At 40.5% G+C, this 60,948-nt stretch overlaps 3 protein-coding genes across 5 annotated transcripts in view; all 3 read right to left on the reverse strand.

Annotated features, from left to right (window-relative positions):
* Positions 1–5,681, reverse strand: part of LOC116692835 (oviduct-specific glycoprotein) — a 9,263-nt gene extending 3,582 nt beyond the window's left edge. The window contains exons 1-11 of the mRNA XM_032521387.1: positions 5,636–5,681; positions 3,583–3,614; positions 2,856–2,882; positions 2,505–2,706; positions 2,328–2,384; positions 1,367–1,532; positions 1,119–1,243; positions 904–1,027; positions 637–819; positions 416–532; positions 151–283 (exon numbers count right to left, since the gene is read on the reverse strand). Coding sequence (XP_032377278.1) covers positions 151–283; positions 416–532; positions 637–819; positions 904–1,027; positions 1,119–1,243; positions 1,367–1,532; positions 2,328–2,384; positions 2,505–2,706; positions 2,856–2,882; positions 3,583–3,607 — 1,159 coding nt within the window. The 5' untranslated portion in view covers positions 3,608–3,614; positions 5,636–5,681. The remainder of the gene's footprint in view (positions 1–150; positions 284–415; positions 533–636; positions 820–903; positions 1,028–1,118; positions 1,244–1,366; positions 1,533–2,327; positions 2,385–2,504; positions 2,707–2,855; positions 2,883–3,582; positions 3,615–5,635) is intronic.
* Positions 5,682–27,809: 22,128 nt separating this feature from the next.
* LOC116692157 (chitotriosidase-1) lies at positions 27,810–52,532 on the reverse strand. 3 transcript variants are annotated; one of them, XM_032520236.1, is made up of 13 exons: positions 52,333–52,532; positions 52,223–52,249; positions 51,912–52,116; positions 51,769–51,825; positions 51,516–51,681; positions 51,304–51,428; positions 51,092–51,215; positions 48,750–48,932; positions 48,489–48,605; positions 48,268–48,400; positions 47,882–48,149; positions 29,504–29,513; positions 27,810–27,826 (listed from the first exon to the last, which is right to left on the reverse strand). In XM_032520236.1, the coding sequence occupies exons 1-11, from the start codon at positions 52,385–52,387 to the stop codon at positions 47,884–47,886; spliced, it is 1,458 nt and encodes a 485-aa protein (XP_032376127.1). In that variant the 5' UTR covers positions 52,388–52,532; the 3' UTR covers positions 27,810–27,826; positions 29,504–29,513; positions 47,882–47,883. The 3 variants fall into 3 exon arrangements, with proteins under 3 accessions (XP_032376127.1, XP_032376128.1, XP_032376126.1); XM_032520237.1 differs by lacking the exons at positions 27,810–27,826; positions 29,504–29,513 and adding an exon at positions 47,195–47,375 and having other exon boundaries at positions 47,864–48,149; XM_032520235.1 differs by lacking the exons at positions 27,810–27,826; positions 29,504–29,513 and having other exon boundaries at positions 47,570–48,149.
* A 2,535-nt stretch (positions 52,533–55,067) lies between these two features.
* On the reverse strand, positions 55,068–60,741 carry LOC116692158 (acidic mammalian chitinase). Its single transcript, XM_032520239.1, has 12 exons — positions 60,681–60,741; positions 60,496–60,549; positions 60,381–60,410; positions 60,079–60,283; positions 58,290–58,346; positions 58,014–58,179; positions 57,724–57,848; positions 57,251–57,374; positions 56,964–57,146; positions 56,680–56,796; positions 55,452–55,584; positions 55,068–55,342 (listed from the first exon to the last, which is right to left on the reverse strand). Exons 2-12 carry the CDS (start codon positions 60,518–60,520, stop codon positions 55,068–55,070), a joined length of 1,440 nt encoding a protein of 479 aa, XP_032376130.1. The 5' UTR covers positions 60,521–60,549; positions 60,681–60,741.
* Positions 60,742–60,948: the final 207 nt, after the last annotated feature.

Here is a 60,948-nt window from a genome sequence, read left to right on the forward strand (position 1 = left end):
GCTAGTGTTTTAACTCACTATAACAGCCGTCTCGCTATACATTATCCCTTACATTATATAAATCAAAGGTGATTACATTAATGTTGATAGCAATAAATCAATTGCCAAATAAAAATTAACTGCATGACAGGATAGAAATATTTTGGTTACCTGGAACCAGGAGAGTGTGCAGGTGACTGATGAAGGGATTGATGCCAGTTTTACAGAATTGCCCCGTAATGTCATCCAAGTCCAGAGACCAGACAAAAGCTCCCCCAAAGTTGTTATTTTTTAGGTAATTGACCTGAAAGGAGGATCAACACTTAAATAGCTGATATCATGTTCACAAATATTTACTGTATTTTAAACCAGATTTGTGGTCAACCAGTCTTTTGCAAAGTTATTAAGCAATTGTTTGAATTAAACAGATTATTACCTTAGCGTCAAGGCTGTCTTTGTTGTCAAATCCAACCCACTGATTATCTGTGGTGGCATATGGAACTTTCTGATCAGTGATCAGGTTGATTGGAACCCCTTCAATATAAAGACAAGTCTGAAAAGAAGGGCCAGATGTCACATCTAATGTATTCATTTGAACAAAGATTTGTCACACTAAACACAGAGGCTATAAATGAATTGCACAGCTTGAAGTTTTACCTCATAAGCGGACCAGAGTCCTTGTTCCCCGGTGTAGCAGCCTTCCTCACCAGGACCACTGGCTGGTGCTCCAACGTCACTGGAAGTAGTGGAGAGGTTAAAAGCTCGGCCGAATGCTGCTAACCCTAAGTTTAGCTTGTCTGTAGGGACTCCCTGGTCCCGCCAGTAGCGCATGGCAAAGTCCTAAAATAGGAAGAAAATAAAACAATTAGGATAAGAGGAAATCTCTAAATAGAATGGTGTTATAATATAAAAGCCTTTACTTACAGTGTTAAAGACGGTTTTGTTTCCAATGTCTTTGGATCCCTGGAATAAGGGGCTGTGATGTCCTGTGACAGTTTCCCGGGTTTCATGAAAGTCAAATGTCAGCACATTGATGAAATCCAGCTGCCTAATAAAATGCAGAGAGGAGCAGGTTCACCAAAACATGACAACATCTAATCATGTGTATAATCTCAAGAATTACATTAAATTGGATTTACGTGGCAATCTGTGCAATTTCATAACTGGCATCAATGATTGGTTTCTCCGCAGAGACACTGGCAGTGAGGATTAATCTTTCACAATTTGTTGCTGTTCCCTCATCAACGAAGGCCTTTTTGAGCTCCTGGACAACACAGAAGCATGGTTCAGTCTCAGTCAAGTATAACAGCTTATATTTTCATACATGCTATACACAGTATGGCATATTTCTGAGTGTCTGTACCAGAAGAGAAATTCTAAATCTTACCGTGCACAGCAGTGTGAATCCATGCTTGTCCTGGGGTTGGCTTCCTGGTCCTCCGGGGTACCTCCAGTCAAGGTTTAGCCCATCAAACCCATTTGCTCTTAGTACTGTGATTACAGACTGGATGAATGTGGCTCTGTTTGGTTGCTGTGCCACCATCGTACTGAACCTGGTAAACATTTGAACAAAACGGTACTCTCAACAAGACAATCACAAAGGCTCTAATTGGACATAAACACAAAACAACACAAGGTCATGTGTTGCCTAGACAAATATACAGCCATAGGCAAATGGTCTGCTTTCAATGTTTGTCACTTTTAATTAGGAATGATGCTAAAAATGAGCCACACAATGATAAACATAACTATAATGTACAGTTAATAACTCATTATTAGTATAGTAAGTAAGTAGTACTAAGGGTAAAATTAAAGCTTGATGGACCTTAAGTGATTAATTTGATTTCATTCATTTTATATCAGATTGAATGCAAATATGCAGTGGTTTGCAACATAATATATTTATTTCATTTTATTTAATTGTATTTCTTTTTTAGGGTTGTGTTGTCACATAAACAAAATTAAATGAAAATTATGAATACGTGTACTTGTTATTTTTTATTTTAATTGTTTATTTTAATATTTATAGACACAAATCCATTTCATGTTTTGACAGATAAAAAAAGTACTGACCACTTTTATGAGGACGTATTTGCGTGATTATTTTCCAGCAACCTGCTTTTGGCTTCACATAAACAATGTATTGGGTATTTCAAATTCTGCTTGTTTTTTATTGTGTGTATTTGCATTACTATGTAGTTACTAAAATTGTCATTTAAAAACCATGCACCATGCATGCTGTGCAAAGCACAAAAATACAACATCAACTGGTTTCATGGTCAGGAAAATACCGACCTGTGTCTTTGCATTGACACCAAAAAGCTTTAATGTTCTTGGAAATAACTTACTTTTGTATGTTGAAGATCAAGCCACCCACTGCCAACAGGGTTTTGAGTTGTGGATTTCTGTGGGATCATAAAATTTTATTGATGATTATTCAAGAAAATACACACTTCAACATTCATTCATTCATTCATTAAGTCATTCAACACACTTCCACCATATGTGTAGGCTAAAGCACTGACCTGGTTTTGAGTCCATTGAAGGCCTGATAGTCTATGCTACTTGTAGTGCTCGCAGTGACCAGCTCATTGTTGTTGATGTCAGAAAAGGCGTAGATCAGATGGGTGCACTGGTTTGGATCGATATCTGAAATGGTGACCTTCCCGTACGCTGCTCTGTCTTCAGCCAAGCTGTTATAGTAACACACCAGCCTGGAGGATGAGGCTAAGACATGGAAGGAAATCCTGATGGTTTTAAAAGTCTCTGAATAAAGTCATCATATCATCCTTTGTGTACCAACAATTGCTGAGTTTTGACCTTATTTATCTACTAGTAAGACTATTGATTATGATTAATGTATGTTCTTAACTCACCCAAGCTGGCGATGATCAAACAGAGACCTTGAAAGTGACAGACTGGTTATTATTTGGTTAAAAACAAAGCTTACAGGCCAGTTCTACTGCATTACATATAGGTTTGGTTTTATTGGTCCAGATTAAAGGCATACTCTTAGATGTCTGCAGCCATAATGGAATTTTGTTTTACATTTTAAAAATTCAACTGGTTAATCAACACTGTGTCATTGGGACTGTGTTTCTGAAGACTTTCTAGTACATTTTCTAAATGCAAATTGTTTTAGCCATAAGCTCCAAAAAACAAATTCTATTTACTCCAACTCCCCATCTTAAAGACAAAACATGGGTAAATGGTTTTCTTTGATTTGGGTGAACTGATCCTTTAAGGCAGAGATATTCAACAGGGGATCTTCAGAGTTAGTGCAGAGGGTCTGCCAAATTATGACAAAAAAATAGTGTCTGAAAAATATAAATGAATGTGAATCCAACATATTAAAATAACAAAGATAAAGTGGCCTATTTGTGAGAGAAAAAAGTACACATTGAAGATAAGCTATGTGAGGTAGCCGCCATGGTCGCTATACCGTTACGCGCAAGGATTCAATGCATCTTCCACATGATGTACACAAATAAATAATATATTTATTTTCAGTCATCTGGCCCAGTTTAACATAAACTTGATTGTATACAATATTTTTAGCATATCTCTCTTTCAGCTAAGGATAACCTGCCCAGTGTGCCTTACCTGCAGATAGAGTGAGTTTGCACATGTTGTCACTATGTGGATAAGCAGAAGAAATAGAAAAGAAATGTTTATTATGCACACACAATTATCACGTCTTTCATTTATTCCATGTCAGTACCAAACCATTTGTTCTCTCAATGTCTAAGTATTTCTTCAATATTAAGTTTGTATTGTAAGAGTCAAAATCCAAACTTATGATTTTTACTAGCAGTTAAAGTTAGACATCACTCTGAAAATCATAAAGATTAAAATTAGACTACTGTAACAGGCTAAGTATAATTTTTTTCTTTCATTTTCTACTCAGCCTTTCTCACTTACAGTAATAAATATTGCATTGGGTTTTTAATGAGAAAGAACAATTTGTTGCCATACAAAGTGTATTAATGGAAAAGTCAAACTTTCAAAGCTTAAACCTCACGTTACTCAGTCAGTCTTCTTAACATGGGTCATGATTATGTGTGTTGTATCATGTCCTTTTAAGATGTGTTTCAGCATAAGTGAGGCTGGTACAACCCTTGATAAATTGTGTCACAGAGCAAGCTTTGAATTCACTTCTGAAATAAGTCACATTCCTTAACTCTCTTGTTGTCTTTGGGTCAAACTTGACCCCTTTCCAAAAAGTTTCAATATCAGAAATTTGGGTTTCTTTAAAACAAATTGTCCAAAAAAGTAACGTTGATGGTTCCCAACAACGCTCCTCACAAGTTAAGTAAATAATAAGTTCACTACTTTTATTGAATTTGTGTTTTTGTCAATTTTATAGCATTTGGAGAAAAAACATTTGGTAAAAGAACTTAAACAATGTCAAATAAAGTGCCAAAAATGTAAAAAGATGTAAAAAAAAAAAATAAAAAAAATAAAAAGTTTTAAAATTTGGGGAAAACCCCACAAAAATGTAAAACAGGCTCAGAACAAGTTGACAAACGTTGAAAAAGTGACAAAATCATTGGGGGAAGCCACAAAAGGGTCGAAAAAGATGACCATAACCAGGTCGGTGGAAAGACAACACGAGGGTTAATATTATAACTTGTATGTACAGATCATTCACAGCATTAACAGCCGGGTAAATCGGAGACACAGCAGTGTTTAAAAACAAATGTTTGGTAGTCCTATGATGGGTAATTTACAGCCACTGATTACGTGGTCTAACTCTCACCGATTGGCTGCTGAATGGTGCCCTGAGTACTTTAGCAGTTTTTAGACACTTGCCATTGTCACATGATGCAAATCTTGACACCGTGACATAAGCATTAAGTTTCATGGCGCACCCAGTCAATATTGAATTTTGCACTGAATTCAGGAGTTTTTTTGTCCATTGTTTAACCATTTCTCAGCCAAAAAGACAGGTACAGTGTGGATAACCAAAACATTTAAGTGACACTGAAGTTGTAATCCATCATCATACAAGTCAATATGATTTATGTTGTAAAAAAAATGTTGCATAGCAGGATGGTTATCACTCAGTACAGTTTAATTATCCTCTTTAGCAATGCCAATTTGCAATCAGAGTGAGAATACGGGCAGGAAATCATTCCTACAGTACTATCCCATAGTCAAACCCAAGCTCCTGCTTTAGAAACATTCAAAATATTTTCACTTTCAGATACAGTATTAACACCTGCTGCTTTGGAAATCAGTCTTTAGTCTTGTGTACAGCTCGGCATTGTGACTAAAGCTCTTGCTTGAATATCAGATCACTTTTGTTATTGTGTGTTTTGATCCCATAGAAAATCAGAGCAGATCTAGTCTGATCTGAATGAACAGGTTGGATACTCTATGCTTATAGTTTGATTAATCAAGACTTAAATGATCACATGTACAAAATTGGTACAACACAATAATATAAAAATCTGTTACAACAAAAGACAAGGTCTGTACAGTGCCTGCTGGTTTACTCTCCACATACATGTTTAGCTTGTGGGTTAATGAGAGAGACTGAGCAGTTATTGCAGTATACAGTACATAACAACAACAACAACAACAACAACAACAACAACTACTAAGAAATCATTTGAATTTGGTTCGTAAATCTCAGAGTAAAAGGGATACTTACAAAGATAATGGTGAAAGAAGCTTACACTGTCTGCTGTGACTGATGAATGACTGGCGGATGTGGATCTGTGCCGTTTTAAACTGGGTAGAAAGCTGATAGGGTGTGACAATTAATTAGGGTGGGGTAATTACTGCATTTCTGCAATGTCCTAAGAAAGCCGTGATGGAAACTGGTACAAAAGAGCAACGTCATTTGACTTTAAATTGTATTGACTGAAATAGCATATGTTCCTTTACTCTTATAGGGGGATTAATCATCAGTATTAATTCACACCGGAGATGGAGTCGGACCACTAAAAAACTGTTGATTTTGATAGATTAAGCCAATTATTTATTAAAGAATGGAAAAAAGGACAGTGGCAAACAAAGATTCCTCTTTTTTAACATAATATTTCACATTGCAAGCTGTCAGTTGCTTGCAATTACCTGCATGAAACTCAAAATCTAAATTAAGTGACCCGGAAACTAGAAATACTTACCAAATATAGTAAAATTGCACTCCGTTAATTCAATAGTACTTTTTAAAGTATGTGTTTCTGAAAATTAGCATAGAAAGCAGAGATAATATGCAGCAATGGTTTACTTTCAGACTTAAATAAGGGATTTTAGCGGTTTCATGGTCATCATCTTAAATCTCAGACCACTGTGACAGCCCACTGCTATGATATATTTTGAGCTATTGATCCAGCAAGTCTACATTTATGTTTGGCTTATTGAACTATACAGAGGAAAACAAAGTTATTACATGTCAACATGCTATCAAAGACAATTTCTGTAATCCCCAAATATGTTTGAAACAATGTCCTGATGACATAAGGTGTGTCAAATGATGATAGTTGTTTAACATTAAGTAGCAGTACACAAACAGAACAAGGATATTATTAGGTAAAACAGCTTCATTGTCAAGGAAGGAACATCTAATTACACGGTTATTTAAAAAAATCACCAACAAGAATGTATCCACACAAAAGGTTAGCCTTAACAAAGAAGGCAGTTAGTGACATCATGAGTGGCTCCATTATCAAATAAGTCATGCCCAGAACCAATTGTTCAAGCGACCAGGCAAATAGCACACACCCAATTGTGTTAGAAACGCCTACCTACCAGTTTAGCTGATAGTATTCTCTTATGACAAACACTAGTAAAGAGTACTGTATTGACAAGTATTGGCTGTAATGCAGTGCAGTTGCGGCTGATTTATATTACCTGTGTATTGTGTTTCTGTGCTGTAACTGATAGGGCAGGCTGATAAAAGTTGTCCACTCCTGTGATTCCTCTTACAAACTGGTGTGTTTTTGTGTTTACAGGGGCTCACAAAGTTTAAGATTACAGTGTGTTACTTTATATACAATGAAATAGTGTGTTCCATGAGTATAGAATGTAATAAATAGGTGAAAATGCAAGTCAATGGCGTTAGTATATATAGAGCTGCCACAGTCATAGATTTTAGTAGCTGTTTTGGATGAACCTGGTATTGTTGGGACAGCAAACTGAATAGGGAGCTGTAAACAACATAGTGCTGCTGGCTGGTGTGTTTATTCTCTAAGAATGGCAGTATCACCAGCTTTTTCACATTACATGGAGTCATTGGATTCACTGTTGAAAACCGTACTTTGGCTGGAGTAATATGATAAACAGATCATGGACATGTAGCCTCACTGAGCATAGTCCACAGAGTCTCACAACAGGGCTCCAGAGTGTGACCATTATCCTGTCAATGCAACCAGACATTTAGCAGGTCTGTTCCTGTGTGTATTTGTTTATTCGAGCGACATGAAGATAACTGTTTTTTTAAGAAAAATGCTGCACTCCCAGTTACACCTGTCCCCTGCCTTGAAAGACCCAGCCAAGGTCCAACATCATCGGCTTACGAAACTCTACTACCTGTCTTTTCTGTCCCCAGTACGATGCCTAATTCTGACCAAACGTCTTCAGTGGAGATGGCCTCATCTGACTATGAGCCTGAGAAAGAGCCTACCACATACAAAAATGCTTGAACATATGCCTTTCACAAATAATATCTTGTCCAATAACCCCTCATATATGATAAAAGGGCCAATATAAGGATTTGCATTTCTTGCGTTGAGTGTGGCCAAATCCCGGCTAGTAACAGTGCTTTGCGGGTAACAGTGCTTCTATTGTCAGCAGTGAGCAGTCCCTGAGTACAGATGAAAACACTTTTTAAGGCTTTTTACACTGCAGAGTAGTTTAATGAAGAAGGTGGCTCTGGCGTCAAGAATATTTTGACTAATAAGTTTTGCTCTTTCTCTCTTCAATGAGTGCTGGTTAGGCAACTTGTTTCCCCAGGATATAGTGCATTTTATCTGACAATAGAACAACTATGAAAAAGAACATCCAAACTATAGAGCTGAACCAACTACACAAAATGTGCCCACATTTGTCTGGGAAATGTGTGGTATTTTATGGATTTATTATAATTAACTTATTGATTTAGTAATATTTATTTGTAATGATTTACTTGTAGAATAAAGTGTGTATTATCTATGTTATTACATAGGAAACATCCAGTCACGGAATGGTTAGAAAACAACAAGAACACTCATACAATAGGGTTAAATATACCAACAAATACATAGATATGCAACAACTATATAATTAGGTAGGGCATGTCAGTTTAAATGACGCAAGGAAAAATTAAGAACATTTACACCTAACTGGTTTAAGTACACCCTCAATTAACAGACAGCAACAGGACAATTGTAAATACTAGAGTTGGGTACCGTTCACATCTCTTTGGTACCGATGCCGGTACCTCAAATACAAATCCAGTAAGCAACGGTAGCCTTCCTTTTTCAGTACTTTCCCTCTGTAATAACAAATCATTTCAGTGGTAAAAAATCATTCAAAACCTATGTATCTTATTTACTTAGAAAATGTGGTTATTTATTTATAACAGTCACATCACACAAAATACATGCATAACAGTCAAAAAGGGAATATGGAGAGACAAACACCAAAAAGACAGGACGGAACAAGGAAAAAAAAGAACAAAATATTTAACTGCCAGTTCAAATACAAATATACCAGTTTGTATCTATATAATCCAGTCCAAAACCTAAAAAGAATGTCCACAGGTTTTGAAGATTCAGAGTGCCATGGTGCTGGGAGGAAGTCAGGTCTAAGAAGGCCCGAATCAAGGGTGTGGTCCCAGCCAATCACATGAAAGCAACTCACATCGTGAGAATAGGAAAACAATTCACATCCTACAGTACAACACAATCTAATACCACTAAACCTCATCCTGAGACTGTTCTCTCTTAATATGGTCTGTGGAAGGCCCCCGGATCTTACGGACAGTGTAGCGGAGCTCCTCCAGGTACAAACAGGATACTATGTCATTCAACCATATCTTAAAGCAAGGCGGGGATGCTGATTTCCATTCCCTTAAAATAACCCTTTTGGCTATGACCATACCAAACATAAGGGCCTGTTGTAATTCTATAGAGAGAGTCACTTAATAAGGGGAGCAACTCAGTATTGCAAAGAGGCTGTCAGTTCTTAATGGGGTTTATGCGTGTGTGTTATTGACTGCAGTGATGTATGTGTGACTACAGGTAAAACTACCAAATACACAGTATATACTATATATACAGTATGCTATGTTAAATTTGACATTGTAATATACAAATGGACATGAAATAAAATTGGAAATGTGCAATAATTATCAAAATTAAGTGCAATACGGGGGGGGAGAGGATTGCTATGGTTCTTTATGTTTTTTTCTGTAAAGGGTGAGGGGGGGGGGTATTGTGTGTGGTTATTAGATGTTCATTGAAGCATTGGATGAGATTAAGTATGATTATGTTTCTAGGGTTGGTTAAACTGAATGCTTATTGTGTGTGTGTGTGTGTGGTGGGGTGTGTGTGTGTGTGTGTGTGTGTGTGTGTGTGTGTGTGTGTGTGTGTGCGCAATGTGTTGCCAATTGTTTCTCTCGAATGCCCAAGACAAATTTCACCTATTGGAGACAATAAAGGCTTGTCTTATCTTAGCTTAGCTTAGTTTAGCTTATTGATAGAACATGCCCTGATTCTCTGTAATCCCAAGTATCATAGCCCATCTGAAATCTCCTCTCCTGTGTCTTTCATTGTGTTTGTTGTTGTGGTTGTGGGAGTTGTGGTAGGGGGAGTTTTTTGTATTTGTGTCTGTAATAGGATGAATTGTTGTGGTTGTCAGAGTTGGTGTTGTGGTAGTTTGGTTATGGTTGTAGGTACAGTAATAAGAGAAGGTTTGGTTGTAGTCGGGGGAGTTGTTGTGGTGTTGGTGTTGTTGATGTAGCGGTATATGTTGTGGTTGTTGGAGGGGCTGTAGTTATGGTCGTAGTTATGGTCGTGGGTTTCAGAATGATTGTACATTGCCTCAATTGTTTTTGTTTGTTTGTTTTATTTTGGTCCTGATTAGCTTCAGCATAAGCTAAAAGCTGTTCTTCCTGTAACAGACTCTCTAAATAGATATTAGATATTGAAATTTCTTTGAAGGTAATATTTCTTAAGTGATTTTTTGAAACCATTTTGTTGTTGATAGTACTTGGGAGAGAGTTCCACTCACAAATTGCTCTGTACCTAACTAACTGAATGTTGAATTGATTTGGTTTTCACTATAGGCAAAATAAAACTACCTCCTACTGCATGCCTCTTTGGATAATGATGTGTATCACTACTAAAGGATAGTAATATCAGTACTAAAAGATAGATAAAAAAACCTTAATTCACAAATCTATTTTTAACTGTAAACCATGAGAGGCTTTTATGCATGTGATCAACATTTGATCTCAACCTACACAAGAGAGCCACACGTGCAGCTTTATTCTGAATCAATTGTAGTTTAATATTAATTGTTGAAGCCTGAAGAACTTGTTTAACAGTCTGTGGTCTTACCTGTTATGTACACCTTTTAATAACTGAAAAGGTGTTGCCCATTTTAGTTACAAGTTTCTGAACATCTTTGTCCCAACACAGTCTATTGTCAGTCATCACACCCAAAGGTTTAGCCTCTTCTCTTTGCTCTACAGAAGTTTCCTCTATACTGAGTTCAAGTTTCAGTTTGGAATATAAAAAAAAATGAGTTCCAACCACTAAACTGGTAGTTTTAGATACACTGAGAATCAGTTTGTTACTCCGGATCCAGGCCACCATCAGCAGTGGTTATATCGCAGTCTGAAGTAAAACTTAAACTTAAACTGAAGTATCACAGCATGCGCTTTTCACTGTTTGTGTTGTGATTGTCTTGATTTCTGTTTTATTTTGGTAGTCTGGTTTTCTGTCTTGTACTTCCTGTCTTATGTGTTCCCGTGAGTGTCTGTTCTGTTTTTCCGTTTTATCTCTGTTAAGTCCTGTTTTCCTCCCTAGTCTTGTCTGCTTTTACTACCTGCCTTGTGTTTTCCCAGCTCTGTGATTGTCTGCCCCACCCTGATGTCTTTCACCTGTTCCTGAACCTAGTGTCACCTGTCTCTCGCTGCCTCGTCACCCTGTGCATTTAGTCATTGTGCTTCCCTTGTCTTGTGTCAGATCATTGTTGTATGTACCTGCGTCAGCGTGCTGTGCATTTCCTCGCCTGTCTCCTAATTTTTTCCCCTTGGTCTCTGTTCATCTGGTTTCTTTGTTTTTTGACCTGCTGTTTTGTGGACACCTTCTATTTTCGGACGTTTTGTTAAATAAAGACTCCAGCTCATTACCTCACCTGTCATCTCTGCATTTGGGTCTAACCTTCTCCACCATCCATGACAGTTTGCCAAAAATGCAATGTGACATAAATAATCTGCTGGGATGTACAGAGCATGTCCACGATGGTGGATGTTAGTGATATGAGGACGGATAAGGTGATGTAGGCTACATAACTGATAAACTGGGAAGAAAAACAAAACCGCTTAAATAGGAAGTCATCTGGAAATTAAATACATCTTTAATAAAGATAGCTACCCATCGGGGAATGTTAACATTTTTTTGCGAATGTTTTAACTTTTATGAGCGCACCTCTCTCTCTCTCTCTCTCTCTCTCTCTCTCTCTCTCTCTGCACCGGTTGATCTCTAATCTCCAATTTAACCTGTTCCCGACCAGGTTAGGTGTTCACCATAAATTACCACAGTAATTAACCCGGTAACAACTGATCCACTATCGTGATACAGAAAACTCTGGGTTTAACCTGAAGTTACCTCAATAACACCACATCTTGATTCATAGTACAGGCCTCTGGCCCCGACCTTAACTTTAGGCCTTAACTGGTTTGGTGTGTGTAGTAAGCTTGTGATGCTCTTTTAAAGCTTGGTGGAAGAGTCCTTTATTACATTCTCTATTATAACTTGGTTTGGTAATCTGTTAACAGGTGACAAGAACAGATTGCAATGTACGGTCCCAGTGGCCAGTAAGATAACTGGTGTGAAACTGCCCGATCTCTGTAACGTTTTTGTAAGAGAGAAATTTCAAATTGTGCAGCATTCTCTATATCTTCTGTATGTAGAGTTAGAGCTTCTCCTCTCCAGGCAGGGATTTGGACTTTGAAAGGCCAGGCCTAACCTGGTGAATAATCTCTAAGGCCAACAAACTGATAAATGCTGATGACTCAGCTGATTATTAATTTCCCATATACTGGTTGAATTGAACGGTGATGGTATGGTTTTCAACTCACATTGTCTTGTCAAGCATTTTTTTTTTTGCATTTCTTCACTTTTAGCATTTAGCATAATCCACAGATTCTTTTTTTCTTTTTTTTTTAACACTGAAGTGTAGTTCATTCTACGATGCAGTAGGTGGCTCTAATGTCAAGTAATGTTTGCCAGTGAAGTTTTGCGCCTGTGTGGTTGAATGCGTACCTTCATTTGAATCACTTTTTTGGTAGCTGGTTTCCACACCAGACAGACAAAAAACAACCAACATAGAACATTGATTTCATTATTAACTTTATGTTGGATTATTGGTTTACATTTAGACTTTCAGCATATATATGTATGCTGTATGCCACTCCTTTATCTTGGATTATGGATTTGACCTTCACACTCTTGAGGGGATGAGCAGAGTTTACACTGAAGGAAGGAAATATCATAACTAGAACTGAAACAATCTCTTATGCATCTTAATGTAGTGAATTTCCATCTTGGTTTGAAAGAGCTGCACCCGACCACTATCTCCCTCCTCTTCCCCTCACCTCAGACTGCACTCTGATTGGCTGATTCCCGAAGCATCTCAGTGCATTTTGGAATGCATTCCATTGTGCTGTCTTAATAGAAAACTTCTGTTTTATCCCAACATGTATTCAGCAGCTTTTAGGTCATTTTATGATATATAAAGTTGATTTTGACACACCCAATCACGCAATGGTTGAATGTACAAATAAGAACACACCAATCCAATATAATGAGATACACCAATAGTTAGATATACCGTACTTAAATAAGGCAAACATATTAGTGCTGATATTTGATACGTAAATTGTGATTTTTTTCAAATGTATTCAGCTAAGCATAGATTAGTGAGGCATAAAAAAGCAAGCATTACATTACTAAGCATTTTTCCACTAGGTTGTGTAACTGTACATTTATTCATCCCAAACCGCTTTGTACAGGGCGTTTGGTTCAGCATGCAAGATTGGTTCGGTATGCCCTGTGTCCCAAAGACATGAATTTATGTCTAGAAATATTGGAACTTCACCTAGTAGGTTTTTGGCAGCGCACAAGCTGAAACAGACAATGAGATGTGTCAAACTATATGAAAACATTATTCAACTGTACAAGACAAAAACAGACTGGGACAATATATGTCAGTATTTGAGTTGAGATTATACATTTTAAATTTCTTCTTTAATTCAAATACTGTGAGTCCAATCTGCAAAATACTTTTATCACCAGCAAGAAAAGTACCAAACGCGTTGATGCCATTTTTCTGTTTGTGGTTTCAAATATATGTGACAAAGACCAGTAGTGGTGCACAATTCAGACAATGTCACGATTTGATTCAATATTGATTTTAAGGCTCAAGATTTGATTCAAAAGCATAAAATGGCACCTGTGGGATCAAAAGTTAATACTTTTTAAATCATTGTGATGGCCATCAAACCTTGATGTTAGCCCTTTTAGAGAGAACGTTATGGCATATTTTATGGGACGATGTATAACATGCTATTTAAAGCTTTCATTTAGAGAGTGATCTAAATACATATTGTCAGAATGGCGCTTTAACAGCGGTTGATGCTAGATGGGATACAGCTACGGTGACAACGGTTAAGTTCAGGAAACAAATTGTGATTTGAATTAAAACTCTAGAGGAATGAAAATTGTTTTCCTGGCTGAAAGTATAACAAAAATGTTATTATATAAGTCTAGATTTAGCAGGATTTGCATAACTTTTGGCCATAGCTTCTACCTTAAACAGCCTGTTGGGGATCTTGAACTTCATCCAAAATGAAACTGCACAAACTGCAGCTCCCCCTACTGTCTAAATGGCCTTACTGTTCAGTTATATTAAAAGGCTGAATTGGAGCTTTTGAGGAAAATTTTGAAGAGAATTGTAATCTGTAAAAAAAAAAAAAAGACTCACAACTCACATCTGCACTCGACAAATGCAAAGGCATGGGCTATTGTTGCCCGGGCAACTGCCCATTTGCCCTGCTTAGCTGAGCTGCCCCTCGGGTGAAAGTCTTTTTTTTATGTGGCTGCATCAATATGATAATACGCAATCATTACTAAAGTTAAATCAAATGAAATCGCTATATGATCCAATCTGGCCCTCAGCGATGCCCTCTGCCCCAGTCACGTGACTTTGTTTACATTCTCACACAAATGAAAGAGGGAAAGCCAAGCCCTTCTGTCTAAACATGAGTTTTTAAAGTAATGGAGATTATGACAAACGCACTGTAAATAGTAACCCCAAAACCCCACTTCAGCTTAAAATAATGTGCAGCTTCAGCTTGTAACGTTTTCATAACGTCGCGCAGCATTGCCTTACATTAAGGTAAAATGCTACTTTATCAACCAAAGCTATAATGTCAGCCTATGTTGCAGCAGCACGCAGAGCTACGCTACGTACGTTCGTTAATTCTACATGAGTGTGCGTCCTGTAGAGAAGAGAGAGGCTCAGGTGTGATGGTTTGGGCTCCTGAATCATGCTAGCTTATACGCTGTTTGCAGACAGTATGGAGCATGAGTTTTGTTTTCAACCAACAGTCAGATGTGATGTCAGTGAAAGTTAGTGACGGCGAACTGAAGCTTTCTGAACCAGTAAACCGTTCAGGTCAGTTCTCGAAGCTTTACCTCTGAGGACATCTGGTGGTGAAAGGAAGGATAGCGTTTTACAGATATTAGCCATGAATGTCTTTGAGTCAAAGATGAATACATTTTGAGAAAGAATACATGGGTAAATAAATAATGACATAAATAACTAAGCTTATTTGGGACCTTGCATAAATAAAAATGTAATTGCCTACTCAACTAAAAACAAATAAACAATAGAGTTAGGATTTTGGTTGTGAACATGTCTTGTGTTTGTAAACAAATACATCAATTTGGGAGGGAAATGAATGAAAAACACTTTGCACACACATTTCTGATTTATATTGAGTACGTAGCCGAGCAGCATTGTCGCCTTAGCCAAAGAGGTGAGCTAGGCAGATGGTGTAGGCTATATGAGCAATCTACCAGTCTGACAGAGTCTGCTGCCAGTGTGGTGTTTATAGAAATTGCGTCAGTTGATTGGGAAAGTGCTTTGACAGTGGCAAGGACTTACTTTGGGACAGTGAAAATGCTTGTGACAGTTAACAAACAGTGATGGTGCTTATATGGACAATATAGTGCTTGTGTAAAGGTCAGGGGGATATTATTGCGCTTGGTGAGAAGTGTTTGAGGAAATAGAAATTAAATGTCAGAAATAAAACTTTTCTGCTTCCAGGGCTGAGCCTATTTCTTTTCTTGCTGACCACTATACCAACTTTAGAAAAAAACGCTCACATGACACAGAAGATGCAGGTGTGGGCCAGCACATACATGAATCGCCATAAACTCTTTTATAAACTCTCTACTCGCTATAAACTTACTTGAGGGTAACAGACGTTAAGTGAACTGCGAACAGGACAGGTGCGCGTGCCAGAAGGGAGCGCGAGCGCATGGAAATATTAGCGCGAATTCTGGCCTGGCATCACCAGTTTCTTTTCTGTGAACGTAGCCTCAGGGGAATACCGTTACCAGATTGGTTTACAAGCAGTTCGCTTCGCGCGTGCTGACCAGAGCGTGCTGACCCAGAGCGTGCTGCCCAGAGCTGACCAGAGCGTGCACACCAAGGGGTGCAGCTAGACCGTCAGAAGCTGAAAGCACGCCTGGCCTGACTGAATTTGGTGAGTAATGGTTTCAGTAATTTTAATGTTTTCTGGTATATCTAAGTTACCCAAGGGCTCTGTTGACATTGGCTAACGTTAGCTACAGCTTGATGAATTGAGTCATTGAACACAGCAGGAGGGAACGCAACGTAGCCAGCTACAAGCTCCGGTGGAAAATTAATAGCTAGCTAACGCTACGTTAACGTTTATGGAGGACCAGGTCTACCATATTTAAAAATAAATACAGAAATAAATAAATGCTCAATAAATAAATAAGCATACAATTAATTGCCCCAAAAATACAATAAACAAATAAAGGTAGGTAGAAATTAAATTATACAGTGAGACATAAATGTATATGTCTTTTAATTAGCTTCTTTATTTATTCACCTTTGTAATAAGTACCTTATTTATTTATTGTCCGTTATAATCTTCAACTTTATTTATTAATTACTTATTTTTTAAATGTATTTATTTCTGTGTGTGTTTAAATTTTTTGTCTGTTTTATTCTTCCGTTGCATTTTCTACCCTATTTATTTTCACCCCTGGTATTTATTTCTGCCTGTCAATTTTACATTTCTTCATGCATTCCTGCCTCATTATGCAAATGAGAGGAGCGGGTCTTAAGGGGTCAACTTCTGCCCATTGGTTGGTTAGCATTTTACTGCATCGGTCGGATCCACGTGCCACCGGCCACAGTCACAACAAAGATGGCTACGTACGTTGAAGTTGTCAGTGAGCTGAGGCATTTAGCAACCGTTTTTGAAAACAGTGCTAACGTTATAAGTATTGACTTTATAATTTTTCCTTTAGACGCTCTGACAGAACGTGTGTTTCAGTTAGCGGCACACATGGACACAAATGTCGACAATAGTTTTCCAGAATCTGGAGGAAGCGGCCTATCTTCTTAACTCGGTCGCTGACGTTAATCACACACCTGGTATAGCTGGTCGCCCTGCTTATATGCTGCCTGTGGACGCCGTGGAAGGACTTTTGCATGCGGGTTTGCCTGTTGGTGCCATTGCAAGGCTTTTTGGAGTCAGCAAAACAACAGTTCATCGTCGGATGGCAGAGAATGACATAAGGTGGGTGTACCATTACATGTGATGCCAATAGAACCAGTGTGTGTAACGTTACCAATTCACAAGAATGACACAGGAGAAAGGCAAACCCTTGCTAGCTTTTGTTAATTTACAAAGTTATGGAACTAATCAAGAATGCATAGAAAGTAACGTTATGTCGCACACACAGTGACTTCAGACTTGACTCCGACTCCGACTCGAGGTGCGGGACTCGTGAACAATGTTTATTTTTAGGAAGCGTCGGCTGAGCTTGCCGTTATTACCTTCCTCCGTACCTATAACCTGCCTACCTTAACACGTAGTATCTGCTGCGCGCGGCCGCACGTGAGTGAGAGTTGACAACAAACACCGGCAGCTGCTCCGCCATTCATTATAAACTTTGGCTTTAAAACTTCATACAACAAGACCCAAACAAAGAAGCGCTGAACGCAAAATAGTTTAGTAACCTGTGGTGAGTAAACATGTTCAGCTCAGCATTGGCCATCTAACGTTAGCTTGCTTGTTGCTTCAGCTACGTCCTTCGGGAGGTTTACTCTGACTGTCGTTCGTTATGAGAAGATGAATGAGCGTTTGGTTACTTTCCAAACTTGTGGTAGTCAATTAATGTAGGCTAATCATTTACGTCCCGCAGGCTGCCATCACGTTAATTATTACAGATTGGCTGTTGATCATTGTAATGTTTAGCCCCATAGTGGAGAAGGAGAAATGGACTCTGGAGTTCTCCACCTAGTGACTTGATTTATTTCTTCAGCCGTCACAAGGAATTGCAGCATTGCCAGAATGAGTTATTGAAAAATAATAGAAAATAAACAAAACATGAAAACTAAATACTAACTATTGAAATTACTATCACCAACTAATATCAAACAAATAATAAAAAGGCTAAATCGGGCCCGGACTGTTGGGCCCTAGCAACTGCACTCTTACTGGCCAAAGTGTTCTCCTCCAGAGGAGCCTCAGCCTCCTTCCTTTATAGCAGAAGCCCCTCCTACAAGACAAACCAAAGTTAATTGGAAATCAATCAAACCCTATTGTGTTACTTCAGCATTCCCAAAACCTTTATGGCTACATGACTACACGCTCTATCAACGATAACATCAAAATGAAATTTACATGCTGAACAAGTTCTCACAACAAAACTCTAGACATTCTGTACACCCCCCTGGACTGGCTGACACTTGGGCCATTCCAGATCTTCCCCTCTATAAATGACTCCAGAATCTATCACTTCCTGTTTGCCAATCCAACCCCTGCTTGCAATGAGAACAGGTGAATGAAACTAAAATAAATAACTTGAACTGAATTATGTATGTGTTGCCTTTATCCAAACATGATTCCTAGCCATTTGACAAGTACTGAAATAAAATGACAAACCCATTGCTACTGCTCACACTAACCATTCCATTTACTTGACATACAAAGGTTAGCTTAGCATGATACCACATGCTACCCCAGATTTACATGAAGGCATGGGCTAGCCCATGACAATCATGTTACAGTTGTATTTAGTTATAACGTTACACTTGTTTGAGAGTCTGGTGGTGTGTTGACTGACAGTAGTTTAAGCTGTCATTGATTACATTGCACATTACATGGTTGTGCTCTGTGAAAAACAGGTTATAGTTACATTATTCCTTATACCTATGCAGTTTTATAAGCAGCCTGGATCGAATGCAGCAGGTGAGACAACAAGTGTAACGTTATAACTAAATAAAACTGTAACATGATCAACAGCCAAAAGGCAGAATTGCGACACACCCCTTCCAACTCCCAGAGTTATCCTTCCCGTCCAAATCCAGTGCTACCACATCTGTGACTTACTAGTAGTCCTTTTGGTGACTTATTCCTCTTTTGTCTGGTAAATTTAGCTAACTGTACAGACGGCTAAAAATGAAAGAGGGACCGTTACGAGTGACCGTTCTGATTTGGGTGTCTGGGTCTGTTTCCCGACGGTTCAGTAAACTGCTGTCAGCGTACTTAGCACCGGAGTTAAGGGCTGACCGGGATGGTTGCTAGCTGTCTGGGGGCTGACTGTGGATGTGTCCCTAGGCCAGGGCTATAATGAGAGTGAATGGTTGCTAGCTGGCTGGGAGCTGACTGTGGAATGGATGTGTCTGCGGACCGGGCTGTTGTCAGCTCTCATCCCGACTGAAGCCTCGCTGCGCTGGGAGACTGAGGCAGAAGACAGAGGTGTGTTAGCTAAAATACTATTAGATTAGTCATCTATCTATACAGTTAACGTTACTAATGAATTTGTGGGTTAGCTAGCCCAGAGTTGGTTAACACTACTACTAAAAATAAATGAGCGTGTTGGACGGTGTCGTAAGCTTACGTAACCCACCAAGAATTACGTTAGCATTAGCATTAGTTACTTGTCAACCAGCACCTTTACAGTAGGCACAGTACAGTACTTTTCCTCTTCGTTCCCCCTACAGGTTGGGAGGGGAATTGTATTCTTATGTCTCATTCCAGCAAGTAAATGAACCACTGAAACAATTTTGGTCACATTATTTTAAGGTACAATAGCATCTTTGGTCTTGGATCGATCAACATTGAAATCAATCAATATCAATAAATAATTTATCTGTTGTATTAATGTGTTGCAAACTGGGATGTAATCATTGGCAAAACGATGCCATGTGGCAGAAAAAAGAAAAAAAGAGTCATGCATGTAAAGATTAGGACTGTATTTAAAGCTGGATCTGGTTTCCAACTTTGCCCCAGGTGTGTCTGTTAAAACACGGAAAGAGACAACTCCTCTCTAGCTATGTTTCCATCCACTTGTCAATCGAATTATCTGAAGTTTGGGGGAAAAAAAATCTCATGCGAATAATGCTGGTGAAATTGTTTGTTGCTTCATTACAGTTTTTCTCGATTGTTTACGCACATTATTGAAAGAATGCCTCATATTCTCAGAACTCTAAACACAAATAAAAAAACACACAATGGGCAAAACCCTTCAATTCTCCTGCAAAATGAAACTTTAAATTCAAAACAATGTTATTTCTTCTCAAAATGGGAACAATTAAACATAGGAGTGTGAATACTGTAAATAATTAATTGTGTCAGGTTGGGTGTGTTACATTGGAAGTTTACGGAAGGTAACTTCAGTTGTGTCGATGGTGAATGTAAATAACTTGTTGCATGAATATTTGTGCAGTGTGGTTTTAAACAGGATAAAGCGTTCATTGACACCTATCCTGTAGTGACTGGGGCATGCAGGTTAGATTTTCATCCCTTTTAGAAAATTTTATTTTTAAACACACCAATAGATTAACTCTACATTTTTAATAAGAATTATTTTTTGAATAAGATGAAATTGAACTGTGAGAGTTCAATTTCTGATGAGATAGCGGTATGAATGTGGCATGTTGAAATGCTCCACAGAATGTCTGGCTTGATATTTTGTGAGAAACCGCTGAAAAAGTGTGAATTGTTGATGTGAAACGTTGTAAAGTGTGATTGGAGTTCCTCGGAAAATGCATGAATGAACAGCTAGCAGTTGAAAATGTATACAAATTTGTTTGTCATTTATTTTGTATTCATCTGTTTTTTCTTTTTCCCGTTTCTTTTATTCTTTTGGTTTGGTGTTTTGAGTAACATTGTGTCGGAGTGATTTGATAAAGCTCATTACAAGTCAAATTAAGCATTCCAGTAAAGTCAACTGAAAAGTGGTGGGAAAATAACTTGAGCTGCTTTCAGCAACTTGACATTAGAAGAAAATGTACCAGAGAGAAATTATAGCTTATTAGGGGTTTAAATGGATACATTGGTAGATGCATATTCAGGATTTTGACTCAAAATTGGTTTGTTTTTGACTTGAAACGATAAATAAGAGGTTTCCACATTTTTGAGTTCATTGCATTTATATTAATTCTGAACTTTCTGTTGTTTTCCATGATTTTAGTTTGGGTTTATTCTTTTTAATTTCTTTCACTCAAACTTTTGATTTTCTTTAAAAGTAAAGACACACGTTTTTAGTCAAGACAGTAGATTTTCTGCTGTTGTTTCTCTTTGGTTTGATGTTTATTTTTTCTCCCTAGTTTGTAAAATAGTTTAAAAATAAAAAAGTAAAGTTGAAGAGTTGCTAAACTTCTGTGCTGGCCACACAGATTGTTGAAACAATCTTCTTCGGAGAGTGTTGGGCACAAAATGTGATACAAGACTAACATTGACATTCATTTGCTCCAAAAAATAGCAATTTGTTGGCAAATTTGTCTAAATTTTGAAATTTGAATCAATTTAGCAGCCCAACCATCTTGAGAGATTTGGGGAATTTTATATAGTGAAGAATTGCGGTGGTTTTAGTCTTTAAATATATGTATTTTTGATTGGTGGTACGTACGTACATACACTTTCAATGGACTGATGATTTTGGACGGGTAATTTCATATTTTTTGTGTTTTGGACTGACGTTTTTTGCCCATTGTGTTAAGGACTTTGGAAAGCACAGAGACCAAAGACAACATTTCTCCCTCCATGAGAAATTAATGGACAGATCAAAGACAAACTCATATCACAGTTCTTTCCTCCCAGAATGAAACACTGATATAACTTTTGAAAAGCAAAAAGTCTGTCAAAACCATTTATTCACAGGTGAAAGCAGAGACTGGTCCACCCTGATGGCTTCAGGTGTTCAAGAAATCCAGATCCAGGTGGAACAATTTCATTCTGGGTGCTGTTGACTACCATAGCATTAGTAACACCTGTTTGAGTTACTGTATCTCAAAGTTGCTGTTTGACAAGTCCGACAAAGAGAGGACAAAATGTAATAATAATAGTAGAAGTAGTAGTAGTAGTAGCGGTAGTAGTAGTAGTAACGATAGTAGTAGTAGTAGTAGTAGTAGTAGTAAAGGCTTTAATAATGGATAATAGACTAAGAGTTAGACAAACTAAGTGGCTAGCAGTGTTTAAATTACTATTGTACATGAAATTAACGGTGATCTAAGTGATGTCAAGCGTGTTTTAGGCAACAACATTTGTTATCGCATACAGCACACATCTCCTCACTATCCGTGAGCTGCCTGTTCCCAGAACACACTGTAAAAAACACGGTCTCTGTAGACAGCCCAGGGCCTACAAACGGCAACAAAACTAAACTATGATTGGAGCTCAGTAAGGGAGTGGAGGAGGGAGTGGCAGACAACAGCTTTGACAGGTCAAGAAGTTATTTAATTGAGTTTATACATCTCAAATTCCTTCTTTAATTCAAATACTCCAACCTGCAAAATATTGCAATCATCTGAGAGAAAGTCTCTGCCAAACGTGTTGATGTGGTTTGTATGTCTGTGGTTTCAAATATATGCGACACAGACCAAGTTATAAAAATAGCACTCTCTGCCTGCTTCCAGAAATGTCTTGTCTTACTGCAGTTTGTAGAGCCAAATTGTTGTGGTTTGGGGTTTTTGTTGGGTTTGTTTTCCCGTTTCTGCCTCCCTGTGAATGTCTCAGTGTTTTCCCAGGTCCTGTGTGCTGTGTCCTGTTCCGTCCCCCGGTAAGCGTCTGTGTGTTTCACTTCCTGTTTTATTGTGAAGTCGGCTTCCTGTCTTGTCTTATCTAGTCTAGCTTTACTTTGTTTGTCTGATTGCCCTGCCCCGCCCTAATGTGATTCACCTGATGTCTCACCTGTTCCTCATTACCTAATTACCTCTTGTATTTAACCCCAGTGTTTCCTCTGCTTCTTGTTGGATCATTGTTGTATTTTCAGTCTGCCTGTGCCACATGTCTGCGTTGATGCCTCCTGATCTTCCCGTGAGTTTTTCCCCGTGTAGTCTCCTGTTTTTTTGCATTTTCCCCTGCTCCTCTGCCTGTCTGTTTGTGGATTTCGGATTTTGGATTTTCCCTCGACCTTGGTGTCTCTTGTGGATTGTTTTTTGTTAAAGACTGCAATAAAGTGTTGCGAATTCCACTTGGAGGGTCCAAACGTCGGGACTCAAGTAGCTAAGGAATCACTCTAGCTTTGATTAAGTATACCAAAACGATTTATTAATAAAAACAGAGCAATGCATTTCGGACAATAATTACGTGCACGGGTCTCTATGGAACATGACTAGCTCAGAGGTTCACAAAAAAGGCCCTGAAACAATGGCGTACCTTGCCTTATATACGGGGTTCTCTTAAGGAGCCCTATTGGTCAAAGCATCACAAGGCGGGTCATATCACCTTAACATCAGTATTTCTATGGCGGGGTGGGTGGGCACGGCTTCCTGTTTACATTCTTCGGCAATGTGTGTGCGTGTGTTTGGGGGTTGTTTCCTGTTGGGAATTCCTTGTTCCCCTCCATTTGAGTGAACACGTGGCTTTCTGGTCTTACTGCATCCGGTTCACTTGTAAATGTAATGTTCTGCCAACAGGGTATCGCCCCCACCTGGATGCTAAGCAACAGTACACTTTCTCCCTCATTCAACGTCTGATATGAGTTTTGTTTCATTAACTTATGCATAAGTTCATTCACAGTGTCTAAATATGATAACAATACCTGAGTACAATTTCTCACAATAATTCACAATACCTGAGTATAATTTCCCACAAATCCCCCTTTTTGCACCTGCTTGGTGCAAATCCTACTGTAAACAAGGAACTGTGTGAAAAACCTTTTAGAATTCATTTTAGTATAAAAACGTGCAGCAAAAGTTTAATATGGTAAAAAACGTATATACCCCTTTTCACACCTGCAAAGGTGTGAATCCTAACTCTCAATGTTGCCCTATTGGACACCTGGTCCCCCCTGGTCTTATTCACAAAGGGTGGGGTCTCTTGGCCACAGTGGTGTGTATGTGCGTGTGTGTGTGTCTATTCGTCTACAATATACAAGATAATGATCCTCCATCTCTTAGCCTAGACTAACTCTCCCTACTGTAAACATACAAACACACACGCGCACACACATATGAAACCCCAGGGGACAAGAGACAGGGGACCACCTTCTGAAACCCGTCCAGGAAGCCCCTTTTTCCTTTTTTAAATTTTGGCCAATTTTGCCCTTTTTAAACTTTTTTCGTCAGAATTTTGGGGGGGGAAAAAGGGGGCCAGTGGATGAAATATTTCTAATCGGGTTTCCTTCAACTTTTAAAATTTTTAAAAACAAAAAACAACCCCCACAAAAACCTGCTTCTGACATATTTGGAGCTGGTTTATAACAAAATGTAAACAGAGCATCTTATATCAAAAAACAGAAGTTTTGGGAAAAACCCCAATGAACAAAAAACTAAAAACCCTTAGGACAAAATTTACTAAACCCAAACCTGTCTTCTTTTTGCTGAATTGTTTTTAAACCTTTTGACAAAATGTAAAAGGGCCAAACCGCCCCAAAATTTTTAAAAGCACATACAACTTTAAAATTTTCAACCTTTCAAAACCCCACCCCCTTTTTGGGAAATCCTTTTCATGTCACAGAAATGACAGACGTCCCAGCTTTAATTATGGCCCCCCCCGGAAAAAACATGGATTTTTTTTTTTTTTTACTCCCCCCTTTCTTGCCACCCAATGTTTACCCCCCTTTGTGAACATTAAAGTTAATTTTAAAAACCCCGGGAAATTTCGCAATACTGGTAAATTTTCCTCCCAAAACCCTTTTTTAAACCCCCAATTGAAAAGGTAGGATTATTTTAACCCATCTTTTTAAACCAGTTGTCCCCGTCTGCTTGAAACTAAACAAAAATTTTAATAAAAAATGTTCAAATTTAAAAGGGCCCTACAAAATGTAATTTTCCCTACCAACATTAGACAGGGTTTTAAAAACCCTTTTTAAAAAATGTCTTTTTTCCCTTAATTTGCCTTTTTGTAGAGTATAATTTGTTTTTCCCAGTATTTTATTTGGGGTTTTTTTTAGATTGCGAGCCCTGTAATTTAAAAATCTCCTTCCTGTGTCCCATTTTAAACCCAAACCAGGACGTCCCCTCGCTCCCCCATCCTTCTCCTTATCGGGCCTCTTCTCCTTTTGGTCGGGTATCTCCAGCCCTTTTTGTTTAGGGTTTTAAAGCAGGCCACATTGTTAAACCCCCTGGAGACCCTCCCCTTAGCACAGAAAGGGCCCCCACCGAGTAGGGGCCCTCACTCCTTGCCCGTGGTCCACAAGCACCTCCCCAGATGTTGAAAATTTTTATAAAACCCTTTACCCGGGCCCATTTTCCCAAGTCATTTTTGGGCCAAAAAACGCAGCCAAAACCAAAAGCTTTAGGGCTTCATTTTGGCTGTGGTCTGGGGTTCGGTGATGGTTTTTTTTTGGTCTTCTGGCCCCGTTTGCCCTCGGGATCCCGCACGGGAGGGCAAATTCCCCCCTGGTTCGACCCCAAAGGAAACTATTGGCCCACAAAACAAACCCCCAAAAAAGGGCTTAAATCTTTTCTTTTAAAATACTCTTTCCCCTGTATTTCACTCATGCCCACTCAAAAACTTTTCTTTCCCTCTTGCGGGTTTTAACCCCTCTTAAAATCCTCACAAACTCCTAAAGGGGAAACTATTTTTGGAACTTACTCCTAAACTTCATTTACTTACTTTTAAATGTTTTTTCCCAATTAAAACAAAATTTTTAATTTAGTTTTAAACCCTTTAATGCTAGGGACCCTGTATTTTGCTACTGCACCCTCTCCCCCTGAGTTTATGTCTCCTACAGCATTCCTTTTTCCTAATTATGTTTCTTTTTTAAGCCATTCCCCCTCGCCCTTGCATCTTGTTTCTAAAAAAGAAACAAAAAAAAAGGTTTTCAAAAAGAAAAGAATCCCCCAAAATAAAATTTTTCCACATCATCAATATTTAAAAATTTTGGGCCCATGAAAAAACCTCAAATCAAACAAAATCCAAAAACAAAATTAAGCTTCCAAAAAGCCATTTTAACCCCCACTAAAAATACACATAAATGGAACCTAATCCCTAGACGGGTTTTTAAATTTTTACCCTAAACCCAAATAAATTTAGATGCTTATAACAAAAAGAATGTTTCTTTTTTTTCTTTTTTAAAAGTTGCAAAAAAAAATTTTTAACAAATCAATGTGTAATTTTTCCCTTTTAAATGACCTGTAGCCCCTATTAACATTAAAACCAACTTTTCCCCTGGGGGCAATTCTACCCAATTTGTTACCTTTTAGAAACATAAAAAATTTTTAATCTATGACATTTTTTCCAAAACTTTACTACATTAGAGTCGCATATTAAAGAAAAAATTTTCATCATTTCCCTTTTTCCCAAATTTAAAAGCCCCAAATTCCAAAACTGAAAATTTTTTTGGAAATTTCTATTATAAACCCTTTTCCCCAAAAATTTTTTCCCAAGCATAAAAGTATCCCCAAAGTCTGAAAAGGAACAAAAAAAGAACCTCTATTTTTCTTAAACGGGAACTTTATAAAACCTTTTTTTCTTTTAATAAAACAAGTAATTAAAACCCTTTCCCACTTTCATGGGATATTTTTAGATAAATGCATGGTCACACTTTTGGATTGCTACTTTTATTTTTTTTTTTTTTTTTTTTTTTTTGTTTTTAACCCAATTTTCCCCCTCTTTTAATCCCCAATTTTTTTTCAAAAAACGTACCTTTTTCCCTTTCTTTTTCCCTTTTTTTTTTTTTTGGGGGAATTTTTTTTTCTCAGCCCCCCAAGTACCACAAAATCTGCCCGGACATATTACAAAAATTTTTTGACCACTCCTAATTGCAGACTACAACAAATAAAAAAAAAGGGACATACAGACATACTTTAAACATATACCAACTTACCCAATCTGAAAAGTGACCTTTATATTTTAAATTCTCCCCGGGGTTTATGTCCCCCCAAAAAAGCACTAAATTTTCTATTTTCTTTTTTTTTAACTTTTTCCTTTGAAATCATCCCCCCGGGGGTTTCTAAAAACCCCCTTTTTCCTTTCTTTCCCCCCTTCTTAAAACACCCTCCTCTTTGTCCCCCTTTCGAAAAATTTTTTTTTTTATGAGCTCCTCTGAGCCGGGGCTGCTTTTTTTTGTTGCCCTAAATTTCCCAAAACCCCCTAAATTTTTTAAATTTTCCCCTTCGCTTTTTTTTTTCCCCTTTGGGCCAGCAGCTGTCTGTGATTGAAGAGGGCTGGGGCTCTGAAGCACGGGGACCGAAATTTTTTTCTTCTTCTTTTGAAAAAATTTTAATAAAACTTCGGGGTTATCTTTGCCCCAATAAACCGCCCCCTTTATGTATGTTTATTTTGGGTTTTTAAATCCCCTGTGTCCCAAACCCGGGAGACTTTTTTGGCAGTCTTATGTGTAGTTTTAAACTAAAACCTAACTCTTCATTCAAACCCCCCCAACCGGCCTGGTCCCCCCGACCCCGCCCCAAACCCGGGGTCTGACCGAGGTTTTTTCTCCCTATAGGAAGTTTTTCCTCCCCCTTTGGGCACTTTTTGCTTGCTCGGGAGGAAAAACTGGAACTTTTGGGGCCTTTTTGGATTCTGGAGTGTGGTTGGACCTCCCTCTATCGTAAGTGTTTTTAAAAACTCTTTTTGTATTTGATACAATAAAAAAATTGAATTGAAATTGTTGTTTTAAACGGGAAAGTGACTGATCATTTTCTGCCCCGGTTTTTTACAACCCGGGTTTTCCTTCCCTTTGTTTCCTATGCCCCCTTATGGGGTGTGCTGCTCCCTGTATGATCTTAAAGAAAGGGGAAAACCAGCATGTTTTTACTAACTTTTCCCATTATTTTATTTCCCCAATTGGCACAAAATATAAATTTCATTTTTGGGCATTGCCCTTTCTAATTCAGTTTATATCCGGAAATTTTTGTTCTTTTTTCCCAATTATCAGGCCCGCCCCTATTCCCAAAATGACAAAATTTTCACTACTTTCTTCTCCTGACCCCCCATTTTTTTTTGGCTTGTGCCCTCTGTCCAGACGGAGGACTGCCCGGGTTTCCAAAGGGCAGCGCTTAAGTAATTCCTGCATTTTTGAATAAAATTGGTTTTCCCAAAAGTGGGGGTTTTGGGAGGATCCGGGGGAAACAATGGTCGGTGTTTCCAAAGGTGCCCAAATTTACCTTTGACCTGGAGGGGTTGTGAAAAAACCCCTTTCACTTTGGACCAGCCCCCACCTGGGGTTGGCCCCTTTTCCTCTTTTGGACCTTAACCCTGACCCGCCTCCTCCCTTTAAAAGGGCCCTGCCCTGGGTTCTGAGGGGGTTGCTGGCTTCTTTCTCCCCCTTTGGTAAGGGGGCTGGCCAAATTTTTTTTTTTCCCTTCTATAGGCAAACTTTTCCCACCCTTGTTTTCATCCAATAATGGCATATGCCCTCCTCATTGGGTAAACCCCTGACTTGGTCTGCCAGGCAAGATCCGGGGGGGGGGAGGGGGCATCTCTCCCCCTTTTGCCCTCTCATGGCCAGGGTCCCAAAGGGAAAGGGGCCCCTCCCCCCCAAAACCACCTGCCCCCAGGGAAAGACCTTGGCTATCTTTAAAACCCGCAATGTTTGGTTGGCCCTTTCCCCCTAGTCCCTGGACTGTGGGGTGGTTAACCGACCCAATGAGTGTGTGATCCCCAAACAGCCCCAACTTTCTCCAAAACTGGTTTTTAAAATGGGTGCCTTATCTGACCTGATTTGTCTTTGGAATGCCAATCTTTGGTTTTGTTTCATTTTTTAAAACCGTTTTAAATACAGGCTTTTCCAAACTTCATTTCTTCTGGGAAGCTTCAACCCCCCTAGAAAAATTTTGTTACCATTACCAAATCTATACTGGGGTGCTTGGAAACAGGCTGGGTTTTTAAACCGGGGAAAAAGCCCCTCCCCGTGGTGAGGGCAAAAATGAGGGTAGGAAACCCGGGGGGGACCCGCTGGTTTGACATCGTCGAACCAAAAAACCCTGGGGCAGGGACCCGGTGGGGGGTTTGTCAGCGGCCCCTGAGGGCCACAGGGGCTTGGGGGTGTGGGGGGCGGCACTTTTTACTGAGATGTGGGGCCCCCCGGGAGTTCAGGCCATCCAAACTTGCACACTAAGTCCCCTTTCCCGAGAGCTTAAAGGGAAGGAGGGAACATCGGGAAAGGAGTGGAGAACCCCCTTTGTTGGACTGGACGGGGATTTTGGGGTTCCCCTAAAGGACGGGCTAAAGGGTTTTCCTGTGACCCCCTTTAAAGGTTGAGTCCTGTTTTGGGGAAGAAAGACCCCGAATTTACACATTTAAAGGTGGGGGCCGATCACCCAAAAGAAAAACTGTTTCCATTGTTGTCAAGTGGGTGAAGGGGGTCGGGACTCAAGGGGGAAAAGAGTTTTTGCCGTTGGTTTTCAGAGAGTCCCTTGTGGGGTGGGTGTAACCCTTCCGGGTCTCCCCTGTTCCGGGCTTGGTTTGCAAAAGTGGGCGCCCCCGGCTTTTTGCGGGTTTTTTAATTTCGGGGCCCGCCCGCCTGTGCCCCCCGTTCTGGGTCCTTTTTGGGGTGCGTTTTTGTCTGCGTCCCGGCAAAAATTTTCCGGGTTTTTTCCACTTTTTAGCATAAAATGGGTTTCCTCCTTGTACAGGTCCTCTCCCCCCCTGCCTCTAGGGGGGGGCCCCGGGCTCTTTCCCCCTCTTCCTCATTTGGCCAGGGTGTTTGCCACTGTTAAAATTGTACCCTTTTTTTGGGCCCGGGGGGTTGTGGTTGAGGGGGCCCGGGAACTTGTGGGGGGGCCCCCTCATCTTTCCTAGCATAGACGGGTTCGGGGGCCCTGGCCATTGGGGCTTTTGTCACGTGGGTGAAAGGGTTTTTTTGCTTTGTCGGGGCTTTTGATGGTTCTCTCCAAGGGTTTTATGGGGAGGTGGGGTGGTTTGTGAATTTTTTAAATTTTTGGGTAAATCATTTATTTTCCCGAGGGGGTTTCCCGGGGTGGGGGTTTTTCTGCTTTTTGGGGGACGTTTTTATTTTTACTGGTGGCCACTAGGCGGAGGGCCCCGGGCATGACACCCTCTTTCCCCAATCAAACAGCCCCCCCCCTTTCCCCCCTCTTTTAGGGTGTCTCTCCTTTTCACTTTTCACTGCCAAAAATTTCCCCTGCAAAACCCCCCCCCCTTTTTTCCCCTTTTCCTCTCTTTTTTTTCCCCCCCAAATTTTCTCTACTTTTTTAAAAACCCACAAAATTCAACAGTATTTTTTTCTTTTAATTTTAAAACCCACTTTTTCAACAGAGCCCACATTTGGACCAAAAGGGTTTGGGCAAATTTTCCAAACCCTTTACCCCGGGGGCACACAAAACACCTTTTTCCCAAAATTTTACAATTTTTTTCTCTGCCAAAAACTACCGGGTACATTACTTTTTCCCAAAACTTTGGGGACTCACCCTTTTGGATGAACCCAAACCAAAAAAGAACCTGGCTCCCTGTGCTGCGGTTTTTCCCTCATCCGTAAGGATTTCAGCGAAACCAATCTACCGACAAATTTTAATCGAAACACCCACAGACGCTGCTTTTCCCAAAAATTGGGAAACGTTCCCCCTCCCAGATGCTTTAAATCTCTTTTTCCCCTTTTCTCCATTCACTCACCCCCACCTTTTTTACCTCCCTTTTTGCCCGGGGCCCCCTCTAAGCCAAAAACTGACACGGGCGGCCCGACCCTTCCCCCCACAGTACCACTGCAGTTTTTTGTAAACCTCCACCCGTGGGTCCAAAAAATTATTGGGAAACGTCATTTTAAACATTCGCTTTAACTCAGTCTTTGGACCCCAGGTCCAAAAAGGTGAAACCCGGCTCTTAAAGGCCCCCCCACCGTCCCCCGATCAGTATTTAATCACTTCTAATGGGAAGCTTATTGCATCGCTCCCCCCAGTAGCTCCAATTTTTTAAACACCTATGAACACTGGCCCCTAAACGGGGTTTTTTGGCCTTCTCCCAGTAAATTTTAAAAACCCAAATCTCCCAACAGGGTTTTCGAACCTCAACACCACGTGGCTCCAAAACAATTATGGAAACATATTTTTTCAACCCCAGGCCCCCCCACAATCATTCAACCAAAAAAGGAATACCCCCTTTTCTCAATGGGCCCAAAGCACTTTTAATTTTGTCATATATTTTTTTTTTTTTTTTTTTTTTTTTTTTTTCATAATGTACTTTACCCGGGGAGTCGATTACTTTAATTTTTGGGTTTTTAAACCCATTTTCCAAAAAGGCCCGAATTTGGGTGAAAACGGGGTTTTGCCCTTTCCTATTTCTTTGGGAGATCTCCCTTAAACATTCCTCCGTGGTTTTTTTGGGACACCCTTTCTTTCCCTTTTTTCTTTGTTTCCGGGGAAACGTGGACGTCCGTGTAATCCCGGGCCCCGGGGTTAAAAAACGTCCTCCTGATTCCGGGAAATTCCCAAATTTAAAAACCCCTTCTCCCCCAAAAACCCCCTCTGCTTACCCAAATTTTTTGCAATTTCCCCTTGGGGGTCCCAAACTCGGGGGTCAATACTAAGGAAACACTCTAGCTTTGATTAAGTTACCAAACCCATTTTTTAATAAAAAAAAAGCAAAGCTTCCGGGCAAAATTCCGTTCACGGTCTCTAAAGAACATGACTACTCCGGGTTTTTACCCCAAAAAAAACCCCGAAAAAATGGCTTCCCTTTTCCCATATACGGTTTTTTCTTAAAGGGGCCCTATTGGTCAAAGCATCAAAAGGCGGGCATATCACCTTTAAAATCATTATTTCTATTTGGGTTTGGGGGGGGCACGGCTTCCTGTTTACCTTCTTTTGGGAATGTTTTGGGGTGTGTTTTGGGGGGTTTTTTCCCGGGGGGAAATTCCCTTTTTTTCCCCCCCATTTTTAAATGAACACGGGCTTTCCTGGGTTTTCTGGGGATCCGGGGTTTTACTTGTTTAAAATTTAAAGTTCTGCCAAAAAGGGGATCGCCCCCCACCTGGGTGCTAAACACCGTACACTTTCTTTTTCCCCCCCTCCCCAACGTCTGATATGGTTTTTTTTTTATTAAATTTTTTCTAATTCTTCCTTTTCCCCAAAAATGATAAAATACCTTAGTACAAATTTTTCACAATAATTCACAATCCTGATAAATTTTCCCCCCAAAAACCTTTTTTTGGGCCCGCTCCTGCCCCCCTCCCCCTTTTCCCCCTTTCCCCATTTGGGTTTCCCCACCTCATCCCCCCATCACGAAAGATCCAAAACCCCCCAAAAAGGCCCAGCAAAAGGGCGCCTGTTTGGGCTAAAGTGGCAAGGTTTTTACCAACTTTTCCAAAATGGTTTTGGGTCCTTCCCCATCACGGCCTCCCCTTCTTGGGGAACTCCCCCCCAAAAGCCCGGGTTGGGTTTAAAAGGGAGGCCGTGGGGGGTCCCTTTGTTTCCCTTCCCGGAGGCATCAGAATAAGACTTGGGCGCTTTTTTACAACGGCTTCCCCTGACCTTTGCTCCCCCCCGGGCACATCCGAAACCCCCAACCCCCGTTTTCTTTGGGCAGCGTTCCTGACCCAGCCCCCAGCTAACCCCCGGCCGTGCCCAACCCCCTTTTAGAGGACCCAGGGAGTTAGCTCTCTGTTTTTTAAACATTCCATGGCTGGCCCCAAACGCAAAAGGAGATGGAAAGGGGCGGTCCCTTTTTAGGGAAACCCCCCTGGGGTCTTTTTCCCTGAACCGGGTTTGGCCCCCAGACCCTGGGGGTTTGGGCAAAGGGCCCCCCTTTCCCTTCTCAGCCCCCCCCTCTGGGAAACCGTGTGGACCATTTCCCCCGGGGGGCCGCCGGCCCCCCGCCAAAAGGGGGACCCCCCGCCGGGCCTCCCCGAAGAGGCCACCCCCCCGCCGCCCCTCCCCCCCCGCCCTTAGGCGACCCCCGCCCCCTCCCGCCACGAGGCGGAAACCCCCCCCCCCCCTCCCGCCGACAGGGGGAACCCCGCCCGGGACCCTTTTTCGGTTCCCAGGGATTGTGCACTGAACCTCCTCCCTTGGGGGCCCCCCTCGGACCCCCACCGACCGGGCCCCCCCGACCCAGACCGGCCCCACCTTTTTCCCCCGCCCCCAAACCCCCGACGGTCCCCCTGACCCAACCGGCCGGGGCCGCCCCCCCCGTGGGCGTCCCTCTTTTTCCTTGTGTCTGTCCTGCTCTCGGGGGTTTTTTTTGCCCCTTTTTTTCTGCTTGTTTGTATGGGTGCTCCCCTGTTCTCCCCGTTTTCTCCAGTCCATCTCGGTCTGAGTTTTTTCGCCCTTCTCTCCGTGCTGCGCTTTTTCTGGCCCTCAGTCGGAGGTCAGTGCCCCACCGCCACCCGGGTTTTCTGGGCCTCTGCCCTCTCTAGGCACGGGCTCCCGGGCCCCCCTGGTACCGGTTTCAGGCGCCCCCCGGGATCGGTCCCCGGGCTTCCTCAGGTCCTGGCCTCAGTCCCAGGTCCTCAGGAACCCAGCCCCCCATGTCTTTGCTTCTCCTAGCCCTAGTCTCCCTGGTCTTGTGTCTGGGGCCGTCTCTGTCTTTGTCCCCGTCTTTGGTCTGTTCCTGTCCCCGTCTCTGTACCTGTTCGTATCCCTGTCCCAGTGCTTGTCCCTGTGCCTAGTCTGTCCCAATGCTTGTCTCAGTCCCTGTGTTTGTCTCTGTTCCAGTCTTTGGTCCCTGTCCCGTCACTGTCTCTGTCCCTGTCACCGTTCCTGTTCTGTCTTTCTTCCTGTCCCTGCGTCCACACCCCCAAATTGTTCCACAACCCCTGATCCTTGTAGTCTGCCTTTCTCCGTCCGTCCCATCTAAAACTGCCCCTGAACCCGACCCTCTTCTCCGTGCTGTCCGTTCCGTCCGCCCGCCATTCTGCCGGTCTACGCCTGTCCCGTTTCCCTGTGGGTCTTCCGTGGGGCCCCTCGCGGGTTTTTCCGTGAGCCTCTACGGGCTCTTCGTGAGCCTCTCGCGGGCTCTTCCGTGAGCCCCTCCGCGGGCTCTTCCTTGAGCCCTCCGCGGGCTCTTCCGGGAGCCTCTCCGCGGCTCTTCCGTGAGCCTCTCGCGGGCTCTTCCGTGAGCCCCCCCGCGGGTCTTCCGTGAGCCCTCCGCGGGCTCTTCTGGAGCACCTCCGCGAGCTTCGGGAGCTCTCCGTGACCCCCTCCGGGGGCTTTTTCGTTGTCCCTAGTGCGCCCCCGTGGGCTTCTCTGTGCTCCTAGTCGCCCCCCCTGTGGCTTCCTCGTGCCCAAATGCGCCCCCCTAGGGGTTTTGTGGTATACCCGCTCGTACATTCCCTTACGCCTCCCCTAGTGCCCTTTCTTTGTCCTTCTTTGTCCCTGTGTCGTGAGTCCCCCTTTATTCTGTATCTCGTACCTCTCTCCCTTCGGGTTTTATTTCTGTTTTTCTCTCCGCTTTCCCTGTGTTAGTATTCCCCTCCTTTGTCTCCTCGTTTGTCTCCCCCATTGCTTCTTACTCTCAATGTCTTTGTCTCCCACACACTCCCTTTTCGCTGTCCCTCGCCTGTCTCGCTCTCTTTCGTCCCGCTATCTCGGTCGCTTTGCCTTCTCTCTGTTCGTCCAGTCTGTCGGGTGTGTCCCTCTTGCTCTGTCCCTTTCGCTTTGTTTTTCTGTTGTTTTTGGGTGGGCGTCCTCTTTTTCCTGTGTCTGTCCTGCTCTCTGGGTTTTTTGTCCCTTTTTTTTCTGCTTTTTTGGTATGGGTGGCTCTCCCTGTTTCTCTCCGTTTTCCCCAGTCCATCCGGTCGGGATTTTTTTTCGCCCTTCTCTCCTGGCTGCGCTTTTTTTCTGCCCTTGTCGCTTCCCTTGCTCCCTTTCTCTGTTCCTCTCCTCCCGTTCCTTGTCTCCTCGCTCTGTCTCTTGCTTCCTTGTCTGTCTGGTATTGTTCTCTGTGTCCTGCTCTCTCTCTCTCTCTCTTTCTTTTGGTTGTCTCTCTGTTTCTCCCTATCGGTTTTGCCCCTCCGTCCTAGTGTTTTTTTCCCTCTGTCTTTTCATTCCCGGTTTTGACTGTCTGTCTGTCTGTCTTGTCCCTTTTGTCTCTCTCTCATTCGGTTTGCTGTCTATCTCTCTCTGTCGCTCTCTCTCCTTCTATGTGGTCTCTTGGTTTTACCGCTCCCGTCTGTCTTTCTTTTTTGTCTAAACCCTGGGCCCCGCCCTCTCCAATGTGGGCCCTGCCCTTTGTCCCCCTTCGGTCTTTTCTCCTCTGGTCCCTTGCTTGCCACCTGTCCCCCCGACCTTTTTTCTGGACTTCTTCCTTGTGCCTCTGTCTGTGCTCTTTCCTCGATGTTCTCTTTCTCCTTGTTTCCTCGAGCCCTCTCTCGACTCGCCTCCTTTTTCAAACCCATTACCTCCATCTTGCATTCTGTCCGTTGTCCCTTTTCCCTTCTTTCGTCTAGTCTTTTTCTTGCGTTTTGGGCCCCGTTTCTCGTTTCTTGTTTCCTCTTCCCCTTCTTGCCTTTTGTTCCCTTCTTTTTTTTTCCGTTTTAATTTCCTGCCTGTCTCCCTTTTCCCTTTGTATTGTCCCGTTTGTCTTGTATTGCCCCAGTGTCTTCTTTTTCTCCTCGATTTCTTTGCTCCTCGCCTCCTTCCTTTCCCCGCCCCCCTTCGTTGCCACTCTTTTTATCTTTCCTCCCCGTTTGGTTCCCCTTCTTTTCCCGTCCCTCCGCTCCCTCCTTCCAGTCCCCCCTCCGCTCCCTCCCTTTCCAGTCCCTCTCTTGCTCCCTCCTTCCCGTCCCTCTCTTTTCTCCCTTCTTCAGTCGTTCCCTCCTTCCCCCCCTCTCTCATCCCTCCTTCCAGTCCCTCTCTTGCTCTCTCCTCCCCTCGATCCTCTTCGCTTCCTTGTTGGTTCCCTGCCTTGTTCCTGTTCTGGTTCCTTCGTCTGTGTCCCCCGACTTGAATTTCCCCCACTCCTTGGTCCTGTCTCTAGTGCTCCTTGTGTTCTTGGTCCCGGTTTGTTACCTTGTTCCCCTGGGATTTCTCTTCTCTGTGTCCTTGTTTCCTGCTCTGGCTCCCTTTTTGCCTTTTTTTCCCTGTGCTCCTTGGTCCCGTTCCTTCCCCCCTCCTCTTTGTTTATTTTTCGGGCCTCCTTGCCTCTTCCTCTTTTGTCATGTGCCATCCGTTCCCTGTGCCTTTGCTCCCATGGTTCTTCTGTCCCTAGTGCCTTTTGCCCCCGCTTCCCTGTGTCCTAGGTCCCCTGGCCCTCGGTCCCCCTCTCTCCAGTCTGTGGTTCGCCCCCTCTGGGTTGTTTCTGTTCCGTTTTGGGTTTTTATTTGACCTCTGGATCTGTCTTTGGGGGGGGTACTGTTGTGGTTTGGGTTTTTGTTGGGTTTGTTTTCCCGTTTCTGCCCCCTGTGAATGTCTCAGTGTTTTCCCCAGGTCCTGTGTGCTGTGTCCGTTCCGTCCCCCGGGAAGCGTCTGTGTGTTTTTACTTCCTGTTTTATTGTGGAATCCCGGGTTCCTGTCTTGTCTTTCTAGTCTAGCTTTTCTTGTTTGTCTGATTGCCCTGCCCCGCCCTAATGTGATTCCCTGATGTCTCACCTGTTCCTCATACCCAATTACCTCTTGTATTTAACCCAGTGTTTCCCTGCTTCTTGTTGGATCATTGTTGTATTTTCAGTCCTGGTGCCACATGTCTGCGTTGATGCCTCCGATCTTCCCGTGAGTTTTCCCCGTGTAGTCTCCTGTTTTTTTGATTTTCCCCTGCTCCTCTGCCTGTCTGTTTGTGGATTTCGGATTTTGGATTTTCCCTCGACCTTGGTGTCTCTTGTGGATTGTTTTTTGTTAAAGACTGCAATAAAGCCTTGTTTGCCTGCTCCTGCCTCCCTCCTTCTCTCCGCATTTGGGTCCTCACCTCATCACCCCATCACACCAAATATAGTATAGTATAGGTCGATTCTATAGTAATCTCCACAGCGCTGAATCACTTTTTGTGCAGCATTTTTCCACACCTGATGTACAAAGATAACCAACACAGAACATCATAATCAAAATAATGTGCCAACATATATCTTGGAAACTTGTAGTATTTTATTGATTCATCATTTTATTTGTTTGTAGTATGTATTTACATTCAGACACACAGCATATACATGTATGAAAAATGCAACATCTGTGTCGTAATGTAAGACAAATCCAATCATGCAATTGTTAAATATAAACAAATTAGAATACACCCATACAATATAGTGAGATAGCATTAATTGTGTGTAGTGTTACACCCCTATTTCCAACATATAACTCAAAAGTTAAAAAAACAAAGAAAACAAATGACAGCTTTGAAAAAAAATATATATGATGGGCCGTATTGGAGGTGGGCTAATCCATCACCAACATTGTATAAAGAATATAAGTAATCAGGGTTAGTCTTTTGCCCATTGCTCCTTCCACTACAGGGGTTTCCAGTATCTGTCGGAGTGTTTTTGTGGGCTAGTCACAGCAGTTGCAGGGGGAAGTTCCCTTTCTTTCCATTACAGAAGTTATGTATTTTGTTTTTTGCTGGGATAGTTACAGCAGCTGCATTTTTGGTTAAAGACCAGATCTTTTGGGCACCTTTTGGAGGTAGGTTGTTCCACCCCAACAATAGTAAAAAGAATACCGGTCAGCAGGGTTAGTGTATCGTCCATTTTTCTTTCCCTTACAGAAGGTATCAACTGGTTTCGGAGTGGGGGTTGGGGAATAGACACAGCAGCTGCATTTTGTGCTGAAGACCAGATTTGATGGGCAGTTTTGGAGGTAGGCTATTCCATTAACACAATTGTAAAAATAACTTGGGTCAGCAGGGTTGGGGTATAGCCCACTGATCTTTCCTTTACAGATGTTTGATGGATCTGCAGCTGTATCCTCTTGGTGAGAATGGCCTGAAACTATCAGATCAGAGAATCATATTGTGTTAATTGTTTTTTCAGCCTGTTTGATCATAATGTAATATCTCTGCTGAGATTTCTAAACAGAAAGAGCATACATTTGCAATTCAAAGATGGAATAAAGTCAATAAGAGGTGGTTTTATTAATATGAATGACATTACATTCAAAACACACTAACAACAACCACCGCGTGAGGATAGGATATAAAATTTAAAATAAAAATTGTTTGGTAACCAAGAACCAGAAGATGATGCAGGTTGCTGATAATCAAGTTGCCCTGTTTACATAACTGTCCACCTTTATTAATCTGCTAGTGCTATTGATTATGATTAATGCATGTCATGAACTTACCCAAGCTGGCGATGATCAAACAGAGACCTTCAAAGTGACACACTGGTTATTATTTGGTTAAAAACAAAGCTTAGGAGATCAGTTTACATAATTTACAAAACAGGTTTCCCCACTTACTTCTACCGGTCTATAGTGTCACAGATAGGTTTGGTTTTATTTGTCCAGGTTTAACAAGATATTACTCTTTGAGATTTCTGCAGCCACCCCAATGAATTGAGAGTGATTGGAATTTTGTTTTAATTTCTAAAGTCAGCAGGGACTTACTTGGATAATCAACACTGTGTGTTGGGACAATTATCTAGAATAATGATGACACTGTTTTCTGTAAAGAGCTGAATTAAATGCTAATTTCCATAAGCACCACAAACCAAATGCCAGTGTTACCTCAGCGAGAAAAAGAGAAATGGTAAAAACAAAATATATACATACAATACAAACAATATATCTGCATGGCTAGTTCCCACTGGAAGTAAGTGAGACATATGCATTACAATAACTTGTCCAGTGGGCCTTACCTGCAGTTAGAGTGAGTTTGCACATGTTGCCACTGTGTAGACAAGCAGAAATCAAATGGCTTGTATTAAGATGCAGCTGACAAATATAAACATGATCTTCAAACAAATCCTCAGCTCATTATTACTACTGTTAACAAAACGATTGTGACAAAAATCAGAAAACTTCATCTTTTCTGTTCAAAATGGTCTTTAGTAAGTAGGTCAGTTTGATATTCTCTGCTGTGTCCATCAGTGCCACTTAGCACACTTTGTGGGTTCACTTATTAAAAAATGTTCTTTCTTTTTTCATACATGCTACATACACAGCTAATATGTTTTTGCATTTACGACGTAGGCCACAGTAGTTAATGTAGTCCACACAACAACTTAAACAATCAATACATGTTGTCAAAGATAAACACTTAAGTTCTTTGCAACACAAGCTTTTGGCAGATTATTTGTTTTGTAAAATAAATGTTTCATAGCAGGATAGTTATTAATCAGCATAGTTTATTTATCTGATTTACTCAAATCAATTTTAAAATAAAGTCAGAATACTGGCATGAAAACGTAACTGTACCATCACATAGTAAAACCCTCCTGCTTGAGAAAGGATTCCATTTTACAGCACCAATGATATTTTCACTTACCTTTATCAGGAAGGTGATTAAAGATTCAATCAGTGATAAGACAGCACCTGTAATAATTAAAGAACACAATCAAAACTTTAAATACATTAATGAAATTAAAACAGAAAAAAAAGTGATCAGACTTTAGATAGGGGAAAGGACATGGCGCTCAGATAAGGAGTCATTTGACTGGTAGGTTACTGTATGATTATAATTAGTCAAGTTTTATTAAATAATTGTTTCTTGTAGAAAAACTTCTTTATGACTGAAAATGATCACATTCACCTAATTGGGACCATAAACAATACTACTACTACTACAACTACTACTACTAATACAAATAATAATAATAACATTGGAAAGCCACAACAATATTAAAAGATTAAATATCTACACAGTGCCTGCTTGTTCCCTCCCTAAAATGGGTTTAGTATAGTGAGTTAGAGATTGAGCATATAGGCTATAGCAAAATACATAGCAACAACAAAGAAATCACGTAAAATGTAGTTTGTCAAAATCAGAGTAAAAGTGATACTTACAAATATAGTGGTGATAGAAGCGTATCGTCTGATGGATGTCTGATGGATGTGTGTCTGTGCTTTTATATACTGGGTAGACAGCTGAGGAAGCTGTTAAATAGGGTGTGGTTAATTACTCCACTGTTGCAATGTCCAAAGTATTTGGATGCTGATGAAAACTAGGTCAATACTTCTAAGTTCAATTTCCCAATTTATTTATAGTATCAATTATAACAAGATTTATCTCAAGACACTTTACAGATAGACCCACTCCAGAATACAAGGACCCAACAGTTCTAGTAGTTTCCTCTAGAGCAGCACAGTGCGACAGTGGCGAGGAAAAACTTCCTTTTTGGCAGAAACCCGGTCAGACCCGGGGTCTTGGTAGGCGGTGTCTGACGGGCCGGTTGGGTTAGAATGAGAGTGGCAATAAAAAAAAGAAAAAAATGTAGTTGTGAAGTTCTTGTAGAGTTCATGGCATAGCAGGACGCTGTGGGGCATTTCAAGGCAAAGCGGACGTTGCAGGCGTTGCAGACGTAGCAGGGCACCGCAGTGTAGCAGTTTAACATGGCATCACAGAACGTGTAGCGGGACCCATGGCGACAGCTGCTCCCTGATTCGGAGCCTCTCTGATCCAAGGGAACATGCGGGGGAAAAAAGAACATAAGGACTCCGGGGAATGACTCCCCAAATAGGTTTGTAACACGCTTTCTGGGACATGGGGTGCACTAAATGAAAGATAGAAAGATGAGGAGAGGGGGAGTCAGTGTATCAAATAAGTCCCCGCTGTCTAAAAACATTACAGCAAAAAAGAGAGACGAGGTAAAGAGAGCTCCAGCCCGGGGCCCGGGGCCCGAAACTCTCCCAACCGGATCGGGCTGATGCCAAGTCTCCTTTAGGTTCTATTATATTTTTGATATATGATAGATAAATCTGAAAACTATGTGACTAACTAGGGTCCCTAACAATTATCGATTCTATGCCAACTAGTGTATCAAAATAAGTCCACTGTCCCAAAAATATATTACACCCAAAAACCCAAAGGAGACAAGGTAAAGAGAGCTCCAGCCCGGTCGGCCAGAACTCCCCCAACCGGATCGGGGGTATGCCCCAAATCTCCTTTAGTTATATTATATGAAACTATGTGACTAACTACTACTCCCTAACATATTCAATTCTATGCCCTAACTATAAGCTTTATCAAAAAGGAAAGTCTAAGCTACTCTTAAATGTGGAGACGGTGTCTGCCTCCCGAACCCAAACTGGAACCTGGTTCCACAGGAGAGGAGCCTGATAGCTGAACGCTCTGGCTCCCGTTCTACTTTTAGAGACTCTAGGAACCACCAGTAACCCTGCATTCTGGGAGCGTAGTTCTCTCCCAGGGTTGTAAGGTACTATGAGCTCTTTAAGATAAGATGGAGCCTGACCATGAAGAGCTTTGTAGGTGAGAAGAAGGATTTTAAATTCTATTCTAAATTTTACAGGAAGCCAATGCAGAGAAGCTAAAACAGGAGAAAAGTGATCTCTTTTCCTGGTTCCCGTCAGAACACGTGCCGCAGCATTCTGGATCAGCTGTAGAGTCTTATGGATTTTTTCGAGCAGCCTGATAGTAAAGAATTGCAGTAATCCAACTAGAAGTAACAAATGCATGGGACTATTTTTCTGCATCATTTTAGACAGGATATTCCTGATTTTTGCAATATTACGTAGGTGAAAAAAGGCGATCCTTGAAATTTGCTTTAAGTGGGAATTAAAGGACATGTCCTGATCAAAGATGACTCCAAGATTCTTCACAGTGGTGCTGGAGGCCAGCGTGATGCCATCCAGAGTAACTATATCTTTGGATAGTGCGTCACGGAGGTGCTTGGGTCCGAGAGCAATAACTTCAGTTTATCTGAGTTTAACATTAGAAAATTACAGGTCATCCAGGTTTTAATATCCTGAAGGCACGTTGAAGTTTAGCTAACTGATTAGTTTCATCCGGCTTGATTGATAGATATAATTGAGTATCATCTGCATAACAATGAAAGTTTATGGAGTGTTTCCTAATAATACTGCCTAAAGGAAGCATATATAAAGTGAACAGGATTGGACCGAGCACAGATCCTTGTGGGACTCCATGACTAACCTCCATGACTAACCTTGGCGTGCACAGAGGATTCATCGTTAACATTAACAAACTGAGATCGATCTGATAAATAAGACTTAAACCAGCTTAGAGCAGTCCCTTTAATGCCAATTAAATGTTCTAATCTCTGTAATAAGATTTAATGGTCAATGGTATCAAATGCAGCGCTAAGATCTAATAACACAAGTACAGAGATAAGTCCTTTGTCTGATGCAATTAGGAGGTCATTAGTAATTTTAACAAGTGCTGTCTCTGTGCTATGATGAACTCTAAATCCTGACTGAAAATCCTCAAATAAGCTGTTGCTATGCAGAAAGTCGCACAGCTGTTTGGCGACTGCTTTCTCAAGAATCTTAGAGAGAAATGGAAGGTTGGATATAGGTCTATAGTTGGCTAAAACATCTGGATCAAGGTTTGGCTTTTTCAGAAGAGGTTTAATTACAGCTACTTTAAAGTACTGTGGTACATAGCCTGTTAATAAAGACAAATTGGTTATATTCAGTAGTGAAGTGTTGACTAATGGTAAAACTTCTTTAAGTAGCCTAGTCGGGATGGGATCTAAGAGGCAGGTTGATGGCTTAGATGAAGAAATAATTGAATTAAATTGATAAAGATCAATTTAATTCAATTTAAGTCACCTCATACCAGTCCCAAGTTCAAAGTTTTCACCTGTAGTTCCTGGCCAGGTGCGAACAGAATTCTATTGATCAACAAATATCTTTTAAACAACATCATACGTAAGATGTGCTTAATTACAGTACGCTGACAGCATGTGGCAATTAACTAGGGGTAATTGCTCCATTGTTGCATGGAATTCTTGCAATGTCCTAATTATACTTATTATACTTACACTAATTATAATTTATAATTTATACTGTTTATTGATCCCCTGTGGGAAAATTACAATTTACACTCTGTTTTGTTAGTAGTCATAATCATCATCAATAACTTTGATTTCAAAATGTATTTGCAGAAATAGCATGATACCACCATGTTTATATTTCTGTCTGTTGAGAAGGTTTTCTTTCAGGGGACTGAGAACCCTGCAGTCATCAATACTAATGTGCACTAGAGACGGAGTCGGACCACTTACAACAACTTGTAAGTGATAGATTAAGCCAAGTATGTAGCTAATGTATGTAGGTTACGAACAACAACACAGCAGCCTCACTTTGTTTTCATACCTCCGCATCTGCAACAGCGGGACCCTAGGTATTATGTTTTGGGGTTCTCTGCCCATTTATCCATCCATTCATCCTTCCATCCCATTCTTGTGAATATAATATCTCAGAATTGCCTAAAGGGATTTTCTTCAAACTCTGCACAAACGTTCACTTAGACTCATGGATGAACTGATAACATTTTTGGTGGTCAACAGTCAATGCCACTGTGACCTCACAAAACGTGTTTTACGAGTGGATTTGCTGATCTTGAGCTTCAGGTGCTTGCCGTTGCACCATATGACGAAGCTCTGCACTGTTACAAAAGTCTAAAGAAATATGGGCTACTACACTGTTTAGTATGAAGGAATTTTCTGGGTGTTTTTCCATATTTACATTTTTTGGATGAACAGAAAAAACTGTGGCAAGAATGTATCTGATAAATATCTATTGGAAATCTTTAAAAAGAAGTTTGCAGTATCTACAGCTTATAAAGAGGGGATTTGTACCTTGCCATGTACCATATGAAAATAATGGCAAACATTACGTTGTTTTTTTATTTAACAGAAGAAAGTATTTCAAGTTCTGAGGCACAATTCTGAGACGGTTTCAAAACATTTACAACATGTTAAATCGTTAAGTTTAGGTATGAGGACAGAAAACGCGTCCTGTGTGTTGTATTTACTTCACCGCTAGGGACGGCAATTCATGAATTGGTCCTATGGGTGTTATTAGAGGGACAGGAACTGTAGGAACAAATGACCCACAACATGTGGTCATATAGTTTGGAGGACTTGTTGAATAGCATAGCCTATAGCCCCATACCAGAGCTGGCCTAGTTTCAGTGCATACTGTCATCATCACTGTTATTAGTTACACCTGTAATTGTCCTGATATGACAGAAAGGATTAATGTGTGTGTTGTGGGTAGATGTCGCCAGCGGCCGTAGTAAGGTGGGTAACCGGAAGGATGAATCAGACGTTGAGTTTTCAGTGAAGAGGGGAATGTTTATTTCTCCCAATTAAGGCCAAAGGCAACATACATAGTACAAAAATATCAAGAAGGATAATAATAGTCTCAGACTTTCAAAATAGAAAAGAACGGGACTTGTGAGTCAAAAGAACAAAAAGCAAAATACAACTAAGAAACAGCTGTTTACCTAGTGCCTTTGACTACACTGGAATCGGCTAACACGAGACTTACGTCTAATTACTTACAGCCTTTTCCTATATTTGAGCTGACCTTAACCAAACTGGCGCTCCTTCCCAATCTGACTCTCCCGTGTAACTGAAACCTCCCTCTTAAATACCCTGATAGCACACCCCTGTAATGGATCAAACCATTCTCAATAATGACACAGGGGTGGCGCAGTCGGGAAGTATACAAACGGCTTTAACAACAGCCAAAACGCTATTCAACGTAACGAGATACTCCTAGGAATATAAATACAATCCTAACAGGTTTAACCTCTTCAGGATATGTCAGTTTACCATAAACCGTTTATCAATTAAGTAGGAACACTTCGGTGAACTCCGTAAGTCCACCCAGCTATAAAAGCACCTGTGTATAGGCAACCTCCCTTTTGCAAGTACGTCAGAGGACACAGGTAAGATAACACAATATGCACATATGAATGACTGGTAATAAACTAAATAAACAAAGAGCGGATTAACCAAAGAACCAATTGTCATGTGATTATTGTAACTCAGGAATACATAACAAGATAAGAGGATAATGATGGATAAGAATGATTAACAGATTAGCAAGTTAATGGATTCAACGTTGTATGCATATATCACCGTAGTCTTAGTTCAAAGTGCGCACTAGAAAACCACGTTATAATTGTAGAGCTGTGAAGATGAATGGAGTAACGGATAAAGCTAAACACAATAACAACAAACAAACGTGGTCACACACATTAGCATATCATTATGAATCTTTGAAAGTCAATGTCCAAACGTTTAAAGTTAAAGTAGCGCATCGCTACGGTGACGGTCGCAAAGCTTTTGCCTTTAACCTTTGTTCCCCCTAAACAACTTATTTGTAACTGACTGTGTTTGTAGTGTTTACCTGACCCGACTGAGATGTGTTTTTTATTTCCCTTGCCTGGAGTATTGGTACACCCTAAAGAGCATTGAATGTTTAGCATGTGAAAGCATGTCACAGGTGCAGCAGGAGGGACAAATATGCCATTATCTGGAATTTTAATTTATTCTGCTCACTGGGTGTGATTTAGGACATATCTTTGCTGGGGTGTAATTTATGGCATTCCTGTTTCAAGTTAAGATGTCATTTTTTGTTCCCTGCCTTGTCAATTAAAGTAATTAGTGGCAATTAAATGGGCATCAAGGAAGTCAGAACAACACACACACACACACACGGGCACACACACACACACATTATAAGTAGTAGTATTCTTTTACAATTACATTTTTTTTTATAGTATCAATTCATAGAGTTATCTCAAGACACTTTACAGATAGAGTAGGACTAGACCACTCTAGACCACACCATTTACAGGCTACCTAAAAGTTCTAGTAGTTCCCTCCAGAGCAAGCAACACTGCAACAGTGGCGAGGAAAAACTCCCTATCAGGAAGAAACCTGGGACAGACCCATGCTCTTGGCAGGCATTGTCTGACGGGCCGGTTGGGGGTTGACATGAATAGTGGCAATACCAGTCACAATAATATATGAACTGTGACCTAAAAAAATAGCAGTTTGTAGTAGTTCATGGCCTAGCAGTGCACTGTGTGGCATTGCAAGGCTCAGCATTGCGTAGCAGAGCAAAGCAGGATGTAGCAGGGCATCACAGAGTTTAGCAGGGCATTGTAGGACGTGTAGCAGGATGATGGCGACAGCTGCAACCATGATTTTGGAGCCTCCCTAATCCAAGGAAACATGCTAGGGGAAAAAGAACATATGGACTCAGGGCAATGACTCGCCATGACTAGGTTAGTAACGAGCATTCCTGGGACACGGATGCACACAAATGGAAAGATAAAGGAGCTCATTGTGTCGAAGGAAGTCCCTCGGCAGTCTTAAACTATTACAGCATAGCTAAGAGAGACGGGGTAAAGAGAGGAGCCTGGTCGGACTGTACTGCCCTGCCTCCCTCTAGTTTTATTAAATTAATGATTACATGGTAAATTAATCTGATGACTATGAAGAGAAGCAGAGAAGAAAAGGGGTGCCATGTCTGTGGCTATACACCCTCCCCTGCTGGTCTAGGCGAACGCTCCAACTCATCAATTCCTAAATGTAAGCATTTTCAAAGAGGAGAGTTTTAAGTTTACTCTTAAATGTGGTGACGGTGTCTGCCTCCCCAACCCAGACCGGAAGCTTATTCCACAGTAGAGGAGCCTGATAGCTGAAGGCGGCTTTTCTGACAGAGAATTTAAGTTTAGCTTAATGTTTTGACATTTTTCTAGACTTTGTCAACCATACTGTGACTTTTCAAGTGAGACTATAGATAAATACGGCTATGGACTATACTGTGACATACTTCTGTATGCACATGTTTTGACATTATACTATGACTTTTTAATCACTTTTTCAACTTACTATACTATGCCTTTTTCAACACTTTTCAAAATTCTGTACAATGATTTTTGTAATCGTATATTTTTGACATACTGTGCTGACTTTATCACTTTTTACATACTATCTATGCTTTTTCAACTACTTTACATTAAGACTTGTACTGACTTTTTACAGTATTTTCACATACTAACTGGCTGTTTATAAGTTGTTTCGACATACTATGCTATGATTTTTTTTTGAACATGCTATCTATAGACTTTTTGACATGACTTTTAATGGCTCTTTTTGACCATACTATACATGACTTTTTATCATTTTATCACATACTATACTATGATTTTTTCATCTACTATTTGACTTTTTTATGGTTTTTAGACACATACTTGACAAACTGGATTTCATATCCACTAAACAAATAGAATATGAAACTTTTAACACATATATATATTTATGGTTTAATACATACTATACAAAATGATAGTATGATACATGATATAATATATATATAACAATTATACACATATAAATCAACACTATCTAAAAACAATGGGCAAAAGCAGAGTTCGAAAACAGGCCGTTCCTGGCAACAGTATCCAAAAAACGCTAAACTGAGACTGGCAGAAGATCTAAAGAAACCCTTAGAAGCTCACATGGAATGGGCTAGACCGCTAAACTTGTGCGTAAAAGACATACTGTCAGAGAACAAATAGCAAGGGTGTGAATAAATACACTTGGTGGAGGGGAGGCAATAGACACAGGTGCAGGACATTAGGGCTGGGAAGTTGATCACAAAAGGCAGAAGGCAGACAATAACCGGAAGTTGACTTGCAACGCAATCACACGAAGAGTAACAAAAATAAACAGGAAGTGAGAAAAGTAAGATGAATGTGAAGGAAGCGGCTAGGAGCGGTAGCTGGGCATGACAATAGAGTTAGCATAATGGGTGAGATCAGTTCAGGCTTTTGATCATAATGTCAATCTTGTATTTATTTATATTTTATTTTATTATTATTTATTCATTTTTACATATTATAGACCATTAGGCTACTACATTACATTTTATGTTTTAAGTTACAGTGTAGTGGAAAAGCCACCAATCCTTAACCTTTACCATTGTGTGTTTAATGCTTAAGGTTTAATTATCTGTTTTAGGAAAGAGAAAAAAAAAATCTAAGGAAAACATAAGATAATCAATTACACATAAAAAAAATATACATATATATATATAGTCTCACAAGCACTACGTTCCCATTGTTAAATTAACTTAACAAAAAATCCATTAACTAATAAGAATAAGAATTATTTTTGCTCACTTTTGATGAGGTGCAAGCTTTTAAGGCCAGTTACAACATTTGCAGCTATCTTGGAAGACCAAATTAGCTGGGCAGTTTTGGATCCAAGTGACGCCGTTGGCACAATTGTAAAAGGAACCTGGGGCATCAGGTTTGGCATAAACCCCACCAGTCTTTGTAGAACAGAAGTTGTCTTGGTTGTTGGATGAAGTAGTGATTGTTGGTCTGGGAGGAAGTTTATGAGGTTGATTTGTTTGTTGAGTCACTAGATCTGGTTTGGGTCCTGTAGTGGGAAGAGGAGGAAGATCTGCAGAAGTAATAGGCTATGATCAGTAGCCTGTACAGTCAGTGTAAACAAATGTCAAATTAATTCTGTGTGGTTTCTGAAAGAAGTACTTCAACAAGTAATATATGATTCTACTCACCTTGGGCTACAAGAGAGCGGAGATAGCTTATGAGAGGGTAATTTCCCTGGTTGCAGAACTGTCCATTAAAGTCATCCAGATCCAGAGTCCAGACAAAAGCTCCTCCAAATCTGTTGTCCTTTAGGTAACGAACCTGAATAAATAACGACAGCAACAATGTACATACTTAAACGTAACTGACAAAACAATGAGCAAACTTTTTTATAGAAACATACAACTACCTTAGTCGCAAAACTTTCTTTGTTGTCATATCCAACCCACTGATTTTGTTTGACCGCATATGGAACTTTCTGATCCTCTATCAGCTGGACACTGGCCCCTTGAAGAAAAGTGCAAATCTGAAAAAGAAGGTTGCAGTTCAGATTTTAAAGTGTTGTATGAAAGCTCTGTTTGATTATTTTATAATAAAATATCATCAGTTACAGAGAGTTACTACTAAAACACAGACAGAGTTAAATGCAATAAGTCATTGCCAGTTTCACCTCATAATAGGACCAGAAGCCAGCCTCTCTTGTAAAAGCACCCGCAGCAGCTGGACCACTGGCTGGTGCTCCAACCAGACTGGATTGACTAGAAAGTTGGAATGTTCTTCCATATGTAGCAAAACCCATATTTAACTTTTCTACAGGTGTTCCCTTGTCTCGCCAATATCTCATAGAAAAGTCCTGAAATGTGAAAATAAAGAGACAGACTTTAAGACAGTAAGATTTCCAAACAAATGTAATGCAAATTCTTACCAGATTTATAGAAATTTGCAAGGGGAGTATAAGGGAATGTGTGTTTCCATCTTCACAACTTTTATGTGAGTATGAGAAGTTCGGCTAATTGAGACAGCTGGCGCTTATTCTACATTCAACTTTAAATGATTGCAGAAGAAGACAATGAGATGACATAATTTAAAGAGTTAAACCTCAAACTCAAATAACGGAACAACAGATGCAAATAGTTATGTTTGATTCAAGTTTGAGGAATGTTAGTATCATTATCGCTCCTCACATGACTGATGTTTTAATCTAAGACTGTGAGTTGTTTCTCAGGAGATAATCAGCAATAAAGACCCATAATTGCATTTACTTTTAAGTGGGGCCATATTCATGATGATGGAAGCAAAGCAGGAAGGATTAAGCCCTCTACAGGAAGGGCCAAAGCCGTCTCTATTTTTTGAGGAGGCTGAGGTCCTTCAACATCTGCAGGACAATGCTGAGGATGTTTTATGAGTCTGTGGTGGCCAGTGCTATCCTCTTTGCTGTTGCATGCTGGGGCAGCAGGCTGAGGGTAGCGGACGCTAACAGATTCAACAAACTGATTCACAAGGCCAGTGACGTTGTGGGGGTGGAGCTGGACTCTCTGTTGGTGGTGTCAGAGAGGAGGACGCTGTCCAAACTACATGCCATCTTGGACAATGTCTCGCACCCACTCCATGGCTTGTTGCTCAATCACAGGAGCACTTTCAGTGATAGACTCATTCTCCCAAAATGCACCACAGAGTGCCACAGGAAGTCATTCCTGCCTGTGGCCATCAAACTTTTTAACTCCTCCCTCTGAGTATCTGACACACTGAGAGGTTGAAACTGGACAATATTATCTGTAATATCTGTTTTGTGCAATAACACTGGCCTGACATGTTTGCAATTCTCAACTACTACAATTATTATCATTATTATTATTATTATTATTTTACATTTCACCATTGCAGTTCCTTAATTATGTTAATTATGTAAATAATGTATAATAACATTCCTTTATGTAAATACCGTACATATCCAATTCCTTATATTTCTTTATTTGTATTTCTACTCTATTTATAATATTTGTGCAACTGCAACAAATAGTTTCCCTGCGGGGATCAATAAAGTATTTCTGATTCTGATTCTGATTCTGATTACAGGGCCAAACACGTTGAGGTGGTGGATAGTTCAAACTAACACAGGAGTTTCAGTAACACGTACACACTAACTACCTAGTTTTGTTTCCCAAACCTAACCAAACTACAACAGTTTCAGAACTTTAACAACATGTTTCAAATCACGACTGTTAGATTTAGGTATTATGGAATTGTTCTTTCATCTGCTTTTATTTTCCATCTCTTCAGTGCAGCAGAGGCTTTAGTGTACATCTAAGTCACATGCTTCATGTAAATAAGGATTCATTTGCTAAATCTTTTTGCTTTGCATTTTGCATTTATTGATGACCCAACATTTCCACCTCAGCCAATCTTATAAGAATTTTGCAATATTTTAGCTTATTTTACTTTTAGCATTTCCAGCGGGATTTTTTATGCGCAATTTACATTTTTTTGTAAAAGCAGGTTTATGGAAATGCATTTATCCAAAAAGAAATACTCATAGTTGGCATTAGGGAAAAGTTTGTCTCATAATGCCAGACCTTTCTCCACAGCGCTGCGAAGAAGGGTCTAGTTAGTCCACACAGCATTCATGGGAGAAAAACGTACCCTTGTTTATTGGGGTTTCTTTCAACCAATCGCAATCATCGTGGGCATTGCTAAGTGTCCGACAGAGCCACGTTGTTGCTGCAAAATAGCGCCGGGAAGGAACTTGTTTTTGTGGAACATGTATACTTTCAAAGGTTGTTTTAGTCATGCAATGGGAAACTCAGATTTTACAAATGTCTGAATTCACCCTGCAGAGATCTGAGGAGCATAGTCCTCATCGATCTACTGGAATTTAAAATTACAACACAAAGAAGGCAGAGGGAATTTACAGCGGCACCGGAGCAATCCTAAAAGTGGAAAGTGTGGATTTAGACATGGGAAGAGTAACATTTACATTAATGATGCAGCTTAAAGATGAATCCCTGTACTTACAGTATTTAGGTAAACTTGTTCCCCTGTTTCATGAGCTGCCTTGTACAAGGGGCTGTTATGTCCTGTCACACTCTCCCAGGTGCCATGATAGTCATACGTCATCACGTTGATAAAGTCCAGGTACCTGATGAAGTGCGTATGAGATCAAGAACACCAACACATAATGACTGATAATCATGGGGATAATGTGGGGGAGTAACATTGTGTTGTACTTTGCCATCTCTGCGATTTCATAACCAGCATCAATGGTTCCTTTCCCAGCAGCCACAGCAGCAGAAACCAATAATCTGGGCTGGCCAGTTGTTGTTCCCTCAGACTGATAGGCCTCTAGGAGTTCCTGTACACCATAGAATCATGGAAAAGTCACTTTGTGGTACATGTTAAACATTATTTTAAACACAGGAAGAGTAATTGTGGATCAGACCTTGCATAGCACTGTGAATCTCTGTTTGTCCTCCAGAGGACTTCCTCTTCCAGCAGGGTATTCCCAGTCCAAATCAAGTCCATCAAAACTATATTTCCTCAGTAGTTTGATAGAAGATTGGATGAATGTATTTCTGTTGGCTTGTGTTGAAACCATTGTTGTAAATCTGTGTAGAATTTGGGGAAAGTAAAGCTTTTAACATGACAAATATACAAAACATTGAACTTTGTTTTTTTAATACTAAATATCTCACTTTTGTGTTCCAAAGTTCCAGCCTCCGACTGCCAACAGCGTTTTAAGATTTGGATTCCTGTGGGAATATACAGATTTAGTTGCCTGCATTCACTACTGAACATAACATTTTACAGAGACAATGCTAAAATATGTTGGACTGACCTCTGTTTGAGTCCATTAAAGGATGTATAGAGTGCATCATCATTCCATTCTACGGTGACCAACTCATTTGCATCGTTAATACCAGCAAAGGCATAGATCAGGTGGGTACATAGGTTTGGATCAATATTCAGAGGCATGAACCGACCATTGCCAGGACGGTATTGGGCCCAGTTAGTGAAATAACACACCAGTCTGGCAGATGACACTAATCACGGAAGAGCATAAATAGTTTTCATTAGTTGTTGAAGAATACTCAATTTAGACAGTTGCTACTAAGATTGTTCAAAATTATTTATTGCTATGAAACTCACCCAAACTGACAAAGGACAGACAGAGACCTTTAAAGTTACAGATTTAGTTAGTACGTATAAGGTAACGTAGATATTGGAACAACATTTGCCTGGTTTTCATTGTGGCTTACCTGCAATTAGAAATAGCTTTCTCATGGTGGTTGTTCTTGGATGGGCTCTTATCATATCAAAAGGAGAGCACTTTATAGTTTTTTTTTAACTGATGAAAAATACACAATCCATGGTAAACATTAACCAGGAACAAATAGACAAATGGCAGGTCCACAAGATTAGGACGCTACGCAGTTGCATCATGCAAGTAAGTCAAATAACAGAAGTTGGTACCTTTGGTACATGCAGAAAACAAATAACTTGTGAGTGATTGTAATCAAAACAGACCAACCCATTTGGCTGCAAAATTTTTAAATATTTGGCTGTCTGACATTATGTTAAGCATCTATCTAGCACTTTATTTCGCATCAATTCAACAGTTTAAGTTTTTGGTCTATAGTATTTCAGCATTCTAAAACTGTGTTTTGCCTTTTCCATTTTCTAAGATGGTTAGTGACATTGAGATGATAGATGACTGCAAAGCCCTTTTTTTTTGCTTCTTTGGACTTTAGACGGACCAAACAAATACAGTGTTTGTTCAGGTTAGGATAATTATTTATCAAGGGATGGACAGAATAACTGAAATTTATGGCTGTAACCAAAGACAGTCTTGGTCAACTAAAGTCCTGAAATTTTAACTGTACTGTCCTGCAGTACTTGTCCTTGTAGGCTATTTGCAGTATGTTCAATCCTTTTTGACCTAATTATTTTGCACGGAATTGCCACTCGTCTGTCGGCTCTGACAGCGCTGCATCAGCGCATGCTCTGTGCACGTTCTCGCACGGAGCGCCTAAACGTGGAGCTCAGCTTCGCGGCTGAGACACAAATAGACTATCAGTCTAAAGCTTTTACTATTAAACACAAAAGGCACGTCTACTTTAATATATACTGTATATTTAAACATATCTGTGGTCAAGCTCAGTGCCTCGCGGTGTTGCATTAACTCTGAAACTTTCTCTTTGGGTCCCTCACATTTTCCGGAAGTCCATGCATGATTCATTCATTCATTCATTCATTCATAGAAAAAGTTACATTACATTACAATGTAAAAACGGGCCTGACTTAGTTTAAAAATTAGTTTTCTGCAAGGTCCTGTTCTGCAGAAACATAAAACATGGTACCACACGTCAGGACAGACATTACTACAAGACATAAATATGGAAAGATAAAATTTAGACAACTAAAACAACAATACAGTTACATAAGGACAAAGAGATTTATACAAGACATCAGTTGGGCTAGTCAGATACAGATAGTGCAAACAAGGCTTGGACAATACATGAACATGATGGTGTGGCGTGCTGGCGCTGTATATTAACAAGTTCTTAAAACCTCAGCCCTCCATAACAGCAATGGGCCTCATATCCTGAGCAATAAAGTTGACAACTCCTTCCTTGATATTATTTTTGCGTTTGGATGGTAGAGGCTTAACATCCAGCGTGGTGTGGGTGTGTCTAGGGAACGCTACCGTGGTTGCGAGTGGGTGCGCCTGTAGGTATAAAACGATTATTAGACTATGAAATATGCCAACTCTGATAAGTTCATATAGCCTACACAAAACAGACAGGGCAACCTAACGAAGACAAGTTAGCTTACCATTTTAGGTGATATTCCATGTTTGTAGTCCAGCTGCGATATGCAAACTGTTGCTTGCAAACTTTGCATTCAACTTTTTCCCGTTATCTATTTTTGTAAAATGCCGCGACATTGCCAACGTCTTCGACATGGTAGAGGAGGACTGACTGTAAATTAAACACTCACAATTAAATAAATATTCATCAAACCACTAAAACAAGGCTTTCTAGTTCTTTCTTCAATCTGTCCCCAGTGGGTTGGGCTAATCCAAAAAAAGTGAAAACAAGGGAGTTGTTCTGAAGACAGACTGTTACCTGTAAAACAGGGGTGCTCTGAAAACACCCCCATTAGCGATAAGTGCTTTCCACCCATAAACCGTAATGGTCTATGCTTCCACCTGATGAAATAACACGGCAAAAAATCGACCAATCAGAATTTTGGTCGAGCCAGAACGTATCGACCAATAAATCGACTAGTCGACTGGGAGATTACAGCCCTACTGAAATTGTCTCAAAGTTTGTTTAATTGCAAGTAGAATCAATTTTACAGCACTCTCAGCATACGTACAGAAAAATGTAAGCCTTCTACAGCAGCTTTTTCTATGAGTCAAAGGAAGTCATAATACAAACGATGCGTGAAGATTGTTCTTGTGAGAATGTCAGCAGTATTTTGGCTTTCTTTAATGCAAACAGTTTAATATTAACAGAAACAAGAAGAGTTGTTTAGTTTTTCTAACAGTCAGTCCTGCTAGTAGATTAATTTCCTCTTACAAACACCAGGCCAGACAGGCATATGAAAGTCATATGGCAGCTGTGGCTCAGTGGTAGAGCGGTTGCCTGCCAATCGGCAGATCGGTGGTTCGATCCCCGCCCCTGCAGTCATTGTCGAAGTGTCCTAAGGCAAGACACTGAACCCCGAGCATCGGAGTGTGAATGTGTGTGAGTGTTTATCTGATGAGCAGGTGGCACCTTGTACGCCAGCCCCCACATTATAATGTGTGTGAATGGTGAATGTTTCCTGTAGATGTAAAAGTGCTTTGAGCAGTTGTTAAGACTGGAAAAGCGCTATGTAAATACAGCAATAAGTTCCATTTTTCTCTATAACAATGAAATTATTTGGTAAGTAAATGAAAGATTTTAGAAAAAGAGACAGTGTTTTGTTTCAATAAGGAAACATTTATTTAAGGCCAGTCGCAGCAGTTACATCTTACACTGAAAACAAGATTAGCTGGACAAAGCTGGAGGTGTGTGTTTCCTTGGAAACACTGATAAAAGGAGTTGTTGTTCTTGGCATTTCTGTAGATGCCGTCGGCCTTACCAGCACAGAAACCACTTCCAGAGTCAACAGCTGTGGTGGTAGGTTTTGCATTGGTAGTTGCTGGAGAAGTGGGAGCAGGCGTTTGCTTTGTGGTGCTCACTGTTGGGTGTGTGGTTACAGGAGGTGGAAGTGGAAAATCTATTTAAAACAAAAACAAATATAACAGATTACGGGAGGTTTTACTCGATGAGAGGAGATGATAAAACATTTACATGCTGTGCAGTGTTGAGGTCTCATTTCTGTTTACCTGAATCCAGAAAAGAGCGCAGATAACTAATGAGAGGATATTCTCCCTGGCCACAGAACTGTCCAGTAAAATCATCCAGATCTAGCGCCCAGACAAAGGCTCCTCCAAATTTGTTATCTTTCACATACTGTGCCTATGGAATATAAGTTATAGAGAGAACTTCAGTTTAAAATGCAAGTTTTTAGGTTTGAATCTGTATATGACACAATTATTTAAAAGTTGCCTCCCAAATATGTTATTTTATTTCTTCACTAAATATATATGTAACCAGTACAAGTGTAGCACATTCTTTTATGCACATTTCAAGAGCTTTCTCAAGGTTAATTCAATTATTAATTGTAGTTTTAGTTTTTTTAGTTTTTTATTTACAATCTAGTTGAAAGGGAATTTATACCTGAGATATTGCAAGTTTAAAAATGTACCTAACCTATGCACCTATGACCCATGGTCTGCATGGCCTCATGCCAGGATATAATTTATTTAACAAAGCATACATTTTCAATTAAAATCAATCTTTTTTCAGGTATTGTCAAATAAACACAATAAGCCAACAACATAATTAATCCCATACATTTTTTTCCCTCTCCATTAAAGCTTGTTTTAAGTTGCCAGGTTAGCTCAGTTGGTAGAGCAGGCGTACATATCCAGAGGTTAACTCCTCGACGCAGTGGCTGCGGGTTGGACTCTGACCTTTGCTGCATGTCATTCCCCCCTCTCTCTTCCCTTTCATGTCTTTATCTGACCTGTGTAATTAAAGGCCTTAAATGCACCAAAAATAATCCTTAATAAAAGCTTGTTTTAATTCCTATGTATAAGTGTCAGTGTTATTCAGCTCTGGTCTCATTGTTCCAGTCTGAGAGTAAACTGACTCAATCATGCAGATTGCACACAGCTACCTGAGTGATGTATGCTTTAAGTGATGTCCCTACTGTTTGCTCCGTTTTGTGGTGTTCATATGACGAATTGCATAAATCCTGTCTTGATGCAATAAAAACATTACAGACCTGTGGGGTTTGCCAAAATGTAGAGTTGTGTGTTAGAGTGCCACCTTCTGCTCAATGCAAGTTATTAAAAACTGTTTTTGCTGCTTCTGCAGCTTTATAATGATCAGCAACATCTAGTGAAATGTAGGAAGCTAAGATACTGATGAAAAGTAGTGATGCTACTTTTATATTGTTCACATTATCTCCATAAACATAGATGAGGAGGATGAAATCGTATTTGTTACCTTGATTTCAAAGCTCTGCCTGTTATCAAACCCAACCCACTCATTTCCTTTGATAGCATAGGGCACCATTTGCTCATCAATCCAGTGAAGACTGCCTCCTTGGAGGAAAGTGCAAATCTGCAAAGATGGAAGAAAATCCCATTTAAACATCCTTGACATGATTTGTGATGTCTTAGCTTGAAACTCTCTCAAAACTCTATTGGGCTTGTGTTAATTACATCTGCACTGAGTATAATTTAGCTATGTTGTGTCTCAGTGTTGTATCTGTGTTGATCTTCACTGACCTCGTAGTAAGACCAAAACCCAGCCTCAAGGGTGTAGGGCCCAGCAGAGGCTGGTCCGCTTGTTGATGCTCCAACACTGCTATCTGCTGTCGATGTTTTAAATGTGCGTCCATATGTAGAAAAACCAACATTGAGCTTTTCGCGAGGTGCTCCTTGGTCTCTCCAGTATTTCATAGCAAAGTTCTGTGCAGAGAAAAAAAAACATATTTATCAAACAGAACGTGTTAGGTATTCAGGTTATTGGGTTTTGAGAATGGTAACTGAATTTTGTTGAAGATTTTACTCACCACGTTGTAGTAGATGTTGTTGCCCTGATCGTAAGAGCTGCGGTACAGAGGGCTGTTGTGGCCAGTGAACGGGTCCCATGCTCCGTGGAAGTCATAGGTCATGACATTTATGAAGTCTAGGAACCTGTTAGACAATGATGATGTCACATATTAAAAACAGAAAGTATATATTTTTTTCAACTTTTAAAGTGACTCACAGTAACTGTAAATGTAAATGTGCTGTATTTTATACATAGCTATATATATAGCTTTTCCAGTCTTAACAAGAGAAAACGCTTTTACATAGTACAGGAAACATTCACCATTCATACACTGTGGCCAGGGCTGCCGTACAAGGTGCCACCTGCTCATCAGATAAACATTCACACACAGATGCGCAGCACCGGGGGCAACTCGGGGTTCAGTGTCTTGCCCAAGGACACTTCGACAATGACGGCTGCTCTACCACTGAGCCACAGCCGCCCCTAACTCACTTTGAGACATCAGCAATCTCATATCCATTGTCGATGACTCCCATCCCAGCAGCCACTGCAGCTGTGAGCAGCAATCGTGGTTTTTTTGTCACAGCGGCTTCTTCTTCAAAGGCGGCGAGTAATTCCTAAATGCAAGAGGGAAATAGTTGAGGATAATCATGTGTACCATGCAAGAATATTTAAAGTTACAAGCTGTATCATCTCAAATCAGAATGCTTTGTTTGTGTTGGCATCCGGTGGGTGTCTGTCAATGCTGCTGACTAGAGGAGGAGTAGATTTTACAAACTGACCTGGCAAAGCACTGTGAACCTCTTTTTGTCCTGTGGTGGACTTCCTCGTGCGCCAGGATATTCCCAGTCCAAGTCCAGCCCGTCAAAGCCATGCAGTCTCAAGAAACTGATAGAAGACTGGATGAATCTCTGGCGGTTGGCCAGGGATGAAACCATGATGGTAAATCTGTAAACAAGTTAAACAACCTTAAGCTACGCTGTTGATGATGATGTCCGCATCATTATATGAGATATTAGCAGTTATGATTCCTTGCAGTTAAAGTCTTGTGGACTCACTGTGAAGTTCCAAAGTTCCACCCACCAACAGCCAGTAGAGTCTTCAGCTGGGAGTTTCTGTGCAGGATTTTGGTAAAAACACGATACACAATTTATTAGCATTAGAAGTTAGATCCTCTACCTTAATGCTACTGTAGAAGTAGCAAAACCACAATGTAAGAATACACATAAAATACCTGCATTCAAAATGTCAATCTACTTAATGAGCATTGTGTCTTTTCTTTTACTTCATCTATAAATTACAGGAACAACTGTCTGTGTGTATGTTATTCTCATATCTGTCGAACCGTTAGTCCGAGTGATTTCAAACTTGACAGGTGTTTTGCTACGTGCATGAGTAAGTGCTGTGCCACGTTTGACATTGTTTGGATTAGAAATGCAAAATATAAGATATAAGAAGCACACATTGGCTTTTGCCGCTCTAGCCGCTGGCCATCTCCTCTCTCGTTTTGTTTAAGAAGGCTACAATATGAAACACACCTCAGATTCACAACAATGTGCAAAGTCACACTACTTTGGACTTTCTTTGACTTTGAATAAACAAACAACAATTCCCGAATTTAAGGACATTTCCGATTCCCACACATGCAAAGCACAACCAGCTACAGACAAGGGGCAGACAGAGCGTGATGCCCCTAACAGGCAGACCACCAGACACTGTTTTTGAGTCACATCGTTGCAAATTTACATAATGATGCATCATTCCACAAAATGGTTTGTCTTCTGTATCATCAAGTTATTCAACAGGCTATTAGGCTATGGGAACCATGGGAACATCTATGTCAGTGTGTTTGTTACAACACTAATACCGTTACAAAATACCATCAGCAAAATACCGCCATGAATAAAATTCATACTTTAACGTTAACCATCAAGCCTCTAAGCCTATTCAAAAATTAACGTGTTAAATTCGTTAATAATGATGAGACAAGACCGGACAACCGTCATGACTGTGGCGGTATCAACATGCAATAGCGTTGACCAAAAAGACAACACTAAAATGAATAATATAATGTTTAACAAAAGCTCCTTATTTGCATTGCATTCCACTTTTTGTTTCGCCCCCTCTCTCTCTCAGCACACACACTTCGGAACCCGGCTGAATGCTTTCTCTCTCTCTCACTCTCTCACTCTCTCACACACTCACACACCCGGCTGAACACCTCTGTAGGCTATCCGGGCCGTTTCTGGGGGTTGATTAATGCAGATGTGCTGATTAGCTCTCATAACAGACCGGATGGATGGCGCACAGCCATGAGCCCATGAGGCAACTGTCTGATTATTTCATAATTTAATTATATGATGATATGATATTTTGTGATTATTCTGCCACATTCTGTCAGGTAAATGTATTAGTACAATGTTATCCTCTGATGTAGAAGTACACTGTAAATCAGTGGTAGGCTATACAGTGGAGTGGCAATACTGTACTAGTATATTCAATAATAAAACTGCATAGTTTTTTAAAATGTTTACTCATACTTTACTCACACTCCTCAAAACTGTCTTGCATTTTGTGTTTATTTCTTTTTTCTTTTTTCCTTCTTTTGTGCTGCATAGTTTTTTTATTTTCTTCTTTCTTTCTACTTAGTTAAATTTTCACCATTGCAGTTGATCTATGTGTTTAATGTGTGTTTTTGTTTTTTTACATTCTCCTTCTATAGAAAACTGGATAATACCACTAAAACGTCCAAGTTCATCTTGACTGCTGATGTGATTAGTTGTTGTGAAATAACAGTGGATATGGCTGCAGATACTGTTCATTGATACTACATGCAAAACAACTGACCTATTCTTCAGCTCATTGAAGGATTTGTAGAGAACGTCGTCATTCCACTCATAGGGCGCCAGCTCATTAGAATGGTTGATTATTGAAAAAGCGTAGATCAGGTGTGTGCAGAGTTTGGGATCTACATTGGCAGGCAGATATTTGCCAGCACCTTGTCTATACTGGGACCAGTTGGTGAAGTAGCACACCAGTTTGGTAGAAGACACTTTTGGAGAGGGGAGAAATGATTACTATTAAATGGGGATTACATGGGCAAAGCAAATGACAATGCAATATAAATTAGTTAAATAATGAATGCATACCCATCTGGAGACACATCCAAAGAGACAGTCCTAAAAAAATAAGACATTTTATTTTCTTTAAAGAAATTTGCACAAGACTCACTTAATAATTAACAATAGAAAGAATGTAACTTACCAGCCAAGATTGTTAGTCGAGTCATGTTGTGTCAGCAGAGATTTTTCCTGGGAGCTGCAACAGTTAATACATGTGTATAATAAATCTTTAAAAGATTTTTTTTAAACTGCAAACAGTTTACCATCTACACAATAGTTGGTAATGGTAAAATGTAAACTAATGAAACCTGCATTTTGACAACCTACCTGTTCAAAGATGAGGGGATGTATGAGCCCGCGATCCACCTGGGAGTTGTTTTTATGGACGTGATAAGAGCAGGACAAAGGCTGCCTGACAGTGATGTTTAATGATGATGCAGGAGAGGATAATTGTCACATTAGGCTACAATAAGATATCAGAAGATGACATAAAATAAAGTTAAAATCTGTTTTTATTGTCGGATAAAACTGGATCAGAGCACATGAGGTTATGTAAACTTGCCTCTGTAAAGTCACTCAGATCAAGAGAGCTGGC

The sequence above is a fragment of the Etheostoma spectabile genome, chromosome 7 (assembly GCF_008692095.1).
Source record: "Etheostoma spectabile isolate EspeVRDwgs_2016 chromosome 7, UIUC_Espe_1.0, whole genome shotgun sequence".
Classification (NCBI taxonomy): Eukaryota; Metazoa; Chordata; class Actinopteri; order Perciformes; family Percidae; genus Etheostoma; species Etheostoma spectabile.

What these genes read in the sequence shown, in the direction of transcription:
- LOC116692157 (XM_032520236.1), bottom strand. Translation starts at nt 52,387, where the DNA reads ATGATAAGAGCCCATCCAAGAACAACCACCATGAGAAAGCTATTTCTA. An exon ending in AAAGCTATTTCTAATTGCAG is followed by an intron (nt 52,250 to 52,332) that starts GTAAGCCACAAT and finishes GTAACTTTAAAG; the next exon opens with GTCTCTGTCTGTCCTTTGTC. An exon ending in TTTAATGGACTCAAACAGAG is followed by an intron (nt 51,826 to 51,911) that starts GTCAGTCCAACA and finishes ATATTCCCACAG; the next exon opens with GAATCCAAATCTTAAAACGC.
- LOC116692158 (XM_032520239.1), bottom strand. Translation starts at nt 60,520, where the DNA reads ATGACTCGACTAACAATCTTGGCTG. An exon ending in TGGAACTTTGGAACTTCACA is followed by an intron (nt 58,180 to 58,289) that starts GTGAGTCCACAA and finishes ACTTGTTTACAG; the next exon opens with ATTTACCATCATGGTTTCAT. An exon ending in GAGATTGCTGATGTCTCAAA is followed by an intron (nt 57,375 to 57,723) that starts GTGAGTTAGGGG and finishes ATTGTCTAACAG; the next exon opens with GTTCCTAGACTTCATAAATG.